General features: G+C 40.0%; 1 protein-coding gene and 1 non-coding gene across 2 annotated transcripts; both read right to left on the bottom strand.

Moving 5' to 3' along the window:
* Nucleotides 1–8280: 8280 nt before the first annotated feature.
* On the bottom strand, nucleotides 8281–8403 carry LOC138993619 (small nucleolar RNA SNORA28). Its single transcript, XR_011468330.1, has one exon. It is a non-coding gene; the product is annotated as a small nucleolar RNA SNORA28 (small nucleolar RNA).
* Nucleotides 8404–28146: 19743 nt separating this feature from the next.
* On the bottom strand, nucleotides 28147–55931 carry HAS2 (hyaluronan synthase 2). The gene is made up of 4 exons (XM_070391953.1): nucleotides 55773–55931; nucleotides 43809–44435; nucleotides 31936–32037; nucleotides 28147–29661 (listed from the first exon to the last, which is right to left on the bottom strand). Exons 2-4 carry the CDS (start codon nucleotides 44433–44435, stop codon nucleotides 28732–28734), a joined length of 1659 nt encoding a protein of 552 aa, XP_070248054.1. The 5' UTR covers nucleotides 55773–55931; the 3' UTR covers nucleotides 28147–28731.
* Nucleotides 55932–72089: the final 16158 nt, after the last annotated feature.

Raw genomic sequence — 72089 nt, 5'->3', positions numbered from 1 at the left:
ATAGATACATCTAGTTTTCTTATACATTTAATGTAGGCTTATGGAGATGCTTTGGAAAAATACAAAATTATGTAATGAAAAAAGTAAGATTATAATAATCCTACTTGTTTTTATTCTGCTTTGAATAAATATTATAATGTGAATATTTCCAATGTAATTATAGGTTATATAGTCATATAGGTTATCATGCTATATAGCTTATACTCAAATAGGCTATCATACTTTTACCGTTTCCTTGTTATTGAATACTTGGGCTATTTCTGTCAGAATACTGTAAACAGTAAGACTTTGCACATGAATGTTTATCCAAATCTCAACATTCCCCCAATACACATTCCAATAATATGATTACTGGGATCAAGGTATGCGTATGTATAGTTAGGCACCGAGGATATTACTTTCCCCAGAAGGCTACAGAGATTCTGCCACAACAATGAGCTGGTCACACTTATAGATCACTGAGTATATCTATATCTATATATATATATATATACATATATATATATTAGTTTATTTTTTCAAAATTGATATTTGAAAAAGAGAAAATTATGTTCTTTATTTACCTTGTTTAATAACAGGTGACTATTTTCAAAAGTGTGTTAATCACATATACTTCTGTGAAATATTTCTTCAGATATTTAGCCAATTTTCTATAATAATATAAGTAATTTTATAATATATCACAGGTATTTTAAAATATTTTTAAAATAAGATATGTAACCTACAATAAAAGTATTGGACTGAGTTAGGATGCTCAGAAGGGTTTAAGTGGGCCTTTTATGTATTTCTAAGTAGGCCTTTCTCTCAGTCCTCACAGTAGATCTTTCAAATTTGTTTATATTTTCCTCAGGGATCCTACCCTACTTCCCAATCTCCTAATTTTCAGTAGAGTTCCTCTGTAGACTTCCAACAATTGGGCTTATCTGAAATATCTTCCTTTAACCTGGGTTGTATCAACCAATAATATTTTTATAATATTATTTTTCTTTATCCTTGAAGCATAAAATTTTGTTCAGAATGTATATATGTGAGAATGTTTTCATAATTAGTTTCTCTTGGGATATGGTGACCTTTTTCAAACTACTTATTCAAGTCCTTTATCAGTAAAATAAATTTTACTTTAATTGTGTTATTATTTCAACTCATCCAATATCACTCTCTTATCTTCTGTGTTAATACCCATAATTCTGAGTCTGGATCTGTGTTCTTTGACCTCTATGGCCATCATTTTCACTTTTATCATTTTCATCTTTTTAAAAAATTATTTTTCCTTCCTTTTGTGAGCTTTTCTCACCTTTGTCTTCCTCATCACTGATTTATCTTGGTCAGAACCTCTCTGGTCAAACAAAATCCTGAACATTAACTTCACTCTCTACTGTTTATATTTGTTTTAATGTAACTGTCCATATTTTCTTTGCATATTTTACCTTTTTTTCTTTATTATCTAAGTGTGGGGTGTGTTTTTTTTTCTCATTCTGTCATTTCTTTCTCTCATGTTATTGCCCTAAAATTTTTGCTCCAATTTCCTTAAAGAGTCTGTCACATCTTATTTTCTGATTTTACTTTAAAATTTCTCTTGATTCCTACATAAAATACATTTTAGAGGTAGATCCTTCTTCTGAGTATTCAGAATAACATAGTCTTTCCTATATTTATTGGTCCCATGGTTTCTGATGTTGGGACTGTTTTTTGTTTTTTACTGATTTTGAAAGACGAAGACATCTATCCAGACATGGTATTTGCCAACAAATCTCCCTGTGAATTGCCCTTGGCTTCTCCCATTGCTCATTTGGCTGTTAGTTCAATCTTGTGTTCAGATTAATAGCTGGGGTGGAAAGGGAGGGTAGGGTGGATACTTTGAAAGTGTTTATAGTGACCCCATTTCCAGGCATAAACTCATCTGCTCTAACTCAGCTGATGTGAAAAGGGATTTTCTCTGATCCCTAATACATGATTACCTCTCTGCCTAAAATCTCCAGTATGTTATCTTACCAGAGATCCGGGATCTTTCTCTTCTCTGTATTCCCCTGTTACTTTCCTAGTTAGCTTCCAAAATTCCTTTATTATGGAGATGTAACTCCCAGGATTCCATGCTTACTGCTTTGTATGTAAGGAATATAGGAATGGTATGTGTCCATGGGTTTGCGTCTGTTAGGTTGGGGGTACAGAGAAGCATGAAGAAAAACACTCCCCTCCAAATACAGAACTGGGAATTCGAAGAGCAACTAGCAAATTTTTTTTTTTATTCATAATAATTTAAACAGGACTTGAATTCAGGTCTGTTTGACTACAATGTTCAAGCTCAGTACAGTAGGTCAGCTTCTAGAAGCTGATCCGTTTTCCTGAAAAGGTGTCTAAAACCAGACACAAAACAGAAAGAAATGTTCCTGGCCTTCAAAGATGCAGACACCCACATATAAAATAACAGCACAACTCGTGTGGCTAATTCTAGGGTAGAGATAAGGCAAAGAATTAGGTTTTTTTAAGACAAGCATTAAAAATCCATTTCTGTAATATGGTAAACTCCTCTTTGTACACCATAAAGACATCGGATATTAGGGGTAAACAATAGTTGCAGTACGTTAGGTGTGGTCGATTCATGTCGAGACAGCAGGAGGATCACTCCCTTTGGTCTGGACACTACAGTCCTGTTAATTCAGCTCCGGATCAAATTATTCCCTTGGCAGCCTCCATGTGCTGGTGACTCATGTTGGGCTGGCAGTCAACTGAAGTCGCTAATCCCTCTCACACGTGCAGCTGTCTGGTTACATCTCCCCCATCCTGGCCCGGTGCAGGGCTTCTCAGAGCCTGAATGCTCTGTTTTCATATTCCTTAAAATCGTCTCATTTACAAGTATAGAAATTTCACACACTGCATAATCAGTATGACAGAGGGGTGAAACAAACTTAAACTGTTATGAATTTAGCCTGAAAGGCTAAAGAAATAAGTCAATTAGAAAGAGATGCAAAAAAATTAGAAATAATGTCAGTGTCCCCCCAACCTCTCACATCTAATAAATCAACAGTTTTCTCTGTTCTCCTCCTGAGTAAAAATATTAAACAAATTCTCTGCACCCACATTTTCTCCATAAAGGTCCCAACGGAGAAACTTTGGGGAATTTCTAAACACAAGACAGAGAGGTACTCTTGGCCCTAGAGGTTGGTCACCTACTACTCCACCTCAAATGTAATGCCAAATGTCTATATGTTCCCCTGGGAAAGATGCCCACTTCTCAAGTGACTGGGCCCCAGTAAAGGGGACTAACATTTTCTGAGCATCTGCCATATTTAGTTAGATTTAGACATTGTATTTGCATATGCTATTTATTTCATTGTCATGACAACTTGGTAAATTATGCAAGACTCTCTGCTGTATAATAGAACTAGAGGCCTGATGCACGGAGATTGTGCAAGAATCGGCCTTCCTTCCCCAGGCTGCAGGCACCACCTTTGCTCCGGCCGGAGCCACCTTTCTGCCTTTGCTCCGGCTCAGAGCCACCTTTCCGCCTTCGCGCTGCCCAAAGGCCCAGAGCAGCTGGGGTGGGGTGGAACACCTGCGTCATCGCCAATTGCAATGACGCAAGCATCCTGGCCCGGCTGTGGCCATCTTTGTCATGTCAATTTGTATATTCCCTCCTTATTGGCTGTGGGTGCCGCCATCTTTGTCTCGAAGTGATGGTCAATTTGCAAATTTCATCTTTATTAGATAGGGCTAGTGGTACAGGGAGAATAAGAATATTGTCCCAAGTTGCACAGAAAGTAAACAGAGGAGCCAAGATTTGACCCTCAATGTGTCCAGATTTAAGGCCTACTCTAGTTAACCAGCATACAACTGCCTTTTGCCAATGCATAGAAAGCAGCCAACTCTAGGAGAAAAGTCCTAGGATGGAAAAAGTGAAAGGACACTCACTGAAGAGAAGATAAATGAGGTAATGTGCTTACTTTGATTTTAGCTTTTGGAACAATGCCAGGCTCATAATAGGAACTCAATTAGGCATTAAAGTTAATAAATATCCAGGAAATGGTCAGATATTTTCAATTTTGCCTATTAAACTAGTAACTTTCAATTAATTCGCAGAAATTAAGTTCTTACTGTATGCCCAATGGAATATCATAGGGTATTGTGGTAAATTAAGACAATTTGATTTGGATGAAACCCAATATACATGACCAATATTCTCCAACTTAATCAAAAGCAAAATGTATAATGCTTATTGTCAATGCTATGGATATTTAAAGATAGAGTGCTTGAAGGGATTTAAGGGGAAGGTATCATGGAGCACATTGTGCTCACATGATGTGAACCTTGAAGAAGAGAAGGTTGGTGCATTTCATAGAAGGAAACATTATGAGGAAGGAAGGCATAGGATCAGAGAGGAGTGATAGGAAATGATTATGAAATAGGAATTTTAGGGGGATATAGGCAGTTTTAGGAAATTTTAAAAAATGAAAGAGGTCCATAGAAAAAACACAGGGCTATAGACTGGGAGCAGTTGCATTTCCATAAGACAAGGGAGCAGCAACAGTTACATTTACATAAGATAAGGAAACTGGGAGTAGCAAAAAGGTCTATATTTACAAAAATAAAGAAGGAGGAAGAAAGCCCAGAAGGAATAGGAGGACGATGAGGGAGGAGGGCCTCAGGAGTTACTATAGTAACCAATTCAAAAGGGAATATTGACCAATCAGAGGGGATATCAGGACACAGGGACTTGCAGCCTTTATAAACCGTGGAAACAGGAAGTTGGTGGCACCCTTTCCGCCTCCCCATGTGGGAGTCTGTGCTGTGAGTTCTTTCCCCTTCCCCATGTGGGAATCTGTACTTGTTCTTCAATAAATTTCCACCTTTGCTATACCATCTTCCATCCGTGGATTCATTCTTCAACTGCAACGGAAAAAGAATCTAGGGAACCATCCTGCCCAGGGGAACACCACGTGTTCCAGTTCAAAAATCCCCTATCAGTTATGATTTAAGATAATGCTAGTTGCTATAACAAACAAACTCAAAAATGCATAATGCATAGATCTCATTGGAAGCTTTTTAGAACCAGACTCAGAAATAGCACTCAGCATGTCTCCACTCACATTCCATTGACTAGAACTTAAGTGTGTAATCCCACTTAACTGCAAGAGAGATGAGCAAATGTCCATCTGTGTACACAGGAAGAAGTAGTAGTTTTGGTGAATAGCTAGCTAGTCTCTGCAACAGAAATGAACTAATTTGGCAAAAAAAAAAAAAAAAAGAGCTGAATGTTAAGAGGCCGGATCCCTGTGTACATTAGTTTTCTTAATTGTAAAATGAAGTTAAAACTCTGGATAGCATATTCATAAGGTTGCTTTTATATGAGGAACAAATGAGATAATGAATATAAAATTGCTTTGAAAATTCAAATGGTTTCCAGTCATTTTCCTGATTTGGGGTTGAATTCTCTTCTCATATGCCAAGAAATTGTTACATTGTGGCTACACAAAGAAGATAGAGAATGCTGTAATAAATTAAAGAATCAAGTGTAGCAAGGAGTTTGCACTGGGAAAAATAGGAAATATTTTTTAAGATGACTTCCCATGGATTCAACAATTTGTCAGCCACATGTTAGGTAATAATTAAATACTTGTTTAATTAATCAATAGGGCCTAATTCTTTTAGTACCAGGAAATGTATATCCAGGTCATATCCTATATAATAACGGCCTAATATGCAAATTGACCAAACAGTGGAATGACTGGTGGAATGACTGGTCGCTATGACATGCACTGACAACCAGGGGGCAGACGCTCAACTCAGGAGCTTCCCCCTGGCCAGCAAAGGCAGGTGCCAGCAGGCTCCCCGCTGATTGCCCCGCGGGGGAGGCGACCTGTGGCTGTGGCAGCGGGGGGGCGGGGCCAGCAAGCAGGCGGCACCAAGCCGGCCAAGGCGGGTGCCAGTGGGGGCCCCCCAATCACCCCGCCAGTTGCTCCACAGATCAGCCCTAATTGCCATACCTGTGCACAAATTTCATGCACCAGGCCTTTAGTATAAAATAAAATCCTGTGAGTGAAGATATAAGCCAAAAGGAGGAAGGATGAAAGAAAAATAATAAAATGAGGCAATGTGGAATGATCAAGGAATGCTACTTTGCTATACACCTGTAACTTTTGTATGTAATGTAACATTTAATCATAGTAACAAAATTATGAGGTATTATTATATTGGTTTTGTCAAGAAGGAAACAAAAGTCCATAGAAATTGTCTGTTGAATGAGATTGCATTGCTGCCAATAGGCAGAATCAGAATTTGAATCTGAATCAAATATCAAATATTTTCCCTCTGATCCTCACCGCTACTATTAATTAGTAAGGTAGGGAAAAGATTGAGAAAATAACCTTGTTAAAAAAAGAATCTCTTCGCTAAAATCAGACCCAGAATCCTAGAGCTAAAAGGATCATGAGTGGCCAGCTAGTCAAAGGTCTTAAGTCTGCAGATAAGAAAGTCAAGGACCAGGGAAGACAGGTATCATGTCCAGGGCCCTGAAACTATCAATGGCAGAGCCAGAGCTAGGAAAACCGGGTGCCTGATTTAGGTCCATTATAAGAGTTTAGACTAGAAAACTGCCCTCTTTGGTGAATTATATCCTCTTCTACTCATATCTTTGCCCATTTCTTATTGTGTGTTCTTTATATATTCTAAGTACAAGTCCTTTGTCAGATATGAGGTTTGCAAATATTTTCTGCCAGTCTGAAACTTGTCTTTTCATCTTCTTAATAAGGTCTTTCTAAGGGAAAATGTTTTGTTTTTTTTTACTTTTGAAATCCAAGTTATTAACTTTTCTTTTTAAGGTTGATGATTTTGGTGTCATATCTAGGAACTCTTCACTAAGTTCTAGGTCCTGAAGATATTTTTCAGAGTAATTTTCTAGAAATTGTACTGCCTTGTGTTTTCATTTAAATCTATGATTTATTTTGAATTTGATCATTTTTAAAATTTTTAGTATGAACAGACTTTTATATAGATGGAAAAATATTTATAATGACTCTCCAAATCCATTATCTAGATTTAACACCATGTTATGAAAAAGGAAGGTGGGGCAAATGGGGTAAATGTCTAAATTATCAGTTACCTAAAAAAGTGAACAATCAAATGCAATAAGTGAAACTTGATTGGACCATAGCTGGAATAGAATAACCATGAAACACAGTTTGAGACAACTAGGAAAAGCTGAATATGAAAAAGGACAGGGTTAGTGATATTAATAAAATAGTTTTATTGGATGTGATAATAATCTTGTCATTAGGAAGAAAATGTCCTTACTTTTTAGAAATACTAAGGCATTTAATAGTAAAATGTCATGATTTCTGCTATTTTTTTCAAAATTCAGCCAAAAAAAAAAAAAAGATGAAGTAAATATGATGAAATGTTACCGATTGTTCAATGGCTTGCTGATAGCACTGAGACAGTTGTCTGAACATTTTGGTCTTCAAAGTAATATGAGATAAAGGGCCAGTAACCAGATAAATTAGGAAGCAGAGCTTAGGACAGACTTTTTTGAGAAAGTGAAAAATGGAGGTAGCAGTGAAAGTTTGACTGGTTCATTTCATCTCATGGATATTTACTCAACAATTGAGCACTTATTGCATACAACATACTGTTGATTATTTTGGAAAATTCAAAGGTTTGTAAAGCAATTCCTCCTTTCAAGGAAACAGAATGAGGTCCTTGAAAAGTTACTCTGTGTGGTAGGAAGGATCAGGAAAAGTCTTTTGAGGTGGGAGGTTGGGAATGGTCAGAGGGCATCTAGATCACCTAAAGTGAATGTGTTCATTCATTCATTCATTCATTCACTGAATACTTGTTAAGCATGGGGATGCATGATACATTAATAAGACCAATTAATAAGATACATAAGGTGGATCATCCCTAATTCAGGGCAGAATTTTCTTCTATCTTAAATTGAGCCAGGCTTTATTTTCAGAATGACCTATGCATTTGTTTTCCTAGGGCTCCTGTATGTAACAAGATAGCAAAAACTAAGTGGATGAAAATAACAGAAATTCATTTCCTCACAGTTCTGGAGGCTAGAAGTCTGAAATCCAGGTGTTGGCAGGACCAGGTTCTTTCTAGTGGCTCTGCAGGAGGCTGCTCCATGCCTCTTTCAAGCTTCTCATGGTTGCTGGCAATCCTTGGTATTCTTTGGCTTGAGGATTATAATCTCTGTCTCTGTTGTCACATGTCTATCTTTTCCGTGTCCCTCTCCTCTTCTTTTTTTTACTTTTCTTTTTTTATTAATTTAAATTTTTTTTTAACACTGTCTAAGTCTATATAACGGCTTGTCTCATAGAGGAGAGCACCTGAATAGGTTAGACTTTGTTGCTGTAGCAAGCTCAAATTGTGTCAGACAGTGTCGATCATCTGCCACTAATTTAAATTCTTTAGTGTTTAAAGTATTTCACTATATCCCCCCCCCCCCCGCCCACTTCTTTGTAAATATATTTTTATTGATTCCAGAGAGGAAGGGAGAGGGAGAGAGAGATAGAAACATCAATGATGAGAGAGAATCATGGATCGGCTGCTTCCTGCATGCCCCCAACTGAGGATCGAGCCTGCAAGCCAGGCATATGCCTTACCTGACCAGGAATCAAACTGGTGACCTCTTGGTTTCTGGGTCAATGCTCAACCACTGAGCCACACCGGGCTGAGCCATCTCCTCTTCTTATAAGGACACCAGTTATATTGAATAAAAGGCCCACTCTATTCCAGAATGACCTCATCTTAGCTTATTATATCTTCAATAACTTTATTTCCAAATAAGGTCACATGCTGAGGTACTGAGGGTCAGGACTTCAACATATTTGGGGGTTGGGGGACAATTCAACCCATGGCAACCTGTGATCCTAAAATTAATTTCTTCTATAAACTGTGCGCCTGGGGTTTAGCTCACTTAGAGTTTTAAGGAGTGATCTTTTAGGATTTCATTTAACAACACATTTGCGCCTCTGTTTAGTGAATCAACCCCTCATAGGTTTCTTGGCAAAGGAGCTATTTTTACCTGCAGAGAACTAAGAAGGAGCTGAGGGTATTTAAACAACAGGCTGCCAACTGTTTGGAATTAGGAATTCAGGTCCTTGTTTAACATCTTCCTGAACAGCTGTCCCCCACTGTCACAGCTCAGGAGTCCTGCTTTCAGCTGAGCAGACACGTTCTGAACACTTGCTGTGCAGGGCCCCCCAGTCAGGCAGCCCAGGCCTCGTACCTAGAAGATGCTCAATACATGTCGGTCAAATGAGAGAATGCTGCGAAGAAGCAGGGGTGATTCTGACCTTGGGAAACTATGAAGTTTATTTCAATTATTTTCCACAGATAATTCCTGATTGCCGTCAGAGTAGCTGGGCACCATGGGCCTAGATTAAATCCTGGTTCAGAGGTTTGTAACTGTAGCAGTTCAGCAGGTTTCTTAGCCCCTCTAATGCTCACATTTCTTCATTGTCAAATTGGAATATAAGACCCAAGAAGCAAATGTGTTGTGGGAATCACCTAGTCCAAGGCCTGGAGTATAAGTCATTTGGGGAAAAGAAGGTAGAGGAATTCTTGCTGTGACTCTTTTCCTGTTGGGTTTTTTTTTCTTTCCTACTATTTTACTGTAATCCAGCAATGGTAGGACCCTATGAATAGCTTTAATTCTAAAGATGTGGGAACCTCATTCCATTTCCATCAGCTCAAAATAATAAAAATTAAAAATAAAGAAAAAACACTTTCCTGGATTCCTACCCTCAGAAAGTGACATATGTTTTAAAAGGATGGATGTACATTCTCTCAAATCTTACCATTATCACCATCATCTCATTCTCATGACTGTCATATCTCATCACCCTCATGAATAATTATTATAGCTAGCATTTATTGTTTACTGTAGTCCAAGCACTGTGCTAAAACCTGCTTACTGGTATGCAGAGCTCATTTCATCATCACCTTTTGAGTTAGGTACTATTCCTTTTTTTAAAAAACAAAACATGTTTATATTGATTTCATAGGGAGAGGAAGAGAGAGAGAAACATCAATGATGAGAGAGAATCATTGATCACCTGCTTCCTGCACACCCCTGTGAGAAATGCTCACCTGTTGGAATTCAAATAACGGGCTCAGAGACAGAAGTATGGCGAAAATGAGACTTTTAATATGCTCTTGCTCTCAAAAGCGGGTGTCTGCCTGGTTGTTCAGGCACCTGGGGCAGCAAACACTGCCCATTTATTCAGCCCCTTCTCCAGTTCCTCACTGGCTGAGCACCATGGGGGCACCTGCTTCCTCATAGGTCGCCTAGGTCTTGCTGTCTCTCATGGGGCCATTTTAAAAAATTGAGCTGAAGCCTTCTCTAGTTGCATCCACCTCCCCCTATCTAGTTGGGGCAGGTGCCTTGGGGGTTTCTGCCATAATGCTGGCTCATGTGCACAGTTCTCTGTTCCTATATCCTCTTCCCTCCTCCCTACATTCTGTTTGCCCTGGGGAAATTCAGCAAATTCCATCAAAAGCCAACCATACTGGAGATGGATCACAGAGGTCCATTTCCTACACCCCCTACTGGGGATTGAGCCCACAACCCGAGCATTTGCCCTGACTGGGAATCCACCGGGACCTCTTGGTTTCAAGGGTCGATGCTCAACCACTGAGCCACACCAGTTGGGCCAGTTAGGTGCTATTCTTTTCTATCAAAGTTGGAGAAGCAATATAGCATAGTAATTAGGCCCTTCATCATAGGAGCTAAACATGCTAGATTTAAATCCTTGTCCACTGGGGCATGTTCCCTAATTACTGTGTTCTATTCTCAAAAAATAAAAAATAAAAAATAAATTCAAGTGAGGATAATAAGAAAATCTGTTTCATATAAATATGAAAATCACAAAATAAAGGATACCTGCTTCATGGAAATAAAAATACTAGCATGTAGTTCTCGCAACATATTTTATAGAGTAAGAATTCCCACAATTGCTTGCTATTTTTCATATCTCTATCTTTCACATAGGGAGATAGACTTGGGCTAGACCGAGCTTGTGCAATTTTTAGCAGTGGCACTGAGATTGGGCCGTAGGCAATGCAATTCTACAGCTTGCTGCCAACACCGCCGCACCCACATCTACACAGAGGGTAATCAATAAAGCTGTCAGCCATCGAAGAGCTGGCGCTATGCCCTCTAAACCTAAGGGCCAGGGAGAGGCACAGATGGTAGAGGCTTGCCCCACGTCCTCACATGCTGGTGTCAACGTAAAATACAACTTTGTTTGGAGATTTCCATGACACTCTCTAAACAGGGTGGAGACATTCTCATTTAAAATCCTTTTAGTCCAGGAGATTGAATTGCAAAAAGGTCAAGAAAAAGGATATGGGAAATTCTCATTTGCCTTTTGTGGCCTGAGCTCAGCGGGAGTTTTAAAGGGAGGACCAAAACTTCACTTTGCCTGCCCTTTCCTCTTGAGTTCCATAGACTCAGCCTGAGGACAGCTTTTTTAAGTGTGGCTTGTCAGTAGAGGTTGGACACCCAGGGTGGCTTAAGTTACAAAACTGAATGTGGAATCCAGTCTTTCTCTTGAAGACAGCCAGTGGTCAGGCTGCCCTGCTTGGGTAATTAGTCTGGGTTTTGCAATCCACAGCTTTGTCTAACAGCAATTTGATTCACATACTCCCCAACGTAGGCACTTACCTGTCAGCTCTTTCTCAGAGGCATATAGTAATAGCTGTGATTGAGGTTTGACACTGAAGCTTAATAATAAATTAAAGCACTGACTCCCTATTTTATAAGAACACACACACTTTTTTCCTCTTTGTTATTTTTTACGATGTGCATAGGCTTGAGCCAAGCGTTTCTGGACTTCAAGAGTGTTTCTTGTTTTTCTTTTTTTTCTCAAATCTGGCACCTCGAGTATTGCATGACAGGGTTGATTCAGAAGCAATCTCCAAGCCTTCAACTTGGGGGGCCCAACCGGGCCTAAATCAAAACCATCATGGCCAGCCCTGGGGAAACCTAAAGTTTGAGCACAAGCTTTGTAATGGGGGCAGGATGCCAGGGACCCTCCTCTGTGTTGTAAGGAGCTCAGGCTACTCAATTAGGTGTTCTGGAATGTCATGTCCTCTGCTAAGCTTCCAGAGAGTTGTCTGTACATAGCGTATTGCTCCTTGAATTTTTTAAAGATTTGAGACTTTTTTTTTCAAAAATGAAAACAAAGAGTTAGGTATCTTTAAGAAACCCACTTGCCTAAGTAGTGAGCTCTGAACAACTAAAACTCCTATCTGACCCTTAGACCACATCTCCGTTGCTTTCACTGGCTCCCTTCCACAACTCATAGACCAGACCATTTGCTTTTTTATTCAAAGAACTGGCTTAAGGTTGACTTTTGTACACTGCTTCTAAGAGTTCTGACCTCTGACATCCAACTCATCTTCAGGATGCACAAGCCATGACTCAGGCCGACAAAGAGCCTAGCCCATGTTGACTTGAAGAATCTCATGTATGAAAGAAGGATTTTATAGATTACCTCATTCCTTTGGCCTTTCATTCCCAATTCTTCATCTAAATGATAAACACCTATGATAGCAAACTCTCCTTTGCAAGTCCCTGTTCTGTGCTTCAGTTGTGTTTTTTGGTGTGTTTGTTTGTTTGTTTTGTTTCAAATGTAGGTGTTAGACTCAACTATGCCCAGTGTTTCTTTTGACTCTGAAATTGTTTCTATGATCGATATTTTAGTGCCTCCTTCCTGCAAAAGAGCTTTCTTAACCACATGGTGAGTATTGTAAATAAGGAAATAGAGCAGACGAAGCAAAGCCCTTACAGTTTTTCTTAATTCCCCACTAATGATCAATCTCACAGGACTCTTAAATTTCTAAAATGTCTCAGAAATACGACTGTAAGAAAGCAACAATACCAGTGCTTAAGGAGAGGAAAGAAGAATATTGGTGTTTTTTATCATGAAATCCTCATTATTAGTGGTAACCAATCTATGGCTCAAAGACCAAGGATCTTCTTTTTCTTACACTCCTTCCAATTTCCTCCCTTTCAAAGCTGTCCTTTCCCTTTTCTTCTACTTTCCCCCCTTCTCTCTTTTCCTATCTTTTAATGTCGGTTTTAAACAGTATCTACACTAAATATTGGTGTGCTCAGAATTGGACCTGAACAAGGTACTGCACTGGCTACTGATTTATTGGCTGTTATCTCCAAATCCACACGTTTTCCTGCTCTGTGAATGTAGATCTAGGACCTTGAAGTACTTTTCCTTTGCTGGTTGGATAAAGTTTAAGATTCGTGGGTAGAGGGTGCTGTGACTCAGTAGAGCCATTTCAGGAGAAGGATTTGCTTCCTGATGGTGGCATGATCCCCTTGGACAGACTTCTCCAGTGTTCCATGTCTTCAGTGAGCCTCCTCTCCAGTGTCCAATCTCAGAAATGTGGGGAACTTCTTCAGCATTTGGCTGATACAGTGCACGTGGTGTCTCCAGCTCCTCCATTATGGACTCAAACAGCTTCTCCAGTACTCAGCTCTTATAGGATGTGTCCGTCAGCAATGCCAACCATCTAGCAGCTTTCCTTGGCATGCTAGTGATGAGATACTTCTCTATGAACAGCTTTCCGGAGCATCCTAGAGGACAGATTTCTGACATGTTCCAGGATGGGGATTTTTAGCAAGTTCTGAAGGGTGACATCACAGAGACACAGCCCTGTCCTCTCCAATAAGATCAGGATCTCAGCCTGGTGTGTAAGCACTTTTGGGGGGCTCTTTATCTCAGCTTTAGGAGGAGTGCCTATTCTCTGCCATTTTTATGTCTTTTGCGGTTTTATGGAGTTCTTACTAATCTATCTTTGATTACACCAGTGCCAGGTATAGTTAATAATTATTTACATTAACTTCTCCCTGAGCAAGTTACTGTGTGGTTTCTCCCTCCCGATCAGACCCAGAGTGCTGCAGGTACCTTGGCAAAACGGAGAACATAATGCTTTTCCTTAAAGTAAATTTGAATCTTCTGCTGGAAGCGAGAAATGAACACATGATGAAAGCAGAAAGTATGTAAATAAGAAGATAATCAAGTAGAGAGCTGAGTGTAGAGTTAAGTCAGGAAAGGAAAAGAGATCTCAGCCTTCTTAACTGGGTACTGTTTTCTCCGATCAGTTAACACTGGAGGGTTCTGGGACCCAGACCTTCAGCCTCTGCTCTCTATCGACATTCACTACTTTCATTTCACTGCTGAATGGTATCCAGTGCTGAGGCTGTAAATACAGTCCACATGCTGTCAACTCCCAAATTTATGTTCCCAGCTTTGACTTATTTCCTAAACCTCAGCTGCCCAATAAATATTTCTACCCAAATAGAAATCTCAAAATCAACATTCTGATCTTTGCAAAGCCATTCTTATTCATAATGAAACCTTGTGTTCATCCTTGACTTCTCCCCTTTTCTCACAGTGCTCATCCAATATGCCAGGAAATAACTATTGATTCTACTTTCAAAGTGTATTCAAAATCTAGTTTCCTCCCACTCTGATACAAACATCCTAGTCTGACCACCATCGCTTGTCAGTTAAATTGCTGCAACAGTCTCCTAACTGGTAGTCCTGCTTCTACACAGGCACACTTTGGATATATTGACCACCACAATAAAGCAAATATAGCAAGAAAATGAACCACACACATTTTTTTTGTTTCCCAGTGCATATAAAAGTTATGTTTACATGAGACTTTAATTTATTAAGTGTGCAATAGGATTGTGTCTTAAAAATCAATGTATGTATCTTAATTAAAAAATACTTTATTGCTAAAAAATGCTAAATAATCAGAGCCTTCAGCGAATCCTAATTGTTTTGGTGGTGAAGGATCTTACCTTCAATTTGTGAAAAATGCAAGATCTGCGAAGTGCAGTAAAATGAGTATAAATATTTCTCTCTTTTCCAAGTCCAGCACAGCTAGAGAGCTGTCTGGTTCCTGAGTAGGGGCATCTGGGGATTGAGAAAATGAAAGAAAGAGACAGACACAGAGATAGAAGGAAAAAGCTGGGGCCGGGTAGGACAGCTGTCCTCTGATGGAGAGACAGTGACCCAGAGCCAATACAGCATGTTTATTTTATACAGCAAAATACCAGGAAGTTTTACGAAAGCCCAAGACAAAGGAGATTATGTGCATTCTTATGGCTTCTTTGTAATCGTCACTTCTGGTTGGGCCCAGATAATTGTGTTGTTCCTGGTACTTTGGCTGGATTTAGATAATGAAACCCACCCCCTGGCACCTGAGCTGAAAGTCAGGCTGACAACACACCTGCCTCTGGCAAGGTATGTTTCCAGGGCATGACTCTGCCGGGCACTGCTGGATTCAGATGACAATCGGCTCAGGAGCCTTTCCCAGGTGCTCTCTACAAATGAGGTATGCTTGTACTTACCCTTCTGCAGTCTGTTCTCTACACGACAACCAGAGTGGTAGCCAGGGTTTAGGGAAGTAGTATATGGAGTAGGTATATGAGTGTGCTTATTCAAAGGCAGCACAAGAGATTCTTGTGGTGATGTAATTGTTCTGTATCTTGACTGAAGTGGTGGACACATGAACTCACATGTGTGGTAAAATTCCATAGAACTAAATGCACACAGAAACACACATGTGCACATGGACACAAACACACAACTAAAAGCAAAACTGGGGAGATCTAAACAAGGTTGATGGGTTATATCAATGTCAATTTCCTGATTGTGATATTGCACTATCGTTTTGCAAGTTGTCACCACTCAGGAAATGAAACAGTGTAAAGGGTATAGGATCCCTCTGTATTATTCTTACAATTGCATGTCAATCTACAATTAGCTTAAAATAAAAGTTTAATTTAAAATAATGTTGGCTCCAGCCCAACCAGGTGGCTCAGTGGTTGAGTGATGAACCTATGAACCAGGAGGTCTCGGTTAGATTCCCAGTCAGGCTCAATCCGGTTGCAGGCTCAATCCCCAGTAGGGGGCATGTGAGAGGCAGCCAATCAATGATTCTCATCATTGATATTTCTATCTCTCTCCCTTCCTCTCTGAAATCAATAAAATATATATTTTTAAAAATATTGGCTCCCCCTTCAAAAAAATGGTTTGTGGATGACGGGTGGAGGTTATTCTATTCAGGCTTTTATTAACTCTAATATCAGTCCTTTTTAGAAAAAGTAAGAGAGAGGGGAGTCGATTAAGCCATCTTGGTCCACATAGGATTTTCCTGCCCAGGTGTGGTTTTTTGTGCATCTAAGTTATACCTGACTATGTGGTAGAAAGGAAAGGAAATACAGATAGGTAATACCTATGGCATCTTTAGATTTGTCTCTTGCCAGATAGTATCACTCTCGTGGAGATGCTTTCTTAACTGTAGCAGGGGAGTTCTTATTCATTCACAAATTAAGAGATTAGGGTGTCAACCAGACACAGAGGAGCCAGGACTCAAATCCATCTGATGACAACACCATGTTCTTCCTATTGGCCCATTTCCCTCATTTTAGACATTCCATAGCACTGTAGTGAATTGTGTTCATCTGAAAGTCAGAACATACTAGACAGTTGTAACAGTTCTTCTTTATGTCTGAAAGAGAAGAAAGGTATCTACCTATTCCTAGAGAAAATCTTCAGGTCATATACAAGCCAACAAATGGGTGGATTCAAATATATTTTTAAGAAGTAAAATTCCTTGCATTTGAGTTGTGTCCCAGCCCTTGGTCCAGTGATTTGCTGAGAAAAAAAGAAAGATTTGGGAAGGAAGGAACAAAAGCAGAAAGAAACACTAATGCAATCTTTTGTTTAGAAAAGAGAGAGAAAGGAAAGAAAATTTTACTAGATTCCTCTTATGAGGCATGTATTTTTCCAAGGCACTCTCATGCCATCTTGATTACACAATAACTCTGAGAGGTGACTGCCATTCTCATCGTTATTCAGATGAGAAAAATAAGGCTTAAAGAAAAGTAATTTTCTCAAGTTTACACAGCTAAATAGTGTTTGAATACAAGTCATTCTGCAGCCAAACCAGAATTCATAATGAGTCAGAGCTCCAAACTTGTTCTGGCCTCATTAACGCCCCAAAGTGGGGTAATATGGCAACAGTTTGTTTTAGGGCAAGAACCTTAGAAATACCATTTTTGATATGTTATGGTATTTGTTAATGGTGCTGGCAACTTCAGGTACTGTGGTAGACTGCCCACGGTGGCTTTATATTTTAAATCTAAATGTCAAAGACCGATAAGCCCGAGAGCTTATAATTTACAACTTCTTTCGAGGGAAAATGGATTTACATATAGTCTCAGTATGTCAGGTTTAAGAGTAAAGTAGTTACCCAGAAATTGCAACTCTGAGCTTTCTGCATTACAAATAGGATTCAAAAGTAGTTGAATTAAGGGTATAGAAATCTGCTATGTTTGGACTAGTTATCTCCATTTTATTTTTTCAGATGTGCTTAATTTTATGGTGTAACTAAAGATTTTGTTTGCCTATTGCATGATCAAGACAAAATATGTTTTTCTAGTCTTCCAAAAAACTTTCCTGAGTTTTGATGAGTTTTGTAAGGTTTTTGTTTTACAAACTATGAATCAGCAAAATTTTAAGGTTGTACCACATAGCAAACATACAGCTATTGAAAAATAATGTATATAGTATGCATATATTAAATATTAAATTGTGTATCTATATGTTACTGTTGGATACATTTTTTTGTTGTTGACTAATAAAGTGCAATGCTTTACTCTCCATCATTAAACTAGGAGATGGAGATTTAAAAAAAAAAAAATCAAGCCCAAAACATTGGGATAAAAGAGACCCCAGGGTTTGTAGCCAGCTGTGAAGCCTTGAGCAAGGTGCTAAATCAACTAGATTGTAATTTATCCCTTTGAGATAAGGAGCCTGGACTTTCTCCACTCTCCCTCTCTTTCTTTATAATTTGCCTCATTCCAACAAAGACAAAGAGTCAAGGCATTTGATTTGGTCTAAAGAAACTTTGTTTCCTTTCTTATCATGATTCTACTAATAGCTTCATGAAAATGGTTATTCAACTTTGATTGTCAAATATCCTTCCAGGATTTTATTCCCTTTAAACTTTCATCTATTTTTTTTAAAGTAAAGAAGAATATCATTGTTATCTGGAGAGGTGGAATGTGTAACTTCTGTGTCATACTCATGCCTCTGTTCTATCTGAGAGTGAACATGTGTACTGTGTTTCTATCCTGACCTGATTAAAAATGATTGCATTTGATTTTGTGACTCAACAATCAACTCAGTCCAAAATGGACAATAAAACACAACCTTTCCCTTCGTTTATAGAGCAATTGTGCTTCTTTACACTAAGTGCTATCATAACATTGCCATTGTTGTTTCAAAGATTAGGCTCACCCACCTATTGTCCATTTCCCCAACATATCAGGACTAAACTCCTTGTAGCCCTAACAGCAGAGCTACAAGTGACTCGTGTTTTCCTAAGCTCCAGTGTGGAGATTTTCTGACAGCAAATGGGTAAACTCTTTTGAGAAAAACCCGTTTCAGTGGCTCAGAGGCCGAGCCAAATGAAGGCTGCTCCCTCTTACCCTGTGGTCTCCACACCTGGGGCTGATTACTCAAGTAATAAGGAGGGTAAGCTTGGAGTGTTGTTTCTAAACCCTGAGTGAAAACAAATTGAATTTGTGGTGTCGGGAATTATATACCAGCGTTACCTAAACTATGTACTGCAGGATAATAATGTTAATCCAGATGGTAACAAACCTCCCTTTGGAAAGGGTACCATAGTCATATAAATGTTTGGGTTTCTGTATGTGATGGGCCTCTGGCAGATTCATAAAGCCCATCAGAACATTGAAGGTTTCTGGGAATTTCTGCAGTGAAGAGCCTGATTCACTCAGTTTCTTCAACCTGCCTAAGAATAGAAGTATTTTTTATCATGGACAATCTTTCAACATCCTGAAGCAATGACATAGCGAACACTTACTGTATTGACAACAGTTCTTTCTCCCAAGAACAGAGCTTGGTATATAGTAGACACCTAATAAATATTTTTGAAAATCAAATAAGTACATGAGTGAATGAATTCATATCAGACAGGACATATAAATTCCTAGGCACAGACTTGTACTGTAGATTATTTTCCTATAGAAACACATTTAATATTATCCAACCCATATTTATTGAGCTCCTGTTGTGTAAGAGGCCTTCCCTATATTAGGTTTTGGGGACCTCAGAATCTAGAACAAGATGATGGTAACAATATTATAAGTGGAAGAGAGAAAGCTAAAGGTAAGTATAAGGTGCTATGAAATACAGGTAGCAGGAGTGGTAGCAAAGATTTCTGGAGAAGGTGGTATCTGAATTGAATCTTAAATGATAAGTAAGAGCTAATCATGTAAAGATGTGGCTCCAAATATGTATATGACTAGAGGCCCGATGCATGAAATTCGTGCACAGGAGGAGGGGGTGTCCCTCAGCCCGGCCTGCACCCTCTCACAATCCAGGACCCCTTAGGTAGGGTCTACAGGCCTGGCTGGCTATCAGGGCCTATTGGGGCTTTCCTTCCCCTGGTTGCCAGCAGCTGGGCCTGCCACTGCCACTGCTTGCCATCTGTGTGGCACTGCCCCCCTTCCCCCACCACCAGTTGCCTCCCTCTGCGGGTGACAGGCATGGGGTGCAATCACTTGGCTGGCCTGGGCCTCCCTCTGCAGGGTGATCGCTGGCCAGCCTCACACACCCACCACAGCACTGCCAACCAGGGGGCCTGGGCCTCTCTCTGTGGGGCAATTGATCGTGAGGCTCCGTGATGGATTGCCATGCAGAGGGAGGCCCCACCCACCCGCTGCAGCGCCGCTGGCTGAGTAGCCTGGGCCTCCCTTTGTGGGGTGATGGCAGGGCCCCCTGACCAATCACATCGCACTGTGCCTGGCGCCTGTGCATGTCATAGCATAGTCATCCGGAAGGTCATCCAGATGGTCGTTCTGTTTGGTCATTCAGTCGATTTGCATATTATGCTTTTATTATTATAGACTAGAGGCTCGGTGCACAAAAATGTGTGCACTCGGGGCAGGGGGGGGGGGGGGTCCCTCAGCCCGGCCTGTGCCCTCTCGCAGTCTGGGACTCCTCGGGAGATAACGACGTGCTGGTTTAGGCCTGCTCCCGGGTGGCAGAGGGCAGGCCCAATCCCTAGGTGCAGCCCCTGGTCGGGCTCAGAGCAGGGCTGATTGGGGAGTTGGGGCGCCGCCCCCTATCATGCACAGAGCAGGGTGGATCGGGAGGTTGTGATGCCATCCCTAGTCACGCTCAGGGTAGGGCCGATTGGGGGGTTGGGGCACCGCCCCCGTCACACACAGAGCAGAGCGGATCAGGGGGTTGGGGCGCCGCACCCTGTCACACTCAGGGCAGGGCCAATGGGGAGGTTATGGCTCTACCGCGTCACACACAGAGCAGGGCCCGTAAGGGGGGTTTGGGGTGCCGCACCCTGTCACACACAGACCCGCAGGGCGATCAGGGGGTTTGGGCGCTGCCCCCTGTCACGCCGATCCTGGTGTTGGGAGGCCTCGTGGCTCCGCTGATCCCGGTGCTGGGAGGCATATTACCCTTTTACTATATAGGATAGAGGCCTGGTGCATGGGTGGGGGCTGGCTGGTTTGCCCTGAAGGGTGTCCTGGATCAGGGTGGGGGTCCCCACTGGGGTGCCTGGCCAGTCTGGCTGAGGGGCTGAGGGCTGTTTTCAGGCTGGCTGGTGACTGAAGCTCCCAACCGCTCCTTTTTTTTTTTTTATTCTGGGCCAGCTTTAGCTCTGAGGCTTGGCTCCAGCTCTGAGGCCTCGGCTGCTGAAAGCAGGTATCTGGTTTGTTTGGGTTCTATAATCGAAACACTGTTTCAACTCCAGCTCTGAGATCTCGGCTGGCTGAAAGCAAGTTTCTGGGGTTTTGTTTAGCTTCTCCATTTGTAACAATGTTTCAAACTGCAACCTCAGAGGCCAGCAGCGGCAGGCGGGGAACGTTGGCTTCCTCCGTCACTGAAGCAAGCAAGCCTCATGTTCGCTTCAAGCTGCCTGGCTGCTGGCTGCCATCTTGGCTGGCAGTTAATTTGCATATCTCCCTGATTAGCCAATGGGAAGGGTAGAGGAGGTACAGCTAATTACCATGTTTCTCTTTTATTAGATAGGATGTGCATGTATAAGAAAGTCTTGCCCTGGCCGGTGTGGCTCAGTTGGTTGAGCATCATCCAAGAGGTCTCGGGTGGGTTTGATTCCTGTTCAGTCAGGGCACATGCCCAGGTTGTGGGCTCGATCCCTAGTAGGGGGCGTTGCAGGAGGTGCCCAATCAATGTTTCTCTCATTGATGTTTTTCTCTCTGTCCCTCTCCCTTCCTCCTCTCTCTAAAATAACATATTTTAAAAAAAAGTTCTTTGCATGTGCTTCATTTAAGCAATTATTAAGGATAATATTTTATATTTTTAAGACAAAGCAGTATCAGAAATGCTTTTGCCTAATGAAAGGACTAGTTTTATATTACAGGAAACAAGATAACATGGGAACAGGTGTCAACAATTTACATTAAGGAAACCATGAACCACAAACAGAAATAGGAAATGTAGCATTTAACATTTAAGTTAGTAAATTAAAAATGGCATTTTTGTTAGGGTCTGTGCATCCTCACTACAGAAATTTAAGTGAACTGCCACCTCACCTTTCTCATCCCTGAAAACAGCCTCCTAGCCTTATTTTTCCTTTCCCTAAACTGATAAAACCTCCAACATCTCTATCTTCTTTTCCTATCATAAGTTAGAACAAGTCTAGCCAGAGGTGAAGGAGTAGCTTATAAACAAAAAGCTAGGAGCTTGACTTTTTTTTAATATAACTCCACCTCTTTAACTATTTCTCAGCTATATTGGGAATTTCATTTCCTCACCCATTTCTTCAGTTCAAAATTTTATTGAATTTCTACACAGAGACAAACTATGTACCAGAGGATGTAGTGCTGACACTATATCATGCATTTCCTCCCCCACTGAGCTTATCCTATATAATAAAAGCCTAATATGCAAATGGACCTAACTATGAAACAACCAGTGGAACAACCTGTTGCTATCATGCATATTCACCACCAGGGGGCAGATGCTCAATGCAGGAGCTGCCTGCAGCCTGCAGGCCCCAGGCCAAAATAACATGGGAACAGGTGTCACAGAGGGAGGTGACTGGTGGCGGCGGCAGGGAGTGGGGGGGGGGGGGGGGCGCAAGTGGATGGCGCCAGGCCAGCTGAGGCGGGTGCCAGCGGGGGCCCCCTGATAGCCCCATCGGTCGCCCCACAGATTGGCCCTGATCGCCGGTCAGGCCTAGGGACCCTACCCGTGCATGAATTTCATGCACTGGGCCTCTAGTCCTCTAATAAGAGAGACAGATATTAACAAGGAATCATAGAGATTAAAATAAAATATAAACATTAAAGGTGTTCTTTAAGAGAATGTAGTAAAGGAATGAGCCCGGTCCTGGGAGTTGTAGAAGGCTTCCCTGAGGAAGTGATGATTGAACTGGGGGTGAAAGGTAGAATAGGAGTTAACTAAACAAAGATGATGGTGGGAAGTGGGATTGGGAAGAGCTTTTGGAAAAGCCCACATGAATGTAGGAGCATGGCTTGCTAGAGAAACTCAGAGAATTTCTTGAAGGCAGGCATAATTTTTTTTTCTGTTTCCCCTCATGAATCTTAATTTATTATTTTTTAAATCCCAGTGAGGTCTAGCACATAATCACACTCAAAAACTATTGAATGAATGGCGGACAGTGCTAAGGTGCAACTCTCTTTCTGGTGACAGAGGCATGGGCCTGCTGCCCAAAGCATAAAGCAAGTGTAGCCCTCACACCCCAAAGCTTGTCCTAGAGCAAAGCTCCAAAAATGCCATAAACTTTCCTTTAAAAAAGATTCATGCCCTGACCGGTTTGGCTCAGTGGATAGAGCATCGGCCTGCGGACTGAAAGGTCCCAGGTTCGATTCCGATCAAGGGCATGTACCTTTGTTGCAGGCACATCCACAGTGGGAGGTATGCAGGAGGCAGCTGATCAATGCTTCTCTCTCATCGATATTTCTAACTCTCTATCCCTCTCCCTTCCTCTCTATAAAAAATCAATAAAATATATTTTTTTAAAAAGATTCATAATTTGAGTCCACTTTCCTTCCTCGTTCTTTTGTGTATTCATTTGCTTATTTGCCAAATTTTGAGCACCTGACTGTGCTAGTCAGCACAGAGGATTTTAAAAATTATGAAAGCATAGCCACAGGCTCAAACACCTTTTGGCCACCAGTAGTCATAACACAGGGCAAAAGAAAAAGTCTGGGCTGCATGGCTGAGATACAATGAAATACTGAGAGTGAAGGGGAGTGAGAGATCTAGTTAGGCTGAAGGTATTTGGGAGAAGGAGGTAGTAGTAAAGTTATGCCTTGATTGAAGGACATAAAATAATTTTGACAAGTAAATATAGAAGTGGGGGAGAGGGGAAATGCCATTTCCGGTTGAAAACAAAATGTGAACAGTGATAAAGGAAAAGGGCAAAATGTGTGTGCGAGAGAGAGCAAAAAACCTAGTTTAGTAAGACCATGAAAAGTAACAGGATGGAGGTCTGCTAGAGAGGATATAGATAATCAGCTTTGAATGTATTCTTAAAGATTTAATGCTTTTTTTTCTTGTTGACAAAGACATGAAGTTAAACCTTTGCACAGTCATCCCTTAGCATTTGGGGGGATTGGTTCCAAGACCTGTTCAAACACCCAAATCCGTGGATGCTCAAATCCCTTACATAAAATGGTGTAGCATTTGCACAAAGCCTACGTACTCTATCCTCCCGTATGCTTTAAATCATCCCTAGATTATTTAACACCTAGTACAATGCAAAAGGCTATGTAAATAGTTATACTGTATTATTTAGGAAGTAATGAGAAGAAGAAAAAAAACCAGTTTGTATATGTTCAGTACAGATGCAAACATCACAGGCTTAACTGCATAGTACATGTCAGCAACAACATAATATTTTTTTCCAATATATATATTTTTAATTCTCACCTGAGGATACTTTTCCATTGATTTTTAGGGAGAGTGGAGGGGAGGGAGGGAGTGGGAGAGAGAGACAGAGAAAAAAACAACTTTGATGTAAGAAAGACACACTGATTGGTTGCCTTAAATAGGAGCCTCAATCGGGGATTGAATCTGCAACCAAGGTGCGGGCCCTTGATTAGGAATTGAAACCTCCCACGGGAATCAAACCAGAAACCCTTCAGTCTCTGGGCCGATGCTCTAACCACTGAGCAGAACTGGCCAGGGCTTAAATATTTTTGATTCCACAGTTTGTTGAATCTGCAGAAGCAGAAGACAAGGATAAGACAGCTAACTTTATTCAGGGTTAAGTCTTAGATGGATCATTTTGACAGAAATGTAGGAAATCCATTGAGTGAGAGAGGAATGGGATAAAGAGGAGCTGTTAGGGGTTTTTAACAATTCAAGTAAGAGATACAGAACATCTTAACAAGTGCAAGAGATGAATTTGAGTGACATTGCAAAGAAGGAATCACAACCTTGTAGGGACTAGTGGTTAAAGGGAAGTAAAAGAAGCTGAAGGCAGTGTCGGGTGCCATTCATTAACTGAGGATGTGAAACAGGAGGTGGACTTGGAGGGAATGTGATGAAAGTGATCCTATCGGAAGAACACAGTACCAGTTTATGATTACACTTGAACCAAATCATATTTCCAAATATAACTGTTTATGTGGGATGTTCAAATCCAAACCACCATAAAGTCGTTTGTTTTACAACCATGTTAGCACCCTCTTCAAAAATATCTGTGACCTGTCCAACTTAAACACCTCATTGGGGCATTTCTCCCAATTGGGTTATGGTCTATGACCCAGCTTCAAGTGTGTATTCTACAGCTAAGTGGGAACTGTTGGTTAGATACAGCATACACCTTAGTTAAATTTGTTAGTTCTGTTCAAAGGATTACATATCATAATCACACCTCTTTGTTCCTAAGTTATACATCCTTAAAGAATCACCTGGACATTACACTATCTTGAAGCCTTTTACAGAGCTAATTGTGCATTCCATTTCTTCTTTTTATATCCATATGTCACCCTATAGACCCCTATTATCTGTTTTGCATCAAATGTTTGTGTAATTATCTTATCCCTCTTAATTACAAATTCTATGAGTATAGAGAAAATCCACACCCCTTGATTTCTTGCTTATTAACAGGTATTCAGTAAACGTAATTAAAACAAGGTATCTGCTAACATTCATATGTAATATTAAAAGAAAAGTTCCAGAGGAAAATACAAATATTTGAATTGTTCACTAATAACGACCATAGAAATTATACTTGGTTTGGGGGGAACAATCTGAGATGCTAGATTAGAACAATGTTTCTCAAACTTTACTGGAAATAAAAGTCATCTAGAGATCTTATTAAGCACTAATTCCTGGTCCCAGCCTGAGATTTTAATTCAGTGGGCCTGAGGCCATGAATTTGTGTTTCTAAGAAATTTCCAGGTGATGCTGATATTTCTGGACAGTGGATGACATACTGAGTAGCACTAATGCAAAGGGTAAGTCTAACATCATAATGTCTAGACTTCAATTCTAGCACCAGAATTTGCTAGCTTTAGGATACCAAGGTACCAAATCTCTAAGCCTCAGAGTCCTCACCTGTAGAATGGTAATACATAAGGGAATCCGCACCCCACCCCCCTTGGTACTGACATGAGAATTAAATAGTCTATACAATGTGCTTCTGGCAGTACCTGACACATGGTGTGTGCTCAAATATTAGGTGTTGCTGTGCAATAGCACAAAGAAGTCAACAGATTCCTAAAGAACAGGGTCATTCAAATAGGGCCTACAAGCCAAATCTGACCCACCGTCCATATTGGTAATGCTAATGAACTAAGTTTTAATTTTTTTAATGATCGTAAAATGTTAAAAGAATATTTTGCAACGTGGAAATTATATGAAATTCAAATTTCAGTGTCCATAAAATGTTATTGGAATACAGCACACATTTGTTTACATACTGCCTATGGAAGCTTTTGTGCTACAATAGCAGAGTTGAAAAGTCATATAATACTATTCAGTGGCTATAGTTTTAATGTGATTGTGACAAGGTAATGAAGGATTCTTAGTAACTGATAATAAAATTTGGGAATAAAAGACAAATTTGAGGTATAAGTGGTAAAATGGAAAAATTACCACCAAAATGCCTCAAACCAGAAAATGTTATTAGATGTCCCAATCCACTTTTGTTTTTTAAAGGAGCAATATTCATTGTCCTTTTTCTGATTAGAAAAGCAATACATGATTAGGGTATTTGGAAAATACAATAGTATATAGAATATCAAGCAATCATATTCTCAATAGTAGAGATAACCACATTTAAACATGTTTTTACAAAATTGGAATGTTATTGTATAAATTGCCTATATATTTTTAATGTATCATTTCTCTAATATCCTCATATTCTAAGAACACTGTGCTTAATGGGTAATAATGTTCCATTATTTGGAAATACCATAATTCAATTATTGCTCTCAAAATATTTTATTATTTATAATGCTATAACAAATTTCTGAAAACCTGTTTTCCTGCTATCATAAAGTACTGTTTTAAAAAAACACTGCTGTAAAGGAAAGTAGAAGAGTAGAGATAAGGAGCAGGCCAGTCTTCATTTGCCCCTCCCACCCAATATAATCCATTCTTAAATCCATACTATTACAATCAGGTAATGTTTTGTTTGAAATTCCCCATTCCCTTAAAAAAAACACACACAAAAATCTTATCAAAAATATTTTATTTACAAAAAGAATTATACTATACATCCTATACTGGAAATACATTGAATAATTGCTAAAATAAATACAGGCAATTAATTCAATCTTCTATAAGAATGAGAGAATTTGACATTTGAATGTTATCAAAGCTTAACTTAGAACATAAATAGTTAAAAAGGCAAACTCAAGTTTTAGTCTCATTTATTGGCACGGTGTTCTGTTTCCCACAAGCTCTCCAATCAGTGAGAGAAGGAGTGGAAGAATGTTATGTACCTTGTTGTATTCCAAAGGTAGAATGTGCATCTTTTTCTTAGGGCAGATGGAACATGGATGTCTGCTTGAAAAAAGCAGAAAAGCAGGAAGCACATGGCCTAACACTGCTCCACATGACTCTGCTTCACCATACTTTCTATGCAACTATTCATGGGTTCAATTGTGTTTTTAACACAGGTCTACACAGCACCAGCTACAAAGCAAGATGGGTCGTGTCAAGTCAGACTGGATAACTGAGGCTCTGGAGAAGCGAAATTAGCTAGACTACAGGCATCTGGTTTGTTAATTTTTCATGTGCCAATTTTTGATAGTTATTAAACCTTGATATCATTTCTACTATGTAAACATATTTATGTTGGTCAGCAGAAAAGATGAAATTATCTGTAGAATTCAGAATAAAAGCCTCATTAGAAAGTAAAAGAGGCTGATAATTGGAGCTTAAACCAGCCATTTTGAATCTGTACACTTTACATTTATTTTAATTTATCCAACTAAATCCTGGAAACCTCTGGCTAACACACAAAGTGAACTGGCAAGCTGGAAAAGACAGGTAAAACATGTTCAATATATAGACAGGATCTGGTGAATTCAAGCCACAGAACAAAATTAACTGCATTGTATTTGTCCAAGTTATACAGATAATTTTTCCACTTCCCCTATTACTCAGCCTGGGAAACCATTGCCAGAATCTTCGATTATTCATCTGTGATATGCATGTATGCATGTTATGTCCAGTGCTGGCTGCCCAGTGTTTTCTTTTGAGCATTCCCTTTTTTTTTAATCTTATGAAAAAAATTGCACTTTTCTACCCTTTTGGCCTTGATTTTCATTTATTTACTTTTTCTTTCACACATAAGTATGTATTTTTACTCCCAAGGTGTGACAGATATTATTGGCCTTTTCCAAAAAAAGTTTTAAAAAGTTAAAATATTGGAAGTTTAAATACTTTTTCACAGAAATAAACTATTCAATTTGAAAAGGTAGAGAGAGAAATATTTTATTCTTTCTATCATGAACAACATCCGTCAACCAAGCTTCACATTTTGGGTAGGTTTTATAAGTTTGAACTTTTTTTTAGAACCTATTTTATTATATTTTTTATAAAGGAAGAACAGGTGTATTTTGGCAAAGAAGTAAAATATAGAATATGCAAGATTTGTTTTAAAAATGGGCATACAAAATTTTAAAACACAGTACAATTATATAAAAATACAGCACAGCCAACGGCCTTAAAATTTCCTTTGGCATTTCATTTGGTAGAGTTAAACAGAAAATCCTTTCTAAAAAACAATTAGCTATCAACACAGTCCATAAGTTAGGTTGTATACGTTGTAAGAACGTTTCCTTGAGTTTCCAAAATCCTTTCTTCCATGATAACCCACATAAAAGCATGGCTAGTGAGGTATATAGGGCAAAACACTGTTAGGCAGATGTACAGTAAGGGAAAAGTGCATAAACAAAGAATTCTTCCCATTTTCATAGAAATAACAGGTTACATCTGAGTTTCTTCTTGTTGATGTATCATTTTACTTTGGCAGAATCAAAATAAACCCATAGAAATGTCTTTGTTCAAGTCCCAGCAGCAGTGATATGTCTCCTGTGGTGGCATTCTCTGATGCCACAATACTGTACGGTCTTTACAGGAACTAAGGTTTTGTTTGTGTCCCCATGTGTGATTGCAACTGTCAATCAATGTAAGATCATACATCAAGCACCATGTCATACTGTTGTCCCTTCTTCCGCCTGCCACACTTATTGATGAGAACCACATACAGAGTCAAAAGCATAACCCAATAGCATACATAGAGCAACGTTCCAACAATTAGCACTGTCTGTTTGGAGTCTGAGAATGGCTTTTTAGATTCCTTATAAATGGTGAAAATCACACCGCCCAGGAGGATTGTAAACCAAACTGAGACTGGAATGAGTCCTATGAAATTCACAACAATGGTTTTCCTTCCAGATGTGCCCCACCCAGCTTTGTTTATCGTTGCAATTGCAAACATCTTGGCGGGAAGTAAACTTGACATGTACAACACTGAGTAGAGGGACATGAAGACCATGACGATATTTCCTCTAAGGCAGCTGGCAAAGGATGATTTGATGAGACCTACTAACTGAACAGTTAACAAGAAGAGGAGGATGTTCCAAATTTTACCCCGGTAGAAGAGCTGGATTACCGTGGCAATGAGAAAGAAAGGGAAGAATCCAGTGATAACCGCTTCGTAGGTCATCCACAAGTGATGTTTATGAAACCACATGGCATTGTACAGCCACTCTCGGAAGTATGACTTGCTCCAACGGGTCTGCTGGTTTAACCATCGGAGATACTCGACAGGTGTTTCCGTAAGGCACTTGGATCGAGCTGTGTATTTTGTTGCATAGCCCAGACTCAGCACTCTGTTCGTTAGATGCCGGTCATCACCAAAACTGCATTGGCTGCCCATAAATTCCTGATTGTACCAGTCTTCTACAAACTCATGCAGCAACGAGTTTCTGTACATCCCCAGAGGTCCACTAATGCACTGGACACACCCAAAATAAGACTGGCAGGCCCTTTCTATGTTAAAAGCCATCCAGTATCTCACACTGCTGAGGAAGGAGATCCAGGAATCATACTTGTTTAAAATCTGCAAAAAGGAGAAAATAGTAGAAGGTAAGCCTTAGTTAAAAATACCAACATACTTTCAACAATAAAGAATTTAAATAAATAAAAATATATGTATAGGGTGTCCCAAAATTCACACAAGATTTGAATTTTTGCGTGAGCATTAACAACAACAAAAATAAATAAAAGCCTAATTTTACTTGGTTTATTGAATCAGATTCTAATATCTGTTGCCCTTTGATTTCAATCCCTTCACTTTGATAAGCATTACCAAGTACCAATTATGGCCCAGGAGCAGGGACAATGAAGACCAAAGAAGACCACGGCTTTGCATATGTGCCAGCAAATCTGTGGAGGCCATTTACCCGAAGTGCTATTCCATACATAACCCTATACTGTATACTTTATGAATCAATAAAAAATTTACAATTTTTAATTATAAACCTGTGTTTTTTATCAAAATTACTTCTTGCATGAATTTTGGGACACCCTATATAATTGCTCTTAAAATTAAAAAACAAACAAACAACAAAATCTGTACCATCGTCCCCTGGTCAATAGTTTGAGTGTTGACCTGCGCACCAAAGGGTTGAGGGTCAAGGGCATGTACCTGGGTTACAGGTTTGATCTCCCACCCTGGTTGGGGGAGGCAACAAACCAATGTGTCTCTCTCACATCCATGTTTCTCTCCTCCCACTTCTCTGTTTCCCTCCTTTCCTTCCACTCTCTCTAAAAAGCAATGGAAAAATATCCTCCAGTGAGGATTAACACAAAACAAAAAAGCCATACCATCCTGAGGTTACTTAATAGAGTAAGGTTTGTTATTTTGGCTTCTTCCCTCTATTTTTAAAAAAATATGATTTTTTAAATTTATTTCAGAAAGAGGAAGGGAGAGGGAGAGAGAGATAAAAGCATCAATGATTGGAGAGAATCGTTGATCAGCTGCCTCCTGGGGAGGGAGCCTGCAAACCAGGCATGTGGTCTGACCAGGAATCGAACTAACCTCCTGGTTCATGGGTCAACATTCAACCATTGAGCCTCACTGGCCGGGTTCCTCCCTCTTTTTGACATTATATTTTAATGACTCTGATTCTATTTTACTAGATTAATTTGATAAGTTGTGTGCATGCATTGGGACTTTCTGATGATAAATATTTTCTACTTCACTCCCTGTTCTCTTTTTGCTATGCTTTTTGTTCTTGTTCTATTAAAATAGTGAGATTTTTCTTTTTTTTCTTTTTTTTTTTTTTTTAGGCTTTAGTTCTCAGTCCCTAAATTCTTCTTCCAGACACTTTCCTGCCATCTAGGTTGTGATGGTTTTCAAGTTCTATTGCCTCCTGTTCTGGTTAATTTCCAACTCATCTAATCCTTGGCTATAAATTTTCCTTCTCTTCCTTGATATTTTGCAATGCCAGTGATAAAAGGGTTTGCTTTGGCCTCCCTCCAAAACTTGAATCCTGAAATAATGCTCCATGTAAAGGCTATTCAAAATTATCAGCTTTTCTTGGCAATATTTCTAAATTCTCCCCTGTCTCAATTTTGTTCTGTGTTCATCTCGATTTCACATGCTTCCTTTTTACCACCCGGCTACTTTTTGTCCATTGTAGTGCATTTTCTTTGCCTTCACTATCACCACGAAAATATGACATGGATTATACAGCAACATAATACCTAAACTTTAAAGTAAAATTTCAATGTGCTTTTCACATTTTGCTAAAATCTAATCTCACATTTGCAAAGAACTCATTTTAACCTTTACATACTTTTGCATATTCATTTTCCCATTCCAATATCTGTTTCACTAATTATTTCTCCATTGATAGCAAATAATGTAAGATAAAGAATAATTAGTAAAAAAATAAAAAATTAGAAAAGCCACTTATTAATCAATTGCTCCTTTATCTTTCTCACTAGTATAAATTTGAGTTGCTGTTTCTCTTTTCTTTCTTTGTTTTCCAATTTAGATTTTTTGATCAATCACAAGTTGGTTAGCTTTTAAAGACATAGGTATATAATAGGTAATCCATCTCCTGCCACATTTTAGTTAACAGATTTTACCAAAACATTAAGTTATGGCTCAAGACCATAATTTATCAGCCACTAAAGACATGGATTATATGCCAGGACTAATCAAAGAAATCCTAAATTTTTTCAATTAGACAAAGAGACAGTAAACTGGGTTCAAGACACTTCTAATGTGTGATACCTGGCACAGAGTTTGGTCTAGTAAATGCATATTCAATGAATCAGAGTGCTACCAAAGTGACTCAGGCAAAAACGAAGCCATACTACACACCTGGACATCTCCCCCAACACCTCCAACCATGGGGTCTTCTTCTAAAACTTTTACCATCTCCACAGATGAGGCTGGGTCTAGCATGGTGTCTGAATCACAAACCTGCAAAGAAGAAGAAAAATGAGTTAAAGAAAATAAAGAATTATAAGAGTGATTCACACAGCCAACATTTTGTATATATACTATGTCTTCAGCCTTCTGGTCACAAATATCACAGGGATGAGTTTGTTATAGCATGGCCAATACAAAGAGCTTGTTTTCCATCAAGTTCAGTATTTAAGTTATTAACATAGCTGGTTAGAACAGCTGAAGCGATGTGCTGGGTTATCCTATAGGGTAACTAGCTTGTCCCAATTTGCCATGGATATTCCCAACTTTGGTCCTTGTCCCAAGGACTTTAGATGTCCTTTTTCTTTTTCAAATGTCTTAAATAAGGCTTTTAGGCAACTTGTCCCTCAGGTTTGAATGATGATAGGAATACACCCATAACAGTATTAAAAGGGAGGCACACTTAACAGTTATTCCCCCATTAATATGATGAATAAAAGTCAGAAAATTCTCCTGCAGTCGGGTGTATATTTCTGAGGCAAGATGTCCATGACTTGGGCTTCGCAGATGACATTGCATCAGAAAGGGAACTAGCAAGATATTCAGACCACCTTTTAGATTCTAAAGTACTCAAGTATTCATCTAGCCCTTTATGTATAAAAGCAGGTGTGAATTATCTTAAACCATTCTTGAAATGTCCTTACAAAAATGTTATATGGATTTTTAAAAAAAGGAATTCTGAAACCAAACCACTATGACTTCACTTCAAGAAGATTATTTGGGGGAGAGAAACCAAGATGGTGGCATAGGTTAACTCGGGAGTTTGCTGCCTCGAACAACCACTTCAAAAATACAACTAAAAGACGGAACGGACATCATCCAGAACCACAGGAAGGCTGGCTGAGTGGAAGTTCTACAACTAGGAGGAACAGAGAATCAGAGGAGGCGCAGTGCTGAAGTAGAATACTAAGGTGCGGAGTGCGCGTGGCACGGGCTGGTGGCTGAGGGCGCAGTTGAATGTTTCAGTCCAGAGGGAGCCTCAGACTCTGAGCTCCAGATCCGGGCGAGTCTCTAGGGACCCAGACTCAAACGGGAGAAGCGGGACTGTCTGGCTTCGGTCCCTCCGAGGTTTGCAGCGGTTGCTGGGACAGAGAGGCAGAACCCCTGGGCACGGACTGAGAGCAGCCATAACTGCTCCCTCCTCCGCCCTGTTGATCCCGTGGGACCCACCCTGCCCAAGCCCTGCACAAAGGCATTTGCCGGATAGCCTCAGGCAAAGGCTAGATTAGCACCTCCCTAGAGGACAGAAGTTCTCCCACTGCAAACACAGCTGATTCTCACAGCCATTTGGCCTGGAGGTCAAGTAGTAATTACCTACAACAATCAAGGCTTGACTACAAGACTGCTCACAGAGACCACAAGGGGCTGCACCAAGAGTGTCTACCTCAGGTAATTGGGACACTTAACACGGAAAGCCACTCTATCGACACAGCGAAGCATAAAAAAATGCCAAGACAAAGAAACAGGCCACAAAGGACAGAACCGGAGGAAAGCAGGCTACTGGATATAGAATTCAAAACCACACTTTTGAGGTCTCTCAAGAGGCTTCTAGAGGCTGTTGATAAACTTGATGAGATGTACAGGAAATCTAATGAGACCCTCGATGGTGTGATAAAGGACCAACTAGAAAGTAAGCATACACTGACTGAAATAAAGAATATTATACAGACTCCCAACAGCAGACCAGAGGAGCGCAAGAATCAAGTCAAAGATTTGAAATCCGAGGAAGCAAAAAGCACCCAACTGGAAAAGCAAAATGAAAAAAGAATCCGGAAGTGTGAAGATAGTGTAAGGAGCCTCTGGGACAGCTACAAGCGTACCAACATCAGAATAATAGGGGTGCCAGAAGATGAGAGAGAGCAAGATATTGAAAACCTATTTGAAGAAATAATGGCAGAAAACTTCCCCTAGTTGGTGAAAGAAATAGAGTTACAAGTCCAGGAAGCGCAGAGAACCCCAAACAAAAGGAATCCAAAGAGGACCACACCAAGACACATCATAATTAAAATGCCAAGAGCAAAAGACAGAGAGAGAATCCTAAAAGCAGCAAGAGAAAGATAGTCAGTTACCTACAAGGGAATACCCATACGACTGTCAGCTGATTTCTCAACAGAAACTTTGCAGGCCAGAAGGGAGTGGCAAGAAATATTCAAAGTGATGAATACCAAGAACCTACAACCAAGAATACTTTATCCAGCAAAGCTATCATTCAGAATTGAAGGGCAGATAAAGAGCTTCACAGATAAGGAAAAGCTAAAGGAGTTCATCACCACCAAACCAGTATTATATGAAATGCTGAAAGGTATCCTTTAAGAAGAGGAAGAAGAAGAAAAAGGTAAAAATACAAATTATGAACAACAAATACGCATCTATCAACAAGTGAATCTAAGAATCAAGTGAATAAATAATCTGATGAACAGAATGAACTGGTGTTTATAATAGAATCAGGGACATAGAAAGGGAATGGACTGACTATGCTTGGGGGGAGAAGGGGTGTGGGAAATGCGGGAAGAGATTGGACAAAAATCATGCACCTATGGATGAGGACAGTGGGTGGGGAGTGAGGGCGGAGGGTGGGGTGGGAACTGGGAGGAGGGGAGTTATGGGGGAAAAAAGAGGAACAAATGTAATAATCTGAACAATAAAGATTTAATTATTTTTAAAAAAAGATTATTTGGATTAATCTATGCCTGTTAGACCCCTGACAGAAATTTCCACGGGAGGCCAAAGTGGACAGAGTCATAAACAGTACTTTTTTTGCACTCTGATTTCTGAACCAATTGGGAAAAAAAATAAGGCAGATGAGAAACCAAAATATCAACTGTATGCCCATAAAGCTGACAGAGAATAGGCCTTATGTCTGTGGAAGAGCAGGCTTCATAACGATGTTCCCCAGTATAAAACAGTATTACCCTACATAGTCAATAGCATTGAAGGGGGCCAGCCTCCTCCTGCAGATACAGTGCATGCTCCTTTTAAAGGTATGACAGATGCCTGCTCTTTGGCAATAGCCCACTTCTTGGTAAAAGGAAGAAGGAGAAGTTAGGCTAACCCTTCCTCCTTCCATACTCAATCAGATTAAGTCACTTCTCTCTTAGAGAGGAAGGAGTGAGACAGCTGGGAAAGGCTACTACCTTTTCTCACAGATGAATCATATGTGTGGGGTGGTGCTTCTTCCACAAGATCAAAGAAAATCAGAAGTAGGAAAAGTGCTGCCACCTCTCTACTCCTGAATGATGCTAATAAACGCTGTATTCTTTTCTGGGAAATGCAGTAGGATCTTAGTAGATAACGAGTGATCAGAATGGACAGGCAATGAAATGAACCAGTTTCATACCCCCAATCAAACAATAAATGACATGATTGGCAGCAATGGGGGGTGTTATCTGTAATTCCCACTATTTTTCCATCAAGTCTGACTATACTGAATGGATTTAATCAAGATTAATTTATTCATATCACCAGTACATATCTTTACAGTTTTCCAAACTATTTCATAAAAATAGTAGGGATTTGGTTTTTCAAACAACAAAATGTAGAAATCTCAGCATTTAAAAAAAAAAAATGTGTCAATTTTACTAATAGCTATTTTTTTTCTGAAAATAAAATAAGTACTAAGGAAGAAAGTTGGTGAATACACCAATTTAAATGCATTATTGGAAGTTATGGTTAAAGCGAGCAAATGAGGTTATCCAGTTCTAAAAAGTGAACTGAACATCTCACTGGTGATCTAAGAACTAAGTATAGCAATTTCAGGGTTAACTTCTGAATTTTTAAAATTTTACTTAACATTTAGAAGAACCCATTTTCTAATAAAAAAAAAAAAATCCATTCATTATTACATTCTACTTTGGTCCAGGATTGTCTCACTTACTTTAGGGGGGTAAATTTAGGAAACGTTAAGCGTTAATTTTTCATTGCAGAAAATAGGATTTTACTAATACTTGGATTTGCACCCATTCAACCCAAGCCTCAGAAACCTAAACAAACTCCTCCGAGGCAGTGCTTGCCTCTGCCATGCCTTGTCTATCATTGGTTTGTATTGGCTAGGAGGCGGGCAGGCCTGTAGGGAGGGTAGAGAAAGCAAAGGCAGAAGTCCAGTCTGCCTTTAGAATCCAGCATCCTGAGAGTTTAGGGCCACACCCACCTCTATTGACTCAAGCTGGGAAAAGTAAAACCAGAAAGCTAAAATAAGACTAAAAACAACAGGAAGGGGGCAATCTAGAATTAATGTTCAAGTAACTCCGCCTGCTTGTGAGCATAAGCAGACCAAGGCAACTGCCTCTTTGAAATGACTAAACTTGAACCTAACTTCTGAGGTTCTGCGTGTTTCAATTGGCCCTGCCCCTCCCAGTTTCCAAGTGCCAGGAGCTCTCAGAGAGAGACTGTTTGCTTGGTGAGTTTAACTGCGTTGGAAAGGAAAGCTCTCAGAAATCCCTTGGAAAGGAGTTGGTTATAGTAGGTTAAAGAGCCTTAAGAAGTTCAATTTCTGGATGTTATTTGGTGATTGAATGCCAATAGAAAGCCACCAGCTATGAAGTCTGTAAAAGCATGTATGTTCATGGACCTACTATTATTGTTTTTAGTGTGTAAAGAGTATGATTAGTAATAGCAGGAACAGGATTTCCAGTTGTCCCCTCACTAATTAATAAAAAGTATGTAATATCATGAATGTCGGTTGCCTATTTGGCTCTAGGCCAGAAGCTGTGGGGGAGGACATTCGCCAGTTCACAGTTTAACCTCACCTGGAGAAACACTACTGGACATGATATGTACCCCGGAAACTCTGAGAGCACAAATCACAACATCTCTCTGTCCACACTGAATGTGTCACTGTGATTTGTTTCCACCACATGAATTTTGACTAAAATGAGTGGAAAATGTCAAGACAAAAAGACATTATTGGGAGATTCTAGCCACCTCATTTTTAACCACAAAACATCAACTAAAGTGCATGAGACCATCTCTCTTCTTTCTTCACTATCCTAGCCAAGAGGTAAACCTTCCTCTTTCCTATCTAGGACAGTTGAAAATTTTTTAAAAAAAGGAATATCTTGTAACACAGGGAAACTCAAATTTCTATGTCCGTAAATAAAGTTGTATGGAAACCCAGGCACACTCATTCACTTTTATATTATCTATGGCTGCTCTCACACTAAAAGAGCAGAGCTGAATAGTTGCAACAAAGACCACATTCCTACAGAGCTTAATATTTACTATCAGGCCTTTACAAGCAAACTTTGCCTTGGGACGGAAATAATTGGTTGCAGCAGAAGGGTTCTCTTTCTCAAAATAAAAAATAATAATGAAAAGTTGAGATTAAATATGTTCTAAGTCCTAATTTTAATTCTAGTAGATTTTTTAAAGGTTGCCTCCATCTCCATGTTATAAATAACATTAACTGTATAAAAAATGTAAAACATAATTAGATTTTTTTCATTCGCCAAGATTTGCTTATTTTAAGAACAAATGCCCTCAGAATCAAGAAGCCTCAACTTAAGTCTGTGTCTGACTACCTCCACCTCCATGAACAAGCCATTTCCCATCATTGAGATACCAGGTGAGACAGCCTATAAAAGTACTTTGTAAATTACAAAGGACTGTAGAGAAGTATGCCATTAGCATTAAGTAATAATTTTTACATGCTTATACTTACTAAGTAAATGCATACCTAAAGAATAATGCTCCTTACCACAAATAGATGGACCAATAGAGAAAATCTCTAATAGGATCATGGGAATTAATTACATATGGAGAATCTTTTCTGTCTCGTCTAGAACTATCCATAATAATCATCTATAAATTATTAGACTGTAAGTCCCTTGCAACTTGTCTCAGTGATCTGAAAGTTAAACTACCTCACTGTAATTTAAATAAAAATTTCCTCTAGAAATATCACTTAGTCTACCAAATGCTTTTTAAATTCTAAGACCCAAGTCTAAAATGCCTAGTCTCTATGTTTCACTTTTAACGATATATATTTTAATTGATTTTTAGAGAGAGAGAGGAAGGAAGAGGGAGAGAGAAAAACATCAAAGTGAGAGCAAAACATTGATCAGCTGCCTCCTGCATGCCCCCCTCTACCAGGGATGGAGCCTGCAACTGGGGCATGTGCCCTGACCGGAAATCAAACCAGCAACCTTTTGGTGCACAGAATGAAGCCCAATCAACTGAGCCACACCTGTCAGGGAAGTTTCACTCTTTTAAAAACTGAGGCCCATAGCAAGTAAGCAGCAGAGTTGAGTTAGAATTCACACTTCCCCATTTCTAGTTCAGTGCGCTATTAATCTTATCCTCTGAAATGAAGGATACAAGGAGACATATAACTCTCTCAAAATCAGCCCTCAGAATATTTTGGTTGCTTAGACTTCCTAGTCAGAATAGGAACCAATCATATTGCATACAGTGGATGCTCATTACTGGTGGTAGTGACTGTTCTACAGTTTCTGTGAACACTGAATTAGCAAATACAGAAAAATGGCTTCTAGAAAGAATATAGGGTTAGCTTCCACCAAGCCTCTGGTCACAACATTTTTGTCTACTGATCATTACCTAACTTTGCTTTATTTATGTTTAAATACACTATATGAGTCATTAACATTGACTAGAAGGCCAACAGCCTTATTAAGTCTAAACAAAGCTCTCCTAACAAACATATTTTCTCCATAAAGCAATTGCAGCCTCTTGCTCTAGAGAGCCCTTCAGGACCACACTTGGGCCATTTAAAAGAGCTACATCACCAAAGGGAAAAAAGCACAAGAATGTGAAAACTAAAATATTACCTAGCCCGTAAGGAAGTTACTTGTTTACAGTAGAAAAGCTAGAACAAGAAGGCAAAGCATGGTCTTGCTAGAGTGAAATTTTTGCCACTCCACATGTCTGCAAATGATCACAAAAGTACTTGCAAACATTGATGTGAGGTTACAAATATGTTTAGTGAGTGGCATAATTTACAAATGAAGAACCCATGAATAATGAGGGTCAACTCTTATGAATGATTTAGTCTTTCTCCTGCTCAAAGGATCTTGGATACCTAGGGTGCTGCCAAATTAAATAAAGGCCAACAGTCCAAATAAAATTGCCTCTTATATTCTTCCCTTTAGAGAATGTCCATGCTTATTGTACATTCTCTACCTGCTAAATCCCTAATGCACACATTGGGGAATATTGTTTTTTCCTTTGTCATACAGACTGGTGGCCACTTATGTTGGCACTTATCAATGTTTGGAGATAAGAGATAGGAATGAATAAAGCAATTATATAATCTAACTATCAAAGGATACTTAAAGTCTTCTGATATTGAGTATTAAAAAGAACAAAAAGTAAATATAATATAATCCCAAAATTGTTTTTTAAAATAAGGGACAAATTGAAAGGTATACACCAGAAAGTACTAAAATTTATAATCTATGGGTCATGTATTTGTTACCGATGATTTTAATTTTGCTCATTGTGCTTTTCTGTAGTTTTTAAATACGTGTTACTTCGGTAAATAAAAAGCTAATATAAATACTATTTTGAAAAGATCAAAGACTTTTGCCATATCTTAAACCATATCTAGATAGGTCAGAATCTGTCCTACTTTGAAAAAGTTTCCCCAGAAAATACCTAGATTCAAAAATGAAAACCTTCTGTGAACACTGAGTTAGCAAATACCGAAAAATCTTCTCTTCTCACTTTATTATTTGTCTTCTGTTTTTCTCCATCTCTGAAAGCAGCCACTAACATCTTAGATAAATTTGCTACCACACTGGGTTTCTCCTAGACCAGTGATGATAAACCTATGACACGCGTGTCAGAGGTGACACGCGAACTCATTTTTTTGGTTGATTTTTCTTTGTTAAATGGCATTTAAATATATAAAATAAATATCAAAAATATAAGTCTTTGTTTTACTATGGTTGCAAATATCAAAAAATTTCTATATGTGACACGGCACCAGAATTAAGTTAGGGTTTTTCAAAATGCTGACATGCCGAACTCAAAAAGTTCACCATCACTGTCCTAGACTAAAGCTTTCCTCCATATTCCATGTCGGTGTTAATTATTTGAGTGGCTTTAAGGCTGAGACAGTAGTCAGAAAGAGGAGTAGAGATAAACACTGAGAGAAATGGAGAGGTGGTAATTGATATAAATAAATCCTTTTCTGGAGGAGACCAGAGGGAGTTGACCTGGAGAGCCCAGGAGTAGAAGTAGAAATGTTAACCTGAGATAGATGGTGAGGTTAGATACCCTTGAACCTGTAAACAGGAGAGAATAAGAAAGATCTTGATGGCCTTCAGAACCAGTACTTTTGCTTTTCTCTTTCATAGGAGGCAAGGTCATCTGTTAGTAGTTAAGCAGGAAGGAGTTTGGGTAGGGAGCTGGGAGAATGATGAAGGTATGCAATAATAGGTCATGAGAGCAATAAGAAAGACATCTATCTATTCAAGATCAAGTGAAGAGTGCTGACCAGTGCCAAAGACCCAGCTGCAACTGGAAATTAACCATTTTGGTCATGTCTCTGCACAGTGAAGCAGTGTTCTCCAGCCAGGTTAGCAAGATAGTGAACAGATGGTCAATTTCGTCCCTAGCATCATTTTCTCTTATGTATAAGCACCTGAGCCTTGCTTGCTTCCTTCCTTCCCTAATAAACCTGAACTCCACGTTAGGGGGTTAGTCAGTTGTAATGCTTAGTAACCAAAATCCTGCACCCCCTTTCTCCTTTGTCTTTCTGTGGCTTCTCCTCTGCAACTCTCAGACCCAGGGTCAGTCAGAATGTTATAGGGCAGTGATGGCGAACCTTTTGAGCTCGGCGTGTCAGCATTTTGAAAAACCCTAACTTAATTCTGGTGCTGTGTCACATATAGAAATTTTTGGTATTTGCAACCATAGTAAAACAAAGATTTATATTTTTGATATTTATTTTATATATTTAAATGCCATTTAACAAAGAAAAATCAACCAAAAAAATGAGTTCACGTGTCACCTCTGACACGCGTGTCATAGGTTCGCCATCACTGTTATAGGGCATACCTGGCTACTAAATATTGGGGAATTTGATTGATGAGGGATGGCAGGAGGGAACTATCTGGTTTCAGAATGCCACAAGGTGGTGTGTGTGTGTGTGTGTGTGTGTGTGTGTGTGTTTTACACTTCCTTGAGTACTTGAAATGGACCAAGAATCCCAGGAGGATTCAGCTCCCAATTACCAGCTGTTGCTGGGTCAATCTCTCCAGAGGCTTCAGCCTGAAGGAAGGAAAGGTCTCCAGGCTGATTAGGGCTCTAGCAGCAAGCCTACTCCAACATTTCATATTGTGTATTATTTTTTTCCTGGACAGGCACAATGTCAGGTTGTCAAGGATACAAACAAAATTCAAAACAAAAATGATGGGAAAAGGGGTTTGGGAGGAGCAGGTTTATAAGAAGGAGGAAAACCCATACAATCATGTCTTGATTATAAATGACAAGTGATTGTTTTAACTACAATTAAAAGCAAAATATCAACAGATGTTTTCTTATTTTACGCCCAGGGCATCATTTTTCAATCCTACGCAAGTTCCCCAGTCATCCCTTCCTTTAAATGGGTCACTTCGTCCCTCATCCAGGCCCGAAGTTGCACAATGTAAGTAGGTATAAAATGTCCTGAGTTAGCTGAAACTACCTTAATTGTGAAAGTTCTAGAAATTAGGAGAAACTTGGGGATGAAACTCTATCAAATCCCTAAATGAGAAATAAATATGCAGATGGGTATCAACTGAAGAAATGCCCCCAAACTCTTCAGATATTAACCCAAATTAACAGTTGTAGCAACTGACATGTATTATAATTTTTAAGAATTACATGATTACATATATATAAAAGCCTAAGTGACTGAATGACCGGTAGACAGGTTGCTATGACGCGCACTGACCACCGGGGACGGACGCTCAACACAGGAGCTGCCCCCTGGTGGTCAGTGCCCTCCCACAGTCAACCTCCCAGGGCTGGCCAACCTCCCACAGTCCCTCCCGCTGGCCAACTGGCCCCAATCACCGGCCAAGCTGAGAGATCCCATCCATGCATGAATTCGTGCACTGGGCCTCTGGTATAATAACAATAGCAAACTTGTAATAATATTAACACCATCACTAACAACTTTTGCTACTTTTGTAACTTTTGCACACTTTTGTCATATTTTTTGATATCATTACCTCAAAACCCTTGTAAGATTGCTTTCTTTTATCCAGAAAACTGAGGCTCAGGGAAATGGCCCTGCTCAAGTCATCCAGATAGAAATGTGTGGATTCAGACCTCAGTCAACTGACTCTAAAGCCAGTGCCCTAAGCCCTGGCAGGGTAGCTCAGTTGGTTAGAGCATTGTTCCTATATGCCAGCGGTTCTCAAACTGTGGGTCGCGATCCCTTTGGGGGTCGAACAACCCTTTCACAGGGGTCGCCTAAGACCATCGGAAAACACATATATAATTACATATTGTTTTGTGATTAACCGCCATGCTTTAATTATGTTCCATTTGTAACAATGAAATTGGGGGTCACCACAACATGAGGAACTGTATTAAAGGGTTGCAGCATTAGGAAGGTTGAGAACCACTGCTATATGCCAAGGTTGTGGATTCTATCAGGGCACATACAAGAACCAACCAATGAGTGCATAAGTAAGTGGAACAACAAATCTTTCTCTCAAAATCAATTTTAAATTTGAGGGGGAAAAACAAGAGGCTGCCATCAGAGAAATGCACTCCAAGTGCTCAGGCAGCACAGGAAAAGGAGCAAAGAACAGACCACTCTCCGTAAAAATAAATAAAAATTAACACACACACACACACACACACACACACTAATTTAAAGCCAGTGTCCTTTCCTATGTCATTTTACGGAGAGACCCACTAGGCATGACTTTGTGGCAATAAAGGCCACACGGTATATGGGGTTTTCTAAAACCTAGGATTGTAGTCTTAAGAGAAAAGGAAGATTTCTTAAACCCGAGACATGTCTTCCTTCTCATATCATCATGGCCAGAATCTATGAGCATCCTAAAGAAAAAAGCTTCCGTAAGGACTAGGAGAGGAGAAACCCTACAAGTGAGCAGTCAGGAAATTAACGAGACACAGCCCAGCCTAATTTTCATGTGAGCAAACACCATCACAAATGCTTTCAAAGGTCAAGTTGCAGTGAGTGAGGTAATGCTGTTTGGGGAGTGAAATAAACATTACTTCGGTTTTGCTCGGGGAAGGTTTGTCCTTTTTCTCCCTGTTTCATATTTCTCCTCTTTGTCTGTTTTGAATTCGTTACCCTTTTCAATCTAAATCTTTCTCATCACCCTCATTTGGCCAGGTCTCTGTGAACACCGTTTTATAGCCTTCCCTTGGGTCTGCAGATTTTTTTTTTCCCTCAAGACCCTCTGCTCGGCAGACACTATTTTCTTACAAGGCTGGGAATTTTAAGAGTGTGGAAAATGACGTTGGATTTGACTTGGCAGAACCAAGGGGGGCAGGGAAGGGAAGGGGAGAGAAAGTAGGAAGTGTCTCCTGTTCAAAATAACCTTGATTTCCAACCAACAGCATTGCACAAGTTAAGCATTTTCATAGATAGTCTTAACAGTTTTACAAGGCTTTTCCCCGCCTCTTTCAAAATGTGCTTTCAACAGTCTTGCTGTTTTCAAATGCACTGAAAGAGGCACTGTGTTCAGAAGTGACAAGGATGGGCTATAAGCATATGACTGGAGAGATACAAAAGCTGCTTTATTTGGATGTATGTTTGCCCTGGCAGGAATTCGGAAACCTACCTGCACATAATCCACGCTTCGTCCCAGGGCTCTGAAGGCCGTGTACATGACTTCTCTTTTTCCACCCCATTTCTGCATGATGCAGATACTTTTGTTGGACAAGACCAACTGGGTGACATGTTGGGAGCTTTCTTTATGGGACTCCTCCGTCTCACCGGGACCCTTCTCGTGAAAGTTGTTCTTCCAAATATAAGTGGCTGACCTGTCCCTGCCCATGACTTCACTGAAGATGTCCATCATGTAGAGGTCATCTTCCGAGTTCCCATCTATGACCATGACCACTTTAATCCCAGGGTAGGTGAGCCTTTTCACAGATTGCAAACATTTCCGTAAGTAGTCTGGATCTTCTTGATACGCAGCGATGCAAAGGGCAACAGTTTTGTTCAATTTAATGGGGGTTTCTAAGGATTTTTTCATTTTTCGGTGCTCCAAAAAGGCAAACAGGCTTTGGATGATGAGGTGTGATGCTAAAAAGGCACCATACAGTCCAAAAGAGAAGTAGTAATTATCTGTTTGGATAAACTGGTAGCCAACAATATAAGCAGCTGTGATTCCAAGGAGGAGAGAGACTCCAAAAAGTGTGGTTCCAATTATTCTCAGGATACATAGAAACCTCTCACAATGCATCTGTAATATAATCAAAGATACTCTTGGTTAATGACTCTTGTTCCACACCTGTTGTATACATGGTTATCATTAGACGAGGAGCATTCAGGAGTTCTAACCTCGAGTTTCTCACTAACTAGCTGTGTGACTTCCTACATCTCAGTTTGCTCATCTGCAGAATGGGAATATAAGGATGTCCTCCTATGAATGACACCTCAGAGGGCTGTTTCAAGAATCAGATGACATGATGGCCCATCGCATTATTGAAAACCACAATGTGTTAAACAAATACATGGAACCCGTTATTTCTAGTGTGTTCGATCATTTATCTAAGGTAACACTCTATGTATGTGGTCATAGCTAGGTGTGAAACCTAAATTTCCTAGTGAGCCAGTCATCTTTCTTCCTACACCATGTTTTCTCCTCATCCCCAATACTGACCAGCAACAAATCTAGAAGAGATTATACAGATTTGCTCATGTCATTTCATCCTATCTCTAGTGCAAATCCCTCAGCTCTCACCCTTTCCATGCACCCAGCTGAGGTTGGAGATCAAGTATCCTACCTGGATTCTAGTACTGGTTCTTTCATCAACTAACTGTGTAGCCTTTAGAGAGTCACTTTACCTCTCTGGGCCTCAGTTTTTTTCATCTGTTAAATGAGGGAGTTTAGACTCAATAATTTCCAACATCTCTAATGACATTAAAAATGCGTCATGCCTAGGTGTCCTGCACAGACATCTATCAAAGCCCCTGTGAGTCTGCATTGCATTCTTTTTTTTTTTTTTTTTCCAGATGGCTGTCTCCTCCACCCATCACACTAACACCAGACTGGGATCAGGAACCTTACTGGACCACAGTAAGCATATAATAAATGTTTGTAGAAATAAATCATCAATTAAAGAAATAGCATCATGCTTAATTTCAACAGGTAACTTTCACATCCTCTTAAAAGCTGTAACACATTAGACCTGAAACACATTTCAGCTCTTTAACAGTCAATTTTGTACTCCTCCCTACAGTTTGTGTACCTCCTGGTTCAGGCTGGAACGACTAGAATACAGGAGGACCACTTTTCTGTGTTTTCCAAAGCATCTTCAAGCCTGAGCATAGAAGAGGTGCCTGGTAAGACCTTTTTATTTATTTTCTCTTGTTGGGTTTCTGGACCCAATTTCAATGTGTGTGGGGGAGGAGGTTGCCCACATATCCAATAAACAGTACTCTGGCCACCTGCTGGGTGTCCTACAATTTACTTAATTCTGACACTATCTGTCAGATCCCACAGGTCAAGTGTTCAGTCCCACAAGACTGCCCTCCATCCCACAACCTTCTGATCCCAGTCTCAAGCTCAGGTTGTTACCTGTGCTTCTGACTATTTATCAGAGGTTATTAAGACCCCCTTTTCCTTGGATTGGATGGATTTGTTAGAGCGGCTCACAGAACTCAGGGGTCCCATTTACTCACCACATTACCAGTTTATGATAAAAGGGTATAACTCAGGAACTCTTCCAGGAATGAACTGCAATGAGGAATTGACATAAATGCAGCGTCCCCATCTTCAGTCATTCACACCAACTTCAGGGTTTTCATTATATTTACATGTAATTACTGTTGAAGCTTTTTCTTTAATTCAGCTAGTCTTTGAAAGCTAAGTTAATTTATTTTCAATGGAAACTTAGGCTCAGCAATTATCCCTGCAAAATTTCTTGTTGGATATGCCATCTGTATTTCCCTCTTCCACATTAAGGCTTAAAATTGCATGTCCACATAGCATTCAATTATCTTGTATTATTATCTTGGTTGTTGCTAGTTGTGTGGCCACCACGTTGCTCTCAGCTCCAAGAGGCACCATTCCCATTCTAGTCCCTGTGGTCATACACTGAGGTGGGTCTGCGTTACACTGAGTGTGGCTGCTCACCAGTATGCTTCCTCCTTTGGAGCACAGACTGCTCGCTGTGGCCCTGGTGTTCCAGCCTTTGGAAACTGGAGGTGGGTCGCTTCCACTCTGGACTTTTAAAAGGAGAGTGGGTATCCCGCAGTCTCTTTTCCTCCCACCAGCTCATGCTCATACCAGCAAGATCCTAGGGCATTGCACGGCCCAAAGACAGAGCGAGCATAACATGTACAACTCGAGCCTAATAAAGGTCATCACAGCACAACTGGAAAATTCAGGCTGCTGGAGAATGGTGAAATCTTTTCAGTGAAAGGCTAGAGCACAGCATCCCTTGCTAATTCAAGCAGCTGTTGGGATGCTTAAATCTCCCACAGGGTGCGTTAGCCAATGCCGAAAGGTGCTGGGAGCACCAGACTTGGAACCTGTCTGTCTCCAAGACGTGAGTCATTCTCACAAGCGTGAAACATTTCAAGGGGACGAAAGCCCTCCGCCAGGGAGAAGCTGAAGTGAGTGTTTCACTTGTGTTTAAAATCACCATCGCCAGCAAAAGAACTGCCTGCTATTCTTTTTCCATTATTCACATTTTCCTTGCTTTTATCAACACACGTGGACAGAGAGTGTTGGCAAAGCATCTGTGGGCCACAGCTGAAGTGGGAACACCACCTGACATCATAGGCGTCTACAGAATGTCCTTTTGAAGCCTGGGCAAAGTTGCTGGTAACTTGGAAGCAATGTGGCTAGAACGGAGCCTTTCTCTTTCGGCGAGGTACTGCAGTGTTGCCCTGATGGCCGCCCACAGCATCTCAGTCCAGGCCACAGGGCAAAAGGCACATTTCAGAGCCAGATTTACTGAGGGAATATGTTGATCTCAGGGAGTGACATACAGGATGTGTTTCTTTATAATTTCCCCTGGGTGATTTCATAGATATGGGCACCATATGTGTGAGACTTTCTGAGACAATCCCCAATTCAAATACTCCGTTTCATAAGCAAACTTTCATTGTCAGACATATGGCTTTATTGTTAAATAGGAAAATCTGGTTAGTTTCACCCTAGATCATAAGAGCTTACTGCTAGATAAAAAGATGATTTAGAAATCTACCTTCCATAAATATTTAAAACATAGAAGTTGGATTTTTTTGCTCAGTATCAGACTTTAGCCTATTCATTAATTACTTTTAAATGTTTCTTAAAATTATTTTAGAGGAAGAGGGGGGAAGAGAGTGAAAGAGGGAGAGAGGGAGGAAGAGAGAGAGAGAGAGAGAGAGAGAGAGAGAGAAATGGAGAGAGAGAGGTGAGAAAGAAACATTGATCTGTAGGCATCCCATCCAGGGATTGAATCTTACAACCTGGATATATACCCTGACTGGGAATCGAACCAGTGACCTTTGGGTGCATGGAATGATACTCAATCAACTGAGCCACATTGGCCAAGCGCCTATTCATTAATTTTTAAGTTGCTACTGGACTTACTAACAATTATTTACTAAATATTATTCTTTCAGAATTCTAAGCCAAACTAGGTGTTCAAGAATGGCGTAATTTAAGATCCACAAAGCCAACATATTTTTATACTTGTTTTCACTATTGTACCCCAAGAATATAAACCTGGGTTATATTTTTTATAAATATTTACTGAATACCAACCTGGCTTATGATTGCTGTTCAGTAAATACATACTAGATTAATGGGTGTAAATTCATCAATATCATATTGCCATCACTGTTGTGTCAGCTGACATTCATTCATCATTTATTAGATTCTAGGCAGTGAGGCAAGTTTTATTTGGTTTGTTGAAAAGCATGATCCTGTTTAATCTTAATAACTTTAAGTGGTCAATGTATAGTTAATCTCATGTTACAAATAACATATACATGTGATGAGGAAACCAAGACTCTGAATATTTAAGTAAGCTGCTCAAACTTACAAAACCAGCAGAAGCAACCAGCCAGTGGCATAATGCCAGGTGATTAGAATATTCTCAGAAAATATTAGCAGAATAGATTTGAACCCTCCTGGCAGCACTTTTTTTCTGGCTATTAAAACATGTTATATGAGGTTAAGAAAGAACTTTGAAAATGATTTTCCTGCTGTTGTGGAAAATGAGAAATTGACATACACTCAGTTACAGACACAAAACTAGCCAATCCTCAGAAGATATCTGGGCTCATATACTTTCCTATGTGGGTACAGTTGGGATGCAGTTGGCATAAAGGAAGCTGATGGTTCCATCCATGCAAGAGCAGTGCTCTGCAAATCCTGTTTTACTATAAGAAACTTCTGTTTCTATTGGTCCCACCTGTAGGGCAGATATAAGCCTTGCTGTTAGCTCATATACCCTATAACTCTATAGGCATTGGGCATCAGAGCCTTTTCCTACCGCATGACCTCATATGAACCAGAGGGCTAATGGTGCATGAGAATAGCAGCTGCTCTTTCTGCCCTAGTGAAGTGGTGAGAACTGAATTCCCATACTTTCATAAATTGGTCCTTTTGTTTTGGATCTGGGAGAAATTGAAGTGAATTCAAATTAATTGAGTCAGCATCTGGGAAAGGCTGCAGACTTTAGTCAAAAAGATACCTCTTCTGAGAAGTCCTAGCTTACCACTCCCTTTTGAACTAACTTCTCCTACCTGCCCTCTCTGCACTCGCTGCCATTATCTCGCCCCTAACCCTGTTTTGATTTTCTCAATGGTTCCCTATAAGGGTGTATGTGTCTCAATCAACTGTGCATTCCAGTACCAAAAATACAAACTAGCAAACAAACAAACAAACAAAACAAGTTCTGGCACATAGTAGGTATTTAATACTACATTCTGAATAAATGAGTAAGTCCATTTGGACTCAGGCAGCCAATGCAGACTAACAGAGCAAAGGTCACTCCCCAATCTTTGGGTCAGTGAACATATGTTGAACCACTAAATGTACCCCTCATGCAGCAATTTTTTCCTGCTATAAAGACAGTTCCATAATTTCTTGCTCAGCTATCTAGAGATAATGGTTATGTGTGTGAGCGGGGGAGGGGGTTAGGGGAAGAGTACCAAACCAGTTCTAGAATACCTTTGGAAAACAAAGTTAGAAAAGGCAAATAGAAGGAAACAAAAAACTCAAAAAGACCTATGCACCCTCGTGCTCATTGTAGCATTATTTACCACAGCCAAGATATGGAAACAACCCAAGTGTCCATCCATGGATACATGGAATACTATTTGGCCATTAAAAAGAATAAAATCTTGCCATTTGTGACAGCATGGATGGACATTGGGGGCACTGTACTGAGTGAAATGGGTCAGACAGGGAAGGACAGATACTGTGTGGTCTCTCTTATATGTGGAATCAAATAAATAAGTAAATGAATAAATAACCAAGCTCTTCGATACAGAGAATAGACTGGTGGTTGACAGACATGGGAGGGTTGGGGGTAGGAGAAATGGGTGAACTGTTTATTTCATTTCGTTTTTTGTTTAAATAAATTGAATTTTTTTAAAAAATCATAATATTCCATTATGATGATAAATTGTTTTTGCATCTATATTCTGAAATAATAGTAATTAATATTTATCAAACACTTTCTATGTACTTTGCTAAGCACTTTAATACATTTCATTTAATCTTCATAGCAAACTTGGGAGGTACTGTCTACCCCAGGTTACAGATTAAGAAACTAAGGCTCAGCCCTAGCTGGTTTGGCTCAGTGGATAGAGCGTCAGCCTACAGACTGAAGGGTCCCAGGTTCAATTCCGGTCAAGGGCACATGCCTGAGTTATGGGCTTAATCCCCATTAGGGGACATGCAGGAGACAGTCAATCAATGCTTCTCTCTCATCATTGATATTTCTATATCTCTTTCCCTCTCCCCCTTCCTCTCTGAAATCAATAAAGATATGTTTAAAAAAAAAGAAAAAAATGAAACTAAGGCTCAGAGAAAAATACACAATTGCTTAACAGTAGAACTGATATTCACACCAATGATTATTTGACCCGAGACTGTGTTCTTGACCATTACACCTTATTACAGCCTGTAATATAAATGTGAAAGATGATACCAGCATATTCTTACAGAAAGAATATGCCCTGGCTGGTGTGGCTCAGTTGGTTGGGTGTCCTCCCCTGCACTGAAAGGTTGCTTATTCCATTTCTGGTCAGGGTTTGGGGCTCAATCCCAGTGAGGGATGTGCAGGAGACAGCAGGTCAAAGTTTCACTCTCACACTCTCCCTCTTCCTTTTTATCTCTCTAAAAACCAACAAAAAATATTTTAAAAAAGAAAATATATAACCTCAGACATAAATTCCCAAATATTTTTCAAAACAGACATTTCTCATCCTTCACTATCTTATCAGAACATTAGGACATTTGTCTTTGGCATTTTCTCATCTTCGGTAAGTTTTCTTTTCTTTTCTTTTCTTTTTCATTCGGAGTGGAAGGGAAGGGGAGAAAGAGATAGAAACATCAATGATGAGAATCATCCATCACCTGCCTCCTGCATGCCCCCTACTGGGGATTGAGCCCGCAACCCTGGCTTGTGCCCTTGACCGGAATTGAACCCTAGGACCTTTCAGTCCACAGGCCGCTCTATCCACTGAGCCAAACCGGCTAGGGCTGGTAAGTTTTTTTTTGTTGTTTTTTTTAATATTTCAGCATGATCCTTCAAGATAACCTATTAAGCAATTGTCTTGCACATGTGCACTGTAGATATTTGCACTAAACTAATTTAAATAACTGGTCACATTCTTTTTCTAACCAAAAAATAAAGTGTTAAGTAAAACCAGACATTTTTTTATTCATTCATGCCCCATTTTAAGTTCTAGGTAAAACTTAGGACAAAAATCTTACCTTACTTAGAAATCTGCATCTTTCAGTTGAATGTTAAGTTATATATATATATATATATATATATATATATATATATATATATTGAATTTGGGCATAAGAGGGAGGGATGATGAATGTAGTAGAAGTCAGAGACTACAGTCTAAGGTATATTTGATTACTTACTTAGATCAAGAAAACCAATGATGTTATGCAGGCCTCCTTCCAAGTGTATTCCACCCAGATGAGAGTCAGTACAGGTTTAAAAGTCCAGAAATCAGAATGCCCAGTTAATTTAAAATGAAGCAGCTAAGCTTGACCTATGAGTGCACTCTGGTTCCCATGCTATGGGCTTTGAAGTTTGCCTCTTCCTCTCCAGCCCCACTGCGGTTCTCCCAGCAGAGAACCTGGAGCTGAGCTTGCAGGGTTAGGCAACAGCCTTTCATAGGCCTTATCCCCACAGCTGTGTCTGGATCCAGAGCTTTAAGTTTCAAATTTCTTTCATATGCACCATCAATACTGATCAATCACTCCTAGGATGCCAATACTCCCAACTGCCTTATGGCAAAGGGGAAAATTACAAAAGACTTGACATGGAATCTTAGTTCTGTTTCTCCATTGGCTCCTGGCCACTGTTTCTATAGAGCAAAACTCTATGTGGCCACAAATGCCACAAATGCCAAGCCTCTTCATGAAATCTTTCCTGATCTCTCTCAATCACATATGATTTGTCCTCAACTTGAGCCTCTATAAAACTTGACTAACACAGCTGTAGCATGTCCACTTCAAGGATATTATATTTACTATTTCTTGGATTAAATTTCATCCACACCCTCCCTGTGACTTTCAGTAAGTTGCTTAATCTTTCTGGGCAAGGATCCTTTATTTATAAAATTTTCTTTGGGGGTGGGGAGCGCAGAGTAGGGGGTATATATTATGTATGTAAAGTGCCTAGCTCAGTGCCTGAGATGAATTAGACGTTAAATCAACAGTAGCTCTTTTACATTTCTTATGAGTCAGCTCATATTTTGCCTTACACTATAGTTAAAGGCTTTGTTCACCGAATTCCATTAGGATGTGGACTGCATCTTATTCATTTCAATGTGCAGTAAAGATGTAGGCATTTAAGAGGCATTCGTTCATAAATATTCCTTGAATTTAAAGAAAATATTCAACGGTATGACCTCATTATATTTATTTTGACTTATATCAGTAACGTTCTTCTAGATTGCAGGCAAGGCAGTATATATGATATCCACATAGGTGACATTCAAAACAGACTTGTATAACTTAAGGTATGTGCAATGGGATGATACGTATTCTATGCAGATTGCTGCGAGACAGTACTGGGTTAAAACCACATTGGGGTGATGAAAGGGGTTTTTCGGCAGGGAGCTGTCCCCCCATTCAGCTGTCAGACCAGCTGCCCCTGGCTCTGTCCTGGCAGCCTCTTAGGGAAGCACAGCCTGGGTGTGCAGTGATAAAAAAAGAGAACCCAGAAAGGGACAGTGGGGTTATGCTCTCTTCTCCAATTTCATTAACTCATCCCACCCACTCCCTTACATTATGCAAAAGCCAGGAAGCTAATAAGGCAACAGACTACTTATTTTTAGATTTAAAATGTAACTGTAATATAACTTTGCCAAAGGGGGTCTGGACACGGGCCCACAGATAAGGGCTTTCCCCAACGTGCCAATAATAAAAAATAAATGAAACAGTGAAAGGTGTGTGTTTAAACTTTCAAGAAAAAAATTATTTTGAAAGAAATCTTAGCTGGTAAGGAAACCATCTGTGAAAAAGTATTCATAAAATTCTACATTGTGGGGCTGTTCTATAGACTGACTTAACAAGAATAATTATACAATCTGATTTACTTTCTAGTAACTGTTTCCTATTCATTCATTGCACAATTCTTGTTTTCCAGGAAGGTAACTGACTAAATATTTTTGCTTCCTTCCTGGAGAGTGACATTCAAATTTGATAGTAGTCATTGACTTAAGACCTTGAATTCCTATAAGTTACATAACTCTCTGATAAAGTAAGGCCTTAGTTCAGCCCTGGTTGGTGTGCCTCAGCTGGTTGAGTATGGTCCCCAGCACCAAGGGGTTGCTGGTTGATTCCCTGTCAGGGCACACCTGATAGGGTTGGGGGTGGGGCGGCCTAGCCTGTGGATGTTTCTCTCCCTTCCTCTTTCTCTAAAATCAATAGACATATTTAAAAGGGGGGAAAGGTAAAAAGAAATAAAGGATTTAGTTCTAGGTGTAACACAAGCAACTCAGGTAATAACTGTTTATCAATAAATCTACAATATATCAGTACATGTTTCTAGTCACCCAACTCAGGTTACATAGATGTATTTTTCAATGAGTGATGATATCCTAATTGTAACACTATAATCCAGAAATGTCTACTTAGACTTCTAAAGTTATTTGTTCCAAAATTGCAAATGCATACACAACATAATATACATACTAAAATAGGTACTTTACAGAGTTAAACTTTTATGGAAAATGTAAAAGAATAGCCAAAATACTCGGAAAACTGATGGATTTTGCCTCTTTAAAAATACAGTGAAAACTAATATAACGAATGCGTCAAACTGCACACATTGGGATGGAAAAGTTTAGAATTTAGAGTTCTTTTCAACCCTATCCTATAAAATTTTAAAATTGTATCTACAAAGAGTGTGATAGGCATATTAGTTGTTTTAGCCAATTCCATATAAATACACATTTTAATTTTAAACATTTAATCATTGGCATGTTTGAAAGTGTTGACCTTTTAAATTTTTGTTAAAATGGCTTTAAAAATTCATAATCCCGTTTAACATCTCTAAATGTACATCATCATGTGCCTTCACTGCAATGAGAAATCTGCAGGAGGAAAAAAAAAAGCCTGAAAATCTACAATGGGCAGGGAAGTTGTTCTTCCTCTTAACTGCCTCACTCTCAGCAAAACATAACTACCAACACTGAGTTGTGAGTCTATATATACTTAGGCCTGGAGTTCGGGGGAAGCCCTTCGTGACCAATCAGGACTTCCCTATCTATTGCGTCACACCTCCCCCCGGGGCGTGACGTCAAAGGCAATCCCAGGCCAGCCACGTGGGTTGGAGGAGTGTAGCGTTTCTGGGCAGCTGTTTGGAAGACACCCGCAGCAGCGATCCCCAAAAGTGGAGGGCAGGGCGGGGGGCGGGGGCGACAGGGCTCCTACACGCACCTCCAGGGAGCGTGGCCCTAGCCGCTCGCTCGCCTGGGAGGCTGGCGGGGCTAAGAAGCCCAAGTGCGGAGCGCGGGCGTTTGGGGGATGGAGGGAAAGGCACCGGGGAAGCTGGCACCTAAGGCTGTGTAATAAGAGCCGGGTCTTGTAAAGCCTCCTCCCCAGGAACCGCCTCTCCGCTCCCAGCTCCTCTTTCCAGCCTTAATTATCCTTTCAGCACCGTTTCCCCTCGGCTGCGTCTCCTTGGCTGGAGGAAAAAGCCTCCCTCGCCTCCCCATTCTCACCCTCACACAGACCCTCCTTTCAGACCCGCCCTCCTGTTCACAGGGACCCATTTCGGAGCCCAGGCTCACGCTGGGCGGGAACCAGCATGACGAATTCCGCCCAAGGTGTTGATTATCCATCCCGACCCAGCCTCTGGCTCGCCTCCCACCTTCGCCAGAGGCTTCTCCCAGACCCCCGCCCGCACCCCCGCCCTGGGCGCTCGGGACTGCGCCCCCCAACCTCCCACCCGGCCGTGCCCCGCGCTGCAGCTGCGGAAAGAGGCTCCCCAGCGAGCTGGGTGCCACGTCGGAATTGGCTCCCGGGACGTTGCAGCTGCCCGCGCGCCGCGCGCGGTCCCCAAGCGCGCCCAGCCCGGGGCAGGCGGGGCAGGCGGGCCCGGAGAGGACAGGGGAGATGCGCGCCCTCCTCCCGCCAGGATCTGGGGGACGCCGCGCCTGATTAAGGCTTCCAGAGCCGGGCTCAGCCCGGACAGACCCAGCCTGACACTTTAATGGGGTGCGGGGAGTGCACAGGAGGGGAGGCCGGAGAAAGGGGGGGAGTGGCCGAAGGAGGCCGGTAGCGGCGAGGAGGTGGGGAAGTACCCTCCTTCTTGGGGTCCCAGCTAGGAACCCCGATCGTTTTAACCCTTTGCATTACAAGTAAGAAGCGGGCTTCCCACTTGGAAGTTTAAAACGCTCTGGGCAGTTCCAGGGTTTTCCTCCCCACATCGAGTGGATGGGAAAAAGAAGAAAAAGGGATGGGAAGGAGAAGAAATGCATTTTCCTTACAACAGTGGGAATTCTGGTTTCCTGACTGGGGAGCCCCTCTGCGGCCTCGGAAGATGCGGAATGGAAAAGTACATCCCGGGACGCGCAGTCTTTACCGGGCAGAGAGGTTACCTGTGCTCCCAGCGAGGCAGCGGATTTCTGGAGAGCGCCGCAGGGATGGGGAAAGACAAGGTTGCTAAGCCTGACAGTTATCTGCAATAGCCACTGCTTTTCAGTCTGTTGGAAATTTTCAGACCTCACACTTTTCTGTCGAAAATTGACTGTAAAGATTTAAAAACAAACAAACAAACAAACAAAACAACAACACCTAAGTAGATCATTTCTTCCCTCCCCTGGCCTATTCGAGCACCCTCGTCCTTCACCAAATCGCGCCAGTATAACGTACCTTGTTCAGCTCTTGGTCATAAAGTTGTCCTCGGCCTGTCTGTGTGGTCCCGGAGGGCCGGTGGCGGGCAGTTTCCAGAATTGAGGTAATAAGAGATCAGATGAATTTGAGACGACCGGCCAAAAAAAATAAAAAGTTTAAAAACAACATTTAAAGAAAGATGCGGGAGCCTTAAAGGTTTGATTCTTCCCCCACTTTAAAAGGAAATTTCACCAATATTCTCGGATATTTCCGCTGCACTTAAGTCTCCTGATTCTTTTTTTTTTTTAATTGTACTTTAAAAATAAATTAATTTTTTTAAAAAAATTTTATTGTTTTTATTTTTGCTCCAGTCCTTCTCCCTTGATATCGGGAAATCTCTTCTCTTTTTCGTATAGAAAGAAAAAAAAAAAAAGCCCGGTGAAGACTCAGCAGAACCCAGGAAGCGCAGAATCAGGAGAAAGTCTTTGGCTGGGACTGGTTCAAGTCCCTGGTTCAATGGGCTGCTGGAAGCCAGGACTGGGTAATTCTTTCCAGACGTCTTGACTTCTCCTTCCTCGCTGCTGTTGCCTTTCTGCCTCCTCCAACTTAAGGGGGTCTTAACTAGTGAGCTGGTGGGTGTTTTAATAGGGCGGAGGAGGGAGTGGGGGGTGAGGGGAGTGGAGAAGGGAGGTGCGGACTGGGGAACCCGGAGGGGCGGGCGGGCCGGCCGGCGGGAGGCGGGGAGAGAAAAATTGGCCATTCAAAGCCCTTTCTGAGCTGGAGGCCGGTTTTAAACTCCAATGAATTCAATTAACTTGATTGCTAACGTGTGCAGGGAGATGCAGGGCACTCATGCTGGCCACCACCTGAGTCCCTCCGTTCTCCAGCGGTGGAGCTGGAGGCCACGCTTTGTAGACATCCCTGATTCCTGTCCTAGTTACAAGGATTCCCTCTTTGCGATCAACTCTGCATAGTGTTTAAGTAATATGCTTTAAGGCCAAGTGGTACCCTTAGGCTAAGTAACCGCTCTGGGGAGAGCGAGCTGGAGGGGTGTGTGGGTGTGTGTGTGTGTGTGTGTGTGTGTGTGTGTGTGTGTGTGTGTGTACATGCCCGGGAGTCTCTAAAAAGTCGGCGACTGGTCCATTCACTACTTGCTAACCCTTTCTTCCCTCCAACTCAGAAGTTTCTGAGCTGATGTGTCCAAATCCCCCTTTCACAGTCGTTTCCGCCTTGGGTGGGCGGGAAAAGCGGAAACATAATTGTGTGGTGTTTGGTTTTTTTTCTTAACCTGCTCCCCTAACGTAAAAAAATATGCTAACAGCATGCATTATAAATAAAATGTAATAAAAATAAAATAGCCCTTCGGAGGACTCGAAAATAGCGCCCTTAAAAAAGCATTTCTAAGGTAATGGCTTAAGTGGCTTTTGCTTCTTGCGAGCCTTTTAAGAAGACGAGTCAAAATACTTATTTATTTGCTTCAAGGTGGTCTTTCCTCATCTCTCTCCCATTGTCCCGAGGCTGAAAAGGGTTCGTTTTCTCGGTTACTTTTTTACCCCCTTTATTTCTCTTTCATCCTCGCCAACAACCCTCCTGATGACTTACAATGGACAGTAGGTGGCACTGTTTGGGAAAAAATGAATGAGTTTACAAATAACGAATGTGGCCTCTGGAGATTTTTTTTTTTTTTTTTTTCCTTTTCTATCCAAGGTTCCTCTGAGGTATGGACTTCTTTCGAACTCGATTAAGCCTTGAAAACTAGATTATTGCTCCTTATCACATATCTTGGACAATAATGACGAAATCAAAACAAAAAAGTCGAGTCGACTGGAAGGGATGCTTTATAACACGTCAAACAGGGTGTGGTGTTGGGGGGATGTGATTAGAGGGCAAATATTTTATTGCAATACCAGGTAGTTAGCCAACCCAGTACCCAAGGGCCAACTGCAAAGTACTCATTTCGATCTCCACCCCACACCCCACCCCCACCTTCACCCCACCCCCACCCCAGGCCACCCCCGGACAGGGCTGTTACATCTCTGGCAAGCATTACCTTGGCCTGGTGACTTCACATCGCTCTGAGGAGACCCACTTACCAATTTCCCCCTACAAACCTTCAAGGCTTCTTTCACCCTTTGAACCCTGCCTTTGTGGTTCAACTCTCAAGGAACTGGCTTAAATTTCAGAACACAATTTCATCCCACTTAATCAGATTCTCACCTTTTAATTTTTTTATAGTAGTTTTAAGTGCTAAATTATGATTTAAAATATATTATGCAACTTATGTACTCTTACATATCATGTGGATCACACTGATTTAGGGGTAGGGTGGAAGTTGTGGATATCGAGCGTCTAGTTTGTGGAACCCCACAAGAACTTAATTAACCTCAGCTCTACCCTTCCGTGAATATTACATGTAATGCAGGATTGCAGGGCTTCGTTGCATTTAACTCTTCCTGTGGAAATAGTTAAGCAATGAAAATGTTTAGTAAAACGGGGTTTCTTTACTAAACAAAATCACACTTGTTGTTTACCACCTCGTACTTGTAATTCATGGCCCATAAAGTCAAAGTTAGTTTTCTGACTGTGGATGAATTTAAAAGCTAATTACACATCCATGCATTTCTATCCATTTCAGCCCCAGCCCCCAACCCCCGCCCCACCTCTGCCCCCAAAAACAGAGAATAGGGAAGAGACTAGCACAGTTTAAAGCTGGAGGTGAAATAGTACATCTAACACATTTTCTTAGGGAGGCCTGAAATACAAATCCCACCTTTGATGTGGGATTGTGTGATGGAGGCTGTTTGTGTGAGCCTGGAAGTGTATTTCACCTCTCTAGACCTTTATTTCCTCGTTGATAAATGAAAAAAATACCTGCTTTACAGAGCTGTTATGTTAATAGATTAGCATAGTGCCTAAACTCTACGCTTAGGAAATCTTCCTAATATAACCATTGTGGCTATTCAAAAAAACTTTAGCAACTGTCTCCTGGCTTCCTACTCCTTAAAAAGATTATTCTTGATATGCATTAACTGAGGTTTCATCCTACAAACTCTAATTTGACCTACTTAAGCTTTCCACAGTCTCCTCCCTGATTCTCATAGATTTATATAGATGTAATTATTCTATGTGCCCACAGGTGCACCCCAAACCTTCACATTTAACCAAGATTCCTTTCTGAGTCCCAGGCCTGAATTATGGCTTCTAGCCATCTAGCAGCAAATTAGGAGACGTGAGATTCAGTTTCACAAACAAACTATGGCACCAATAAACTGAATAACATTTGATAAGAAATTTAAAGTGTCATTTCTGTTTTAAACATTAGTGTTTGGGTCAGAAGGTGATAGATGTTTTTGGTTTTGACATCTTAAGACATATCTAATCCAACCAATACCTATTGTTTCAACTATACTAGACGCCATAGCAAAGAACTTCAGAGGTAGGAGTGCTACTTAAATCAGTGTGAGGTCACAGTATGTTGTTGCTAATCTCCTCGTGACACAACACAAAACAAGTGTTCTTATGTCTAATAAACAAAGGATTTAGTACCTTCATGCTTCTCTGTATAAGTGGTTCTCAAGTTTTCTTTGGTGTAAAAGGCCCCTATACACTCTTAAAAATTATTGAGAACTTCAAAAAACTTTCTTATAGGGGATATATCAATACTTATCATATTAAAAAATAAAAGCTGACTGAAAAAAATTTAAGTACTCATTAATTCCATTTGAAACAATAATAAATGCAATGACTTGTCACCTCAATAACAATTTTTTTTATGAAATGGGACATTTTTCATTTTTCCAAATCTCTACTATCTGACTTAATAGATGTCAGCTTACTTTCATATCTGCTGCCTTTTTTTGTTGCTTTGATATATATCAAATCATTTGGCCTCAAACATATATGTAATTGGGAAATGAAGTATTTTAATACTCTCTTATATATTCTTTTTAGATACCACACAAAAAATTGACAAATAGTAATTCTTAATGATAAGTTGTAATGTTGAACCTAAAACAATAGGAATGAAACTTGTGTACTCTTGCATTAAAACCTGTTGGTCTATCTTACACATTAAATACATCTTTTACAATCACTCACAAATTTATAATAGATGTTGATGACTTAGAAAATATCAATGAGTTTTGCAAATTTTTCAAATATTGATATATTTCCTTACTTCATATTTAAAAATCACAATCATTAAGTTTACCACCAATCTCATCCAAAAAAGTCTTTACATATTGGAAAGCTGTTATAGTCATGGCAGCAAATAAAGTTTTCAAATTTTATAATTTTCTCTTTTTTTAAAAAATATATTTTATTGATTTTTTACAGAGAGGAAGGGAGAGAGATAGAGAGTTAGAAACATCGATGAGAGAGAAACATCATCGATCAGCTACCTCCTGCACATCTCCCACTGGGGATGTGCCTGCAACCCAGGTACATGCCCTTGATCGGAACTGAACCTGGGACATTTCAGTCCGCAGGCTGACGCTCTATCCACTGAGCCAAACCGGTTTCGGCTATAATTTTCTCTTGAAAGCTTAGATAGGCCCTGGTCGAGTGGTTCAGTTGGTTAGAGCATCATCCCTATACACCAAGATTGTGGGTTCGATCCCCAGTCAGGGCACATAAAAGAATCAACCAATGAATGCATAAATAAGTGGAACAACAAATCTCATTCTCTCACAAATCAGTCAATAATAAAATTTTAAATAAAATTAAGAAAGCTCAATCAGCCGAAACCGGTTTGTCTCAGTGGATAGAGCGTCGGCCTGTGGACTGAAAGGTCCCGGGTTCGATTCCGGTCAAGGGCATGTACCTGGGTTGCGGGCACATCCCCAGTGGGAGATGTGCAGGAGGCAGCTGATCGATGTTTCTCTCTCATCGATGTTTCTAACTCTCTATCCCTCTCCCTTCCTCTCTGTAAAAAATCAATAAAATATATTTTTAAAAAAAGAAAGCTCAATCAAAATCAAAAGGCACAAAAGAAAATATGAAAATGTATTACAACGTAAAAACAAATTATAAAAAAAAATTAAGAAAGCTCAGATAGTATCACTAGCAACAAATACTGTCTGTTGTTTTTACTGTAGTGACAAGTTCACTTCATACATTTTTTTTAAAAATATATTTTATTGATTTTTTACAGAGAGGAAGGGAGAGGGATAGAGAGTTAGAAACATCAATCAGCTGCCTCCTGCACACCCCCTACTGGGGATGTGCTCACAACCAAGGTACTTGCCCGTGACCGGAATCGAACCTGGGACCCCAGGCCGACGCTCTATCCACTGAGCCAAACCGGTCAGGGCGACTTCATACATTTTTCAAGAAAATCAAATGTCTTCCAAATATCTAAATCCAAATAACAGTAGTTTGTCCATTAGTTGTTCTTTCAAGTAAAAATGATATTTCATGATAAAAGTGGCCAGCTCAGTCACATGAAAGCTTTTCCTCCAGACAACCAAGGTCGTTTGGTGCACAGCAAGCTGTGTACTTTCCATTTCTTCACAGAGAACATTAAAAAGACATACTCAAGAGTTGACATTTAATGAAATTAATACTTTTTACTGCTTTATCAAGGGCTTTCTTGAATGAAATTTACTTCTTATTTCCCTGTGAGTGCATGGGGGTAAAAATACAAAGACTGCTATAATGGTCCAGTTTGGTGCCACTGTCCTGTTTCAAGCTGAAGTACTTGTAGCTTATTTGCCATTATTTTTGCACTATTGATACTGCTGTAATCAACCCAGTTATTCATTAACTGGAAAGAAATGAAGGGAAGGCCGAATATTATAGGCATGCCCAGTAAAGTCTAAATGACCTAAAGAGGGTGCTTGCCTGTCAGTCATACTTGGGAACAAGGCATGGGCCAGAGTAGGTATGTAAGTGTGGCCACTGTGAGCAAGGGAAGATTTGATATTTAAGCTCCTAAACAAAGGGGGTCTCTCTCTTGCTTGCTCTCCTGCTGCTGAGGCCTGACTCCTGAATCTTGGCTTGTGGGCTCCCATGCTCTGCTCACTCACAGGGCCCATAGCTATCAGGGCCCCACACACAATGGACTAATGGACTTTAACTTGATGTTATACGGGACTCAATCCCACCATGGAATGGACACTTTGGACACTGGCTTTGCTTTCAGCTCTGCTGAGGCCCTAGCTGCAGTTTTTCCTGGACCGGTTTAAGGGAAATGGGACTTTTAAAACCAAGTGATATAACTCCACACAAATCAAATTCACTCATTCTCCTGTGCGAGTCTTAGGAAATTCTTTTTTTCAAGATATCGTAAGAACCTGACCCCCAGCACCAAGCGGGGGAAGGGATCCCTCACCTCCACTGGTAGACACCGCACTTCCACCGGTAACTCTGTAAGTGTAAATGTCAACAAAGTATAAGATGAAAATAATTTTTATATTATTATACAAATAGTGTTGATCTGTGGATACCCTGAAAGGGTCTTGGAGTCTCCAAGGGTCTACAGACCACAATTTGGGTAATATTAAACATAGAGGCCCGGTGCACGGATTTGTGCACCGGTGGGGTCCCTCGGCCTGGACTGTGGGAATCAGGCCAAAACTGGCTCCCCGACATCCCCCGAGGGGTCCTGGATTGTGAGAGGGTGCAGGCCAGGCCGAGGGACCCCACTGGTGCACAATCAGGGCTGGGGAAGGACGCGGGAGGTTGGCCAGCCAGGGAAGGGACCATGGGAGGGCTCCAGGCTGTGTCCAGCCCATCTTGCCCAGTCCCAATTGGCCAGACCCCAGCAGCAAACTAACCTACCAGTTGGAGCATCTGCCCCCTGGTGGTCAGTGCATGTCATAGCAACTGGTCAAATGGTCAGACACTTAGCATATTAGGCTTTTATTATATAGGATATCAAATGTAGCAGTGTACAAGCCTGGGTGTTTTCCTTTAAAAAAAAACATAGACAAAGTGTTACATATTGAGATCTAACAGCGAGAAGAGGGATATCAGTAGTAAACCCGTCATATGAAGCATGACTATATAGAATGACACATAGGACGGAGAACCTGACAGACACTGGAAAACTTTTATAGGGCTTGTATATACATGTGAGATTTCACATGTTTTCTATGACCCTAAGACTATACACTAGGGGGGATTAAAACACAACATATTCCAGCTTCAAGAAAGGTAGAATTTTGTAAAAGGCTGAGTTGTGCAAAAATGGAAAGAAATTGACCTTGATTTAGTTCTCTAGCTCCCGATTTGGATGATGCAAAGGACTTTCCAGTGCCACTTAGAGACTGGATTACTTGACTTTTAGTGTTAATTCCAAGGCTGAACTCTTGAGGCTCTAGGGTTAATTCCGACAAAATTTTGAAGAGGGCATGGCTATGTTTATTACTAGATTTGAAGATGTGGATAGAGTAGATACTGAAACATCAGACACCCAGAAATTAGAATGAACAGATTGGAAGAGATCAAATTACTTGTTGTTTCATTGATTTAGGTAGAGAGCATAATTTTATTTCTCATCATAGGTTTTGAAGATCTTACTATATCAGATAGCATAGTAACTGATCCAATTGTTGATCATTTCAAAGTAGACTCTGAATATTATTAAAGCTATGTTTAAGTATTACCCAAAATGAAAAGAAAGGGAGAAAAATACAAACATTATCAGATATTCTCTCTTTGTCTCTCAGCATATCTTTCCATGGATGAGAAAACTAACTTTAAAATATTACGACTTACCTGCGCAAGGATGACACGCAAAATATTACGACTTAGTCTAAACCCTAAAAGATGGCTACTCAAAAGAACCTGAGATTAATAATTGTGAGCTGATTAACAACAAAATCCCCAAATACGGCCGCCGGAATGATTTATTTTAAAAAAAAAAGAAAATCTTATATTTAGGAAATTCACCTTAAATTATTGAATAAACATGTGGGAGCTTTATTTTCATATATTTTACTATTTGAATTTTAAGAATTATCTCCAAATCTATCTGTGTTTTTAATGGAGGGGAGGGGAATTTATTTTACATAGCCTAAAAGGTAGGTTTATCTTTTTCATTTTTCTGACCCATGTTACAGAAAAACACAAAACTATTATCCTTTATTTAAATGCTTTATTTTGTCAACCAGGGGTTATATTTTACATGACAAATCAACAAAAGCAGAAAGTGCTACTCAGGGTGCAAGTCTGTAATCCAATTGTCCCTTGATATTTTAATAGTCTCAATTGCAATAACTAAGGAGATTTTGAAATATATGTCTTTGTCCACAAGCAACTGCTAATAGTCTTGACTGTGGAAATAGATTAAGTAACTACATAGTTTACAGTAAATAAACTTCCTTGGAGGTTATGTGGCATTTCATGTGCTTCCTGAAAAGAAGCTTAACTAACTTTATAGCTTCTCAAAACCTTAAAAAAGATATTCTTAATTTCTGAAATCTAGTTTGTTTCTTATTAGAGGGGGTGGTTGTTAAAGTTTTCTAAGTAGAAGAATTCTAGTAGAAGAATTCTTTGTTGAATATATATATATATGACCTTGTTTCCAGAAATGTTAATATATACTAAAAAATTTCCATACAGTTTCAGAGGGTTCACAAATTGTTTTCCCCAAAACCCGTTCCTGGACAGATTAAAATTTTCCTTCCCAAGAGAAGCATTGTGCAGTCTTGGGAAATATTATGAAACCTTAAATCTTCCTAATTAATTAGAAGTCACATCATATACTTAAAGGTTTAAAGAAGGCAAAGGGAGAAGAAAACTAAGCAAACCTATTTTTTTCTGGATTCACACTAAAATTTTTTTAATACATTAATGGCGGGGGTGATCTCAGTTGAAGGGAAATTTGGGCATTTTGGAGAAAGCTACCCAAGGGAAATAGGAATCTGGGAATATAAGATTATTTCCCCCTCTTTCCTTGGGCATAGAGTTTATATTTTAGGAGGACAAGAAAATCCAAACTACTCCAAGATTCCAGGTTAAGATTAAGCCTGCCTTTGAATACATACAAGTGGATGAAGTCCTAGGGAGGAAAAACCTGAAGCAATTTAGAAAAGTGAGACTTCCTACCTTTATCCAAGAGATCCTTTAGTTCCAAGACTGCATTAGCAGAATTACCATTTCAATGGCACCTGAGGGCTGGTACTGCCACTCTCAGTCCTAAAAATGCCATTCAAAAGTGTGACTCCTTTCTTGCATTTAGTCACATCCTGCCTACCATGGATAGGGTAACTTGAGGATCAAAGCAAGCAATTGTGATGCTATTAGAAGGAATTACATTTTTCTGAATTATAGGGATGCTCTTTCCCTTAGAACTTTAAATTGAGTACTTTTAAATTTCAGAGTTCAATCCAGAATGGAGTGGGTCTGAGAACATTGTATGCAATGGTTCCATTTCTATATTATGCTTAAACCAGGAACCAGGACATACAGTATTTTGATTTTGTTCCTGACTCACCTCTTCCAGACAGCACATGTTATTTGTTCACACCAAGTTTGATGGACTTCTAATTAAGCAATTTGGGCAGTAGTCTCATTGTTTGTTTCGAAAAGTCAGGTGACTCCAAATATCACAGGTGAAAAGAGATTTAAAGTTGTGTTTCTCAATGTGTGGATTAAGGGCAGCCTACAGCTCAGTCATCTGGCCGCTTTTAAAAATAGATTCCCTGTCCAAACCCCAGATCTCTTTTATCAGAATTTGTAATGTTAAGTCATGGGGCAATACCTATTTTGAAAGCTTCTTCCGGTAATTCTTCACAAAAGCTTACCTTTTGCCCTAGATGAAGAAATTACTTTCCTGGGCTTTTTACCCACAGTTCTTTAAAATTAGACTTCTGTACTTAAATCTACTTTGATAATGAAAGGGTAACAATGCCTTTTGTTGTTGTTTTTGCAAAATACAATTATGAATTTTAAAGAATTTCTCTACTTAATGACGGTATGTTGTAAACAAAGTTTATACAATCAATAGGTTATCTGCTGGCCTATTCATCCCATGATTTCTAGAACAGAGGATGCAACATCAGGTATAAAACTGAAGGTTCTAGACTCAAATTACTTGTTTGGGGTACCACCACATTTAATATCTGTGGTCTTGGGCAAATTGCTTAATCTTGCTAAACTTCAGTTACTCTCTATTTAAAGTGGGAATGTTACAGGACAGAAAGAGTTTGTCCACCTGGATACTAAACAACCAGAATTGCAATGGAGAAATGCTGGCTATTTTATTATGAACTGGAGACCTGGTGCACAGATTTGTGCACCAGTTGGGTCCCTCAGTCTGGCCTGCACCCTCTTGCAATCCGGGACCCCTCAGGGGGATGTCAGACTGCCAGTTTTGGCCCGATCCCCGCAGGCCAGGCCGAGGGACCCCAGCAGTGCATGAATCTGTGTACCGGGCCTCTAGTATGCATATAAGATCTTTGGTAATCTCTTCCCACCCTCCCCTTCCCCCCCCTTCCCTCTGAGATTCATCAGTCTGTTCCATGTTTTCATGCCTGTGCGTTGAGCGTTTGCTCCCAGATAGTCAGTGCGCATCATAGCTACCCTTCAAATGGTTGAGTGGTTGACCGGTCGCTTAGGGTTTTATATATATATAGAGAGAGATGGTGCAACCAGGAGAATTGGAAGTTAAAGCTCAAAAGCCCAAATTCTCAGATCCAGAGTTTGGGGTGGATTTTTTTTAAAGTATAAGGGAAACAGGTATGCAAAAGCACTAGAAGGGCAAATTTTAACTGGAGGACCTTGGAGCTTAGCCATCTATGGTAAAGGGGTATCAACACAGGATCTTCCTGGACAATGAACCCTTTGCTTCAGAAAAGGTTGTGGTATTCAAGGTCTGGTTGTGTCTCTGTTCTTTGGTTCCACAGAGTGGGGAAGGAGCGAGACTTTTGTTCTGGGTGCAGATGGAAGTCAAAGTTCTCTCCTCTGTGCGTGCTTCTGTTACATGACTTGCAGTTTTTGTCTGTTGTCTCTGAAAAGCATCTCTGTATATTGTAAAACAGGACAGGACCATTTTTTTAAAAATATATTTTTATTGATTTCAGAGAGGGAGGGAGAGAGAGAGAGAGATAGAAACATCAATGATGAGAGAGAATCATTGAACAGCTGCCTCCTACACACCCCACACTGGGATCAAGCCTGCAACCCCGGCATGTGCCCTGACCAGGAATCTAACCGTGACCTCTTGGTTCATAGGTCAAAGCTCAACCACTGAGCCATTCTGGCTGGGTCAGGACAGAACCATTTTGAGCTGGTTCTATGGTTACAGGAATGGTAGTAAAATCTTTGCTTAGAAGATCATGGGGGAGTAAATAAAATTATTCATCTATACCTCTGATAAGTGTACAATAAATGTCAATCATCATTATTGGTGTTGTTGAAACACTTAGGTTGAAAAACAAGTGCCTAAGAACACTTCTTGGTTGCAATGGAGCTGTTCAGTTTCCCCTGTCGTGATAGGCTTCCTAGACTTCTAGATTATGCTCATGAGGAATAGAGTAAAGAAATAAGATGGAGTCACTATAATCAAGCTGCTAAATTATTAAAATCAAGTAACTTGAGGTGTAAGGAAACAATGTTATTCTTGTTTAAACTAGCCTGAGAAATCAAACTTTTTAACTTTCCAGTCCTGATCAATTCCTGAACATACATTAAATTTTGAGATAATCCTCTAATTACCCACTGAAGGACTAAGGAAAGAATGTTCATGTGTCCAGGCCATCTGACATCGATTACCCAGACCACCTGTCTTCCAGAGGATTACCGCATTGGACCAATCCAGAGGCTGAGAAGGCAGGACCAAATCTCAAGAATGCACTTTTTACTCTAAGAACTCTTAGCTTTGCTTTCTTTTTCAGAACTGTGGGTATTGTCCAGTTGTATTTCCACTTTTCAAACTCTAAGACTCTTGAATAAATTTTTTTATGCTTTCATTAATTGTAGAAAGAGAGGGAGGGAGAGGAAGAGAGAGAGAGAAACATCGATGAGAGAGAACCATCCTTCTACTACCTCCTGCATGCCTCCCATCGGGGATTGAGCCCCCAAACCTGGCATGTGCCCTGGCTGAGAATCGAACCAGTGACCTCTTGGTGCATGGGTCAATGGTCAACCACTGAGCCACACTGGCCAGGTGAAATCTGTATCATTCATTTCTAGCAAAGTCTCCAGACTCTTTTTGAGTTGTTTGATGCACAAAAATTAAAAAAACAACAACAAAAACATTCAAGTCTTCTTGAAGACTGAAAAGTCAGGTTTTTTTAATTCCTAAAGAAAATCCTTTTAATGTACTTACTAAGTGCTAGCCGTGAATATGTACTTTAGAAGGAATTTTCTGATGTATGAGTATTAACCAAATCTACCTAAATTATAGAAAGTATTAAAAATACTTCTTTCAAACAGTTGAATGTTCTTTTTCTACCATAATGTATTTACCCAAGAAAACTAACTTAGGTGGGGCATCTCGTTTTCAGCACACTCTTGCTTTACACCCTTGTTTCTAACTAAATGTTCTGAGGTGCCGAGAGGACAAGCGACTGGCCCCAGGTCACACACAATGAGTCAGTGATTCAGGCCAGATTGAATCAAGAAATTCTATGCCAGGACTTCTGGTAAGTTCCTTTGGTAGGAGTGTCCAAAAATAAATGGTTAACTAAATATAAATCTTTACACCTCTGTTTTTAAAACAAAGAGAAGGATACATTTGCTATTTCTCATATCTTTATTGAAATTTCTAAATAAACTAACGTGTATATGGCTTCCCAACTCTCTTCCAAATAACTGAATTTATGCTGTCTGACTTACTATATTGAATTGGAAGTATAGCAGAAGAGTTTTTCTCTGGGAAATTCTGGCCAATTTGATTTCCTCTGACATCTGCCCTCATATTAAGTCATTGTGTTCATTGTTGCCAAGTATTTATTCGCCAAAATCTTACTGAGCACCTACTATGGGCCATAGTCTTGCCGTTAACATTTACAGTACTCAGTGCAAGAGTACTAATAAAGGCTCACAGGTCATACATCTTGTTAAAGAAAAAAAAACCACAGACCCAAAATGGCATCACTTGGGTTGAAAGCCCATGATACCACACCTAGCTTTAATACATGACCTAATTGCAGTTTCAACCTCTCCCAGAAATGTAAATTTAACCAACCAGTCTGAAATGTTCTGGCCAAACACCAGTAAGGTACTCTGTCCTGGGAGCCCTCTCCATTTCCCATAGAAAGAAGAGGCAATCTGCATGACAAAAACCCTTCATGTTCTTTCCCCCTAAAGAAACATGTCCTGGCCCCAAAATAAGCTTCTGTTTTCATTTTTAACAGCTCCCTTACCTTGCATTTTGTAAAACGCTTCAGAGTGTCCTAGTTGCTTAATTGGAATGCTGCTCGATTCATGAATCGACTAGTGAAATCCATTAGATCTTCATATTTACTTGGTTGTCTGTTTATTAGCAGTCTAAATGCCTAATATTCGTAAATCAAGTTGCCAAAGTAATGAATATTTTTTTTCTACTTTAACAAATATACCTTCATAAAAATGTATAAATCAAGTTTCAAATTGAGAATTCTCTAACACCTCAATGTGTCTAGTGCAAGAACATACTACCAGCCACCAGTACCCCATTTTACCCACTTGTGTAAAAGGCTTTGAGCCCCCAGTAAGGGTTCAAGCCTAAGGACCTTGGCCCTTTTGTCAAACTTTAATTAACTGGCCCAAATGCTGCCCCAAGAGATTGCTGGTAAGGTTTCTTGATAAAATCTCTGCCTTCTGACTTTAAAAAAATTCTGAACTGGGGTAAACAGGGCAGACCTGTTTGGGGGACCAATAGGTAGTTACTTGGGCCCACTCAGCTTTTGGTAGTTAAAACTTTTGTTTTAACACCATCAATGTCCGTTTTACTTATCCCATTTAAAAATAATACTAGCCCTAGCCAGTTTGGCTCAGCGGATAGAGTGTCAGCCTGCAGACTCAAGGGTCCCAGGTTCGGTTCCGGTCAAGGGCATATACCTTGGTTGCGGGCACATCCCAGTGGGGAGTGTGCAGGAGGCAGCTGATCAATGTTTCTCTCTCATCGATGTTTCTAACTCTCTATCTCTCTCCCTTCCTCTCTGCAAAAAAATCAATAAAAATATATTTTAAAAAATAATAATAATACTAAATAATAATAATTCCCAACCTATTGGACAAATCCTGTGACCCTTCTTTCTGCTTTCTCTTGCTTCACCCCTATTGATATTTTAAAATATGTATCTCATTATGTTTCCTGATGTTCCAAGATTTCTTCTTTTATTATTTATTTCTGCTTAGAGAACATTGTTTGGTCATTCTTTTGGGGTAAGTCTGCCAGGGACAAATTAGTCTTCCTTTATTTGAGAACATCTTGATTTCCTCTTCATTCTTTTTTTGAAATATGTTTTGTGTGTTTTTTTAATTATGGATTTGCAAGAGAGAGAGGAAGGGAGAGGGAGAGAGAGATAGAAACATCAATGATGAGAGAGAACCATTGATTGGCTGCCTCCTGCATGCCCCACACTGGGGATGGAGACAGCAACCCCAGCATGTGTCCTGACCGGGACTCGAACCATGACCTCCTGGTTCATAGGTCAATGCTCAACCACTGAGCCACGCCCACCTGGCTGAAGTGGAGCAATTTTTTAAATCCAAAATTAGCCATTGTACTAGGCTGCCCTTTTCTACTTCTTTGGCTAAAGAGAGGAGACTTCAATGTAGGTTTTTGTTTGTTTGTTTGTTTGAGTTTGTGGAATTTTAAGTGGCCACCTTCTTCAACGCTATGTCTGAGATATGTGACATTAAAAGAGAGCGCCAGAAACTTACCAAGTCCTCTAGCCAGTCTGCCTTCTTTCTTCACCTTTCAAGGTTTTCATTTGTTTCTCTTATGTATCATTTTCAAGGTTTTTAGTTGTGTTTAGTAGGAGGAATAGTGAAAAGTATATCTACTCTATATTCTTAGAAGTTGAAGCTTACTCCATTTTTGATAACTATTATTGTGATTGCTTACTTTGTTAAATTATACATAAATTAATAAATCATAATGTGTGTGGGGGGGAATAAATGGAGACATAAAAGCTAACATTGTTTGAAATAATTGCTATCAAGTTAGGTGTGAATGTATAGATGAGAAACTATTAAAAATATTGAAGGTTTCTGCATTGAGATTATGATCCAAGCATTTCTAAAGTTCTCAATCTAAGGAAACCCAAACTAGAAAATATAGAAGTTGTATTACTGATAAGGCTTATGAAAGATAGATTATACAGATTAGTTGACTTATGCCTCCCTCCTCCCCAAAATGCCATAACTATACATCAAAAGACTGACAAGTTAATGTTTTATATCTATTATTTTTAATACTCTAACTTTTAAAATCTTAATTAGGAAGGATAGGAGAGATAGCGTCCTCTGTATAATGCTTGAATTTGATTTCTCATATCCCTTTCAGTGAACTGAACTGGAAAAGTTAAGTTGTCCCTTAGAAATTTCAGATTTTTTTTCAATGACTTACATCATTATTGACTAAATGCTAAATGGCTTTGGTAGGTAACTGACAAAATTTTACCTGAAGAACCATCTTAACTTACTATCAATGAGTTTGTAACTTACATTTTATGAGACCTGGTTCTTATTCTGCATGTGTGTGTGCGCACAAACATGTGCGCGCGCACACACCACACACACGCAAGAATATGCTTTATAAAACAAAGCTAGCTATAATCTTGCACCTGCAACTTCTGGGTGGCAATACTTGAATTACTTTGAAACCCATGTGATGAAGATGGTGATTTCTCTACTCTCTTTGGACAGTGAAACAGATGCTGTCTTAAACTTCAAAGGGATGTGACTACTTTTTGAGTTTCATTAATGAACAACAACTTTTCACAGCCTGCTTTAAAAAAAATCTAACAAAACATACAAAGGAAAAAGACCAATGAGGAATCCATCAGTCTTTTCCTTCTGAAATGTTTTTTAGGGATAGAGAGGAAGTCAAACTCAAAACATTTGATCGTTCCCAGGAAACTGGACTGAACTGTATTTATTGCTTTTCTAATTCGACAGATCATTCTGTGGACTCACATCATGATGAGGGATCCAATTGTATCAAGGGAAGATGAACTCTGGGAGATAACTCTTTTGTTAAAGAGTTTGATGGAGAAAAAAATGAAAACACAGTTGGTGATGAATATTTCCATCTTTGTTCTCTTTATTATCTAATTCTGGCTATTGAGTTTAGCTCAGGTAATGATTACTGTTTGAAAAGAGTACACAAAGAAAATAGTAAAAACTAGATAGTTTTGAGTATTTTGACAGAATAGCTAGGTTCTGAAGAGAAGAAAGTTGGTTGATTAATGTTCTAAC

Source organism: Myotis yumanensis, unplaced genomic scaffold, assembly GCF_028538775.1.
Source record: "Myotis yumanensis isolate MYYU_CA2020_CCGP unplaced genomic scaffold, mMyoYum1.0.hap1 SCAF_15, whole genome shotgun sequence".
Taxonomy (NCBI): Eukaryota; Metazoa; Chordata; class Mammalia; order Chiroptera; family Vespertilionidae; genus Myotis; species Myotis yumanensis.
Note: the sequence above shows the minus strand (reverse complement) of the source record. Positions and strands in the feature narration are given on the sequence as shown.

What these genes read in the sequence shown, in the direction of transcription:
- HAS2 (XM_070391953.1), bottom strand. Translation starts at nt 44,435, where the DNA reads ATGCATTGTGAGAGGTTTCTATGTATCCTGAGAATAATTGGAACCACA. An exon ending in GAAGCGTGGATTATGTGCAG is followed by an intron (nt 32,038 to 43,808) that starts GTAGGTTTCCGA and finishes TCTTCTTTGCAG; the next exon opens with GTTTGTGATTCAGACACCAT. An exon ending in GTGTTGGGGGAGATGTCCAG is followed by an intron (nt 29,662 to 31,935) that starts GTGTGTAGTATG and finishes TCCTTTTTGCAG; the next exon opens with ATTTTAAACAAGTATGATTC.